We start from the raw sequence: 72089 nt of genomic DNA, 5'->3' as shown, positions 1-72089 counted from the left end.
ACTGAGCCCGCGTGTTTTCACTGCTCTCGCACTCCTCCGTTGTAAGAATGGAGAAAATTTTAATCTAGTAGTACCTCCTTTCGCCGAAAGCGTGGGACATCCAGCAGTCCTACCACCTCAGTAATAATGATCAATGAGCCATCGAAGCACATAGGCCCAGTAGTAAGTTCGACGGACGAAGCAACCATCACTCTTGAATCCGCTTCAATCTTCAACGCAGGCGCCAGTGAGAGGTCGCGTCCGCTCTGCCCGGGCATGAATGCAACACCAATTCTTTGGAGCGGCGCTGACCGCTTCGGGCGGGAAGCACGCACAGGCGATGGAGGGGCTTTGGGTGGGCCAGGCTGGTCAGGAGAGGGCGTGGCAGCGGTCTGCCTGTCCTGACCAGACACCCGGAAGAGGATGCACCGACTCTCGCGGCTAAATCGTACACTACACACCATCTTTCTATAGGAGTAGGTCGATGTGTCGCTCTCTCTAACACACACATGCTGTTAAACACACACGCACACGCACACACAGGTTCATAGAATAGGAATATCGTGCATGTTACTAGTCCAAGTTACTCACCACTATGACCAGCCTAAGCAATGTAACCAAACACTCCTTACTCTGCCTTGTTATCTCCCCCGGAAACCCAATGCATGGAGCACAACTACGCGTTGATCAAACAAGAAATCAAAGTCGGCTTGCATGCGAGTTAATACGTGGCCCTGCATGGTAGCTAAAATGGCATCTCTTAGTTGTTGGGATTAATTGTTGCGTTTAGAGACAGAAATAAGGGTTTTGATTGGAGGAAGGACCGGTCAAGTTTCTCCTTCTCCTCCAATCTGCTTGCACCTTGGTCCCGCTGCACCCTCTATCGTGACTTATTACACCTAGATGGAGGGAGTAGTACGAGATACGGTAGCACAATGACTTAGGTCAAATACAAGTGCCCTAAATTGTGTGCATGTTATAATAAGGATTCACTTAAAATAGTATGTGAGCGAACATAGGGATCAATTGGACAGTGTTCACGAGCAGTAGCGAGATGTGTGAGGTAAGATACACCGCTGGCGCTTTTAATTTTTCTTATTAATTTGTTTGTTTCACCCTCTGACTGGTGGGACCCAACGTACTACATGGAGAGAGGTACTCCCTCCGTCCGGGTTTATTAGGCCTCTCATCATCACAAGCATGTCCCTTTTATAAGGCCTAGCTTTGGAAAGGTGCATGTATGCAACCAATAAAATGGTTGCATTGAAAGCCATTGTTGTTGGTGCCATGGTTGGAAAATTAATACACTTCATGCGTGCTTTTTCATTGGCTGCATGCATGTGAGTGAGTGCATTGGGAGTGGAATGGAAGAATTAATGTGAGCAAATTACTATGTGGCTTGGTCTAAGAGAAGTTGTCTTTAGGCCTAATAAACCCGGACGGAGGGAGTAAGGTGACTAAGGCTGCATTATTTATGTACTACCAACACTGCTTTAAATCGCAAAAGACCTTACCACCAAAGCCACATGACATGATTATGATTTAAATCCCAATGACTCGCACGCAAAAAAACACAGCATGCTTGTCACACGAATGGAGGAATGTATAAAAGGTTATTTTCCTCTCGTTGAACATAACGGGAGGGTGGTGCAACTGGTTAGCCTGTTCGCTCATCAAACTTGAGGTCTCGGGTTGGATAACTACACTTGAGCATAATTTTGTTTTTGTTCGACTTCTTTCTTCCACCCAATGACAGGTAGGCCCCGCATGACAGAGAGAGAAAGTGATTTGGGGCGGTGCCAGGAGGATTCTTTGACTGGTCAAATGGATGGATACAGAGTTATACGATCTCGTAGTGACCGTATAATCACCTCATCACGTATACGCTGCAGCCTAGGCGCTTGTTTTCTAGGGTTTGCACTCTTCACACTCTCTCTCCAGTATATATATAAATGCTGGAGCCTCAACGCTTGTAGTTGCTCTCTTCACACTCTCTCACCCTCTCCAGATCTAAACAATATTTCGTTGGCCTCACTCTCTCTCCCCCTCACTGCTGGTTAAAGAACCGGTAGGATCCGTCCGCCGGGAAGGGAAGGAGGCTTAACGCTGTCGCCGTCGGCCAGGGAGGGAATCCACCACCGGCGCAGCTGTTCTCTTTCACCCAGCAGCGGCGCGGGAGGGCCTCCGACCCCTTCTTCCTCGCTGTCGTACGTAGTGTGGGCCGAACGGCCTCCGGTCGCCCATCGAACCACACCCCAATAACCTTAATGTATAATTTACTTATTCCACATGCATTGCTCTACCTGCATGTGGGTTTTTTCCGCTTCTACACTCGAATCTAGGTGTTGAATCAAACAGGAAAGTAGTGGGGAAAGTTGTATAGCATGAATCTAGGACGTGGTTCAAAGAGGAAAGGAATGGGGGAAAGTGCCGGATCACGGGTTCCGGCAAAACCCTCAAGGTTCGAACACTGGGGTGCACGCGAAGATTCCTCCCTACTGATCCACGTCCTTACTAGCTAAGATCTCAAGAATGAACTCGACGAAGTCACAACACAAGGGACACAAGATTTATATTGGTTCGGGCCACCGTTGTGGTGTAATGCCCTACTCCAGTGTGGTGGTGGTGGATTGTTGATACGTCTCCAACGTATCTATAATTTATGAAGTATTCGTTCTATTATATTATTTGTTTTGGATGTTTATGGGCTTTATTAAACACTTTTATATTATTTTTGGGACTAACCTATTAACCCAGAGCCCAGTGCCAGTTTCTGTTTTTTCCCTTGTTTCAGTGTTTCGCAGAAAAGGAATATCAAACGGAGTCCAAACGGAATGAAACCTTCGGGAGCGTGATTTTTGGAACGAACGTGACCCAAGAGACTTGGAGTTGAAGTCAAGGAAGCTTCGAGGTGGCCACGAGGCAGGGAGGTGCGCCTGCCCCCTGGGCGCGCCCCCACCCTCGTGGGCCCCTCATGGCTCCCCTGACTGACTTCTTTCGCCTATATATCCATATACCCTAAAAACTTCAGGGAGCACAATAGATCGGGAGTTCCGCCGCCGCAAGCCTCTGTAGCCACCAAAAACCAATCGGGACCCTGTTCCGGCACCCTGCCGGAGGGGAAATCCCTCACTGGTGGCCATCTTCATCATCCCGGCGCTCTCCATGACGACGAGGGAGTAGTTCACCCTCGGGGCTGAGGGTATGTACCAGTAGCTATGTGTTTGATCTCTCTCTCTCTCTTGTTCTTGATTTGACATGATCTTGTTGTATTACAAGCTTTGCTATTATAGTTGGATCTTATGATGTTTCTCCCCCTCTACTCTCTTGTAATGGATTGAGTTTTCCCTTTGAAGTTATCTTATCGGATTGAGTCTTTAAAGATTTGAGAACACTTGATGTATGTCTTGCATGTGCTTATCTATGGTGACGATGGGATATTCACGTGATCTACTTGATGTATGTTTTGGTGATCAACTTGCGGATTCTGTAACATTGTGAACATATGCATAGGGGTTGGCACACGTTTTCGTCTTGACTCTCCGGTAGAAACTTTGGGGCTGAAGTACTTTGTGTTGGTTTGAAGAGATGAATCTGAGATTGTGTGATGCATATCGTATAATCATACCCACGGATACTTGAGGTGACATTGGAGTATATAGGTGACATTAGGGTTTTGGTTGATATGTGTCTTAAGGTGTTATTCTAGTACGAACTCTATGATAGATCGAACGGAAAGAATAGCTTCGTGTTATTTTACTACGGACTCTTGAATAGATCGATCAGAAAGGATAACTTTGAGGTGGTTTCGTACCCTACCATAATCTCTTCGTTTGTTCTCCGCTATTAGTGACTTTGGAGTGACTCTTTGTTGCATGTTCAGGGATAGTTATATGATCCAATTATGTTATTATTGTTGAGAGAACTTGCACTAGTGAAAGTATGAACCCTAGGCCTTGTTTCCTAGAATTGCAATACCGTTTGTGCTCACTTTTATCATTAGTTACCTTGCTGTTTTTATAATTTCAGATTACAAAAACCCATATCTACCATCCATATTGCACTTGTATCACCATCTCTTCGCCGAACTAGTGCACCTATACAATTACCATTGTATTAGGTGTGTTGGGGACACAAGAGACTCTTTGTTATTTGGTTGCAGGGTTGTTTGAGAGAGACTATCTTCAACCTACGCCTCCCACGGATTGATAAACCTTAGGTCATCCACTTGAGGGAAATTTGCTACTGTCCTACAAACCTCTGCACTTGGAGGCCCAACAACGTCTACAAGAAGAAGGTTGCGTAGTAGACATCAAGCTCTTTTCTGGCGCCGTTGCCGGAGAGGTGAGTGCTTGAAGGTATATCTTTGGATCTTGCAATCGAATCTTTTAGTTTCTTGTTTTATCACTAGTTTAGTTTATAAAAGAAAACTACAAAAAAATTGAATTGAGGGTACCTCATATGCTTCATCTTTTTAATATCTTTCGTGAGAATGATGGAAAGGAAAATTGTGCTCAAGTACTAGAAGAAGAATTACATAGAATGCTTGGTATAAAATTTGTGAATGATGAGCATGATTGCAATGTTGTTAGTATGAATTCTTTGAATACCCATGATGCTAATGATATGCAAAGCCACAATCTTGGGGAAGCTATGTTTGATGAAGATGATATTTTTTGTCCCCCAAGTTTTGATGAGCAAATTTATTATGATAATAGCATGCCTCCTATTTATGATGATTATTGTGATGACACGTATGCTATAAAGAATAAAGATAACCATGAAACTTGTCATCTTGATTTTAATTTTCAATTGGATTATGCTTCACATGATATTTATTTTGTTGAGTTTGCTCCCACTATTATTCATGAGAAGAATTTTGCTTATGTGGAGAGTAATAAAATTTCTATGCAAGTAGATCATGAAAATAATGCTTTAGGTGCTGGTTATATTGTTGAATTCATTCATGATGCTACTGAAAATTATTATGAGGGAGGAATATATACTTGTAGGAATTGCAATAATATCAAGTTTCCTCTCTATGTGCTTAAAGTTTTGAAGTTATGCTTGTTTTGCCTTCCTATGCTAGTTGATTATTGTTCCCATAAGTTGTTTGCTCACAAAATCCCTATGCATAGGAAGTGGGTTAGACTTAAATGTGCTAGTCATATTCTTCATGATGCTCTCTTTATGTTTCAATTCTTATCTTTTAGGTGAGCATCATTGAAATCATCATGCCTAGCTAGGGGCATTAAACGTTAGCGCTTGTTGGGAGGCAACCCAATTTTACTTTAGTTTCTTGCTTTTTGGTTCTGTTTAGTAATAAATAATCCATATAGCTTCTGTTTAGATGTGGTTTTATGTTTTAATTAGTGTTTGTGCCAAGTAGAACCTTTGGGAAGACTTGGGTGAAGTCTTTATGATCTTGCTGTAAAAAACAGAAACTTTAGCGCTCACGAGATTAGCTAAAACTTTTTACTGGAGAGTGCTATTTAGTTGATTCTTTTTTGCAGATGATTACTAGATAAATTCCTCAGGTCCACCAATTTATTTCAGAATTGTTGGAGTTACAGAAGTATTTTAATGATACAGATTACTACAGACTGTTCTGTTTTTGACAGATTCTGTTTTCTATGTGTTGTCTGCTTATTTTGATGAATCTATGAGTAGTATCGGAGGGTATGAACCATAGAGAAGCTGGAATAAAGTAGATATTACACCAATATAAATAAAGAATGAGTTCACAACAGTACCTAAGTGGTGGTTTTATTTTCTTATACTAACGGAGCTTACGAGTTTTCTGTTAAGTTTTGTGCTATGAAGTTTTCAAGTTTTGGGTAAAGATTCGATGGACTATGGAATAAGGAGTGGCAAGAGCCTAAGCTTGGGATGACCAAGGCACCCCAAGGTAATATTCAAGGATAACCAAGAGCCTAAGGTTGGAGATGCCCCGGAAGGCATCCCCTCTTTCGTCTTCGTTCATCGGTAACTTCACTTGGAGCTATATTTTTATTCACCACATAATATGTGTTTTGCTTGGAGCGTCAATTTATTTTGTTAGGATTTGCTTGCTGTTATCTATAACAATGTTTTGCATCTTTTATTTCAATAAAAGTGGCATTGATAGCCTTTACTATGCTTATTTTACAAGTCTACATGTTGCTGTTTCAAAACAGAAAGTTTACCACTGTTGCAAAAATTCCCTAGAAAAGTAAGAATGTGATAAAATGTTGAAACATTTTGCATAATAAGCTCTGATAAATTTAATACACTGGGAATTTTCTTTCATAATTTTTGGAGTTAGGGAAGTATGATGAATCTGGCATTCTTTACAGACTGTCCTGTTTAGGCAGATTGCTGTTATGTTTGCTTCTTTAATGATTCTATTTGAGGATAGGACTATTAAATATGCAGAGGCATTTAGTATGCAATGTTGAATAATAATTTTAGTGATTTGTTACAGTAGAGTATGATAAGGTTTTTGCATTGGTTTATACTAACTTATCTCACGAGTCCTTGTTGAGTTTTGTGTGGATGAAGCTTTTGAGATTTAGGAAGACCGTGATATGAGTGGAATTAAGGAGACACAAAAGCTCAAGCTTGGGGATGCCCCGGTTGGCATCCCACCTTTCTTCTTCGACAACTATCGGTTAGTATCATTTGATCCTCAGTTTTTGCTTCTTCACATGATGTTTGCTATTCTTAGATGTCATTTTATTTTGTTTTGCTTGCTGTTTGAATAAAGTATCAAGATCTGAAATTCTTAAAATGAGAGAGAGTCTTCACATAGCTACATAATTATTTAACTACTCCTTAATCTTCACTTATATCTTTTTGGAGTAGTTTGTCATTTACTCGTGTGCTTCACTTATATCCTATGAGTAAATGGTTGAATTAATTGAATATCATAAATCTGAAATTATATATGTTTCATATGCTTATCCCGTGGGGAGTAATGACTTCACATATAAGAAGTAGAGGTGGTAAATTTATTGAAGGTTAGCAAACATTGTATTGGTCACTTGAACAATTCATGAAAGAATATTGAAGTAAGAGAGATTTAACATATAAATATACTATCTTGGACATCTTTTATAATTGTGAGCACTCATTAAAATATGACATGCTAAAAGGTTGATGTTGGACAAGGAAGACAACATAATGGGTTATGTTTTCTTATATCCAAAATAAAGTATATTGTCATGGATCGCCCAACACGTTGAGCTTGCCTTTCCCCCTCATGCTAGCCAAATTCTTTGCACCAAGTAGAGATACTACTTGTGCTTCCAAACATCCCTTAAACCAGTATTGCCATGAGAGTCCACCATACCTACCTATGGATTGAGTAAGATCCTTCAAGTAAGTTGTCATCGGTGCATGCAATAAAAATTGCTCTCTAAATATGTATGATCTTTTAGTGTGGAGAAAATAAGCTGTCACATCCCTAGCTTCTGGTACTGCCTGGTGTTTTGCATCTTCTTGCATCATGTTTAAATTCTCAGAAACATGAAATGGGGATGTTCAAACCCTAGCATTAAATCAACTCAACTAGGATGGATTAAAATCTTTTCGATAAATCCAAAATGTCCCTAAGAAAAGTTCATGATTTCTGGTTAAGGTGGAAACCTCTGCCAAAAATGATGAATATATTCTTAGATCATTTTTGGATTTTTGAATTAAATCATATTTTATTTGACTTTGGGCATTTAAATACTATAAATATTTAAGTGCTCAAATGATTCTGAAACTAAATGTGGGTCACTGGAATAATCCAAAGAGAGTCCACAAATTATTTCAGGAGTTTCCAAAATGGGTTGGTATTGTTACTAATTCAAAACAGAGGAAAGAAATAGAAAACAGAAGAAATGAAAGAGAGAGAGGAACCTCACCTGGGCTTACCTGGCGGCCCAGCAGAGGCCCAGCCCACGCAGCCATCTGCCAGTCGTCCTCCTCCTCTTGACAGAAGGACGTGAGGGCGTGTGCCCACCGCGCGCTGGCACGCGCCGGCCACCTCCTGCTTACCTGCTCGGCGCTGGAGGCGCCCGAGGGCGCCACGCACTCCCCTCGACACCCCTGCTTCTTCCCCCCCTCTCTGTTTCCTCCCTCTACCCCCAGCGCTCGCGCCCGCAGCCACCCGAGCGCGTCCGTCACCACCGTCCAAAGCCACCGCGGCCACAGCCACCTCCTCGCCTCACCGAGCTGTCCACGAGGTCCGCCGCGACGCCCTCTTCCTCATCGCCGACTCACGCGACGCCGGAAGCCCCGCATCGTTGCCCTCGACCTCGCCTTGGAGCTTCGGCCGCCGGAGATCATCATTGTCGATTCGCCGCCCCGAACGCGTCCCCGAGCCTACTGACCACACTACCGACATCACCGTGAGCCCCTGAGCTTTTCCCCTCACCTTCCCCTCTCGCTATCTTCCTCTAGTCGCCGCCCCACGAGCTCCCGAGGCCGTCATCCGCCATGGCCGACCTCCTGCTCACCTCTGAGCTTACCACGCCCATCTGTGCTGCCCACCGTGCTCCTAGGGCCCCCTAGATGCGGCCTAGCTACCTGGTTCCCTTGAGGGCGAGCCGTGCCCTGCGCTCGTGCACCACCGAGCTCCGGCCACCGCACTTGTCGCCATTGCCATCGCTACGGGCCGCCCTAGCCACTGCTGCTTGCACTGCTCGATGCGGACGAGCACGAGCAACGCGTAGATGCCCTCCGCCGCGCTTTAGGCCGCCGGAGGAGGAATTCCGGTGAGCCTCCGCCGTGCGTGCTATCGCCGCCGGCTAAACTCCGGCCTAACCACAAGTTGATTAGACTAATGACCTTGCTAATCTAATCCTAGCCACTGCCATATGGGGCCAGCCCCTGTTAAAAGTTAGTTTAGTTTAAACCTAAACTTAATTAGGCACTGAGAGACTGACACGCGGGACCCACTGGTCAGGTTTGACCTAGACGGCGCCTGTTGACCTGCTGAGGTCAGCATGACGCAACGCTAACGCAGTAATAGATTTTTTGGACTTATTCTTATACAGGAAATTCCAGAAAATGCCCAAAACTTCTAAAATTCATAGAAAATTATCTGTAACTCCAAATAAGATAAATTATATATGAAAAATGATCAGAAAAATCCAATCTATCCATCTGTACCTTTTTCATGCATGTTAGAGCAACTTATAGCTACTGTTTAGGACAAATCATGTAAATGGCATTTGAATTCCCACATATGGAGTTTGAATTTGAATCTTGGATTCAAACCAACTTCATTTAACCTGTTGCTAGTTGCATTAGCCCAAATCACAGCATATTGACATGTCATGATCATGCATCATATTGTGCATTGCATTGATCGTGTTTCTTCTCTGTTTGCCGGTGTTGTTCCCCCTCGGTAGACGTGGTTTCGACGATGAGTCCGATGACACCAATGAAGGGTTATATCATCTTTAGAAGTGCCAGGAAAGCAAAACCCCCTTGTTCATTCCGATACAATCCCACTCTCTCGCTCCTGCCCTCTTTTACTGCATTAGGACAACAACGTTTCATCTGTTTCTTGCTGCGGTAGTTGAACCCCTTCTCTCTGCATGACCTGTCATTGTCACAGTAAATAGATGAAACCCACTAGCATGAGTAGGAGTTGTTTGAGCCCTGATGTGCCTACTCATTCATGCTTGTTTGTCATGCCTGCTATTGCTTAGGGTTGTGTCAGGTCTGATTCATCGGGAATGAATTGGAAAGTTGTGAACATATCCTACTGTGTGAGTGCTAAGTGTGTGAACACGATTTGGTAAAGGTAGCGGTGATAGGCCATGTAGGAGTACATGGTGGGTTGTCTCATTGAAGCCGTCCTCAGGAACTGAGTTCTGTGTTTGTGATCCATGAACAGTTACTACCACACATTGGGTTCCGGTAACTCGACCCCTCTCGACTTACTAATCAACCTTATCTCTGTCCAGGAGTTGCAACTAGTTTCTGGTGTTTGTAGGTTGTGTTAGTAGTCTACCAAGTGGTACCCGGTATAGGTGCGCTTGGGACAGACTAGGCACCGTGGCACGGCGTACCAAGCGTAGATCCATCCGTCGAGGTGGGCTTGGGAACCCTGCACACATCGTTTGGGGCCGTGAGCGACACCCCGGCCGGATCTCCTTGCGGATGGAACCCGAATAGGCGATAAACCTGGACTAGAGACTTGTGTGGTTAGTCAGGTCGTGGCCGACTCCCTCGCCAGGCTTCCGCTTGAAGGTTGCCAAGGTACAAGACGTGTACATGGTGGTAAGTGGCGAGAGCGTGTGTGACGAAGTACACCCCTGCAGGGTTAACATCATCTATTCGAATAGCCGTGTCCGCGGTAAAGGACTTCTGGGTTGCCTATAACAGTTCATAGACAAGTGAAAGTGGATACTCTAAAATACGCAAGATAAGCGTGAGTGCTATGGATGGCGTCCTCGTAGGGAGATGGGAGCCGATCCATAGTGGTGTATTGGTATGGTGAATTTGTGGACTCGTGTGCGCCACCTCAAAAGAGTTACTTGCAGTCGTAGTTCAGGACAGCCACCGAGTCAAAGCTGGCTTGCTGCAGTTAAACTCCACCAACCCCTTTGTTGATACCGATGCATATGTAGATAGTTCTGATGTAAGTCTTGCTGGGTACATTTGTACTCACGTTTGCTTATTTTATGTTTTGCAGAGAGACGTCAGTCTCGCTAGCAGTTCCGTGTGGACTTCGACGTTTAGCTTGATACCTCAGCTACGATCTTGTGCCCTCGGCAGGGTCTTGTAGATAGTCAGGCTTCGCCGCCTTTTTCATTTGTAGATGTTTGTACTCAGACATGTTAAGCTTCCGCATGTTCTTTGACTTGTATGCTCTGAATGTTGGGTCATGAGACCCATGTTTGTAATATCTGGCTCTTCGGAGCCTAATGAATAAATACTCTGAGTCGCAGAGTCTTGTTGTGATGCCATGTTGTATTTGCACATATCGAGCATATTGTGTGTATGATTGAAATGCTTGGTATGTGTGGGATCCGACAACCTAGTTGTTTATCCTTGGTAGCCTCTCTTATGGGGAAATGTAGTCTTGTGCTTCCATGAGCCATAGTAGTCTGCTACAGCCCGGTTCACCGGAGTTCTGCTAGCCCAGCACTACTGCTCCGGAACACTTGACTGGCCGGCATGTGATTCACTTCATTCCTGTGTCTGTCCCTTCGGGGAAATGTCACGCGGTGACATCCGAAGTCCTGCCTAGCCTGCTACAGCCCGGTTCACCGGAGTCCTGTTAGCCCAGTGCTACAGCCCGGATTCGCACGCTGTTGACCGACATGCTCGATGTTGATTTATGTATGCCTGTCCCCGTAAGTTAGTGCCACTTTGGGTTCACGACTAGTCATGTCGGCCCGGGTTCTCTGTCATATGGATGCTAGCGACACTATCATATACGTGAGCCAAAAGACGCAAACGGTCCCGGGCCAGGGTAAGGCGACACCCGTGGGAATACCGTGCGTGAGGCCGCAAAGTGATATGAGGTGCTACCGGCTAGATCGATGTGACTTGGAATCGGGGTCCTGACAGCTTTGGTATTAGAGCCTGACTGCCTGTAGGATTACCAAGCCAAATGCTGTAGTTATATAAGGGAATTGATTGTGGATGGGAACGTAAGGCTCTTTTTACTCCTTTACGTTATAGCCTTCTGATCTGAGTCATCCTCTTCTCTTCTACGGGGATTAAGAACTAGGCTTCTCATCTTTCTATCAGGATCAAGTGTTACTAATTCGTAGACTCGTAGGATTGTTGGTCTGAAGCCTCAGTTCAGTTTCTACTACTTCCATGTGTTGACAGTTGATCTCGGAACCTTGATATTGTGATGTTGAGTGGTTATGCCACCATTTTGCAGGATGTCTCAAATCCTTTCTGAGCATTTACAGCCGTTATGTTGTCCGAGTCATCCCAGGTTTCTAAATAGTCTGATGCATTTGCAAATCCCTTCTTTCTGTTCCCGATGTTTCTTTGGGCCAGTTTAACCACACTAATCGGTGAGTTGAGGTACTCTGTTGCCTCGACATATAGGTTGGAGCTATTATTATGACCCTAGGTGTCTTAGAGGATCACCTAGTAATCTAGCCATGTTTTGTGTTCCTAGTGTGATGATTCTGGCCATCATTCCCGAAAGCATCCCGTGATGCCACTTAGTTAGTAGGCATTCTATTTCTGGGTTCTTGAACCCAAGATTCACCCTACTTACTTCATGTTGATATTGTTTGCTAGTTCCTTTAGGATATTAGTAACCTTTGCGATAGTCCTCGAGGTCCATGGTATTTTCCTCTTCCAGATACCATGAACCACTTATGGCAGAAGTTCCTCGTTGAACCGAAAGATCACAACCAGAGTGCTCTTGATGAGTTCTCCATTCTACATTGTGAATCTGCCAGTTCTACCTTTCTGCATGGGTTATCCGGAAGAAATGTTGATCTTTGCTCGACATACTAATCTATGCATCCACAACTCAGAAAGATATATGCCCCTTCGAGTTGTCTCTCTTTAGTTGTATTCTGACCCCCGTCTATCAATTGATAGTCAGGAGTAGTTGTGCATTCGTGCCCATTGATACCTTACTATTCTTGTTGTCTGTCAAGACATTCTATTTCAGAATGACTAGGAGAAACAAACTCCAGAACCTCGTCCTTATCTAGGATTGGGTCAAAGTAGTTGTATTCCACAGATGAAAATGCCAATCCAGCTTTTGCTCTGCCCTACCTTGGAGCGTTACCATCTTTATGTCAAGAGTGTCATGAGAATTGCACCACCTCTTATGAATTCTTGACGCAGTGATACTTCTCGCCATCATTATTCATTCCACGGTCCCGTGTTGTCACAACCGGAATACCGACAAGTGAACCGTGATGTGTGAAATCAATACTCCTAGCAACCGTGTTGCTTGGTAGTTAATGGACAACACTCTCATCCTTAGTGTGCTGGTTATTAAATCATCATCCTAAGATTGATCGTGCTACCTAGTCCTTATTTCTGGTGCACTCTTCGATCAATGAGTTAGGATTTTTGTCAAACCCTGGCTCAGTTGATCATATCGTCTTGCCCTGAAAAGCAAGATTGTTCTCGAGCTTAGTAACATATCGGTGGTTCGTGATTTTCCGAATATCTTCTCAGAAGTATCACCAGGTTGTCACCTGACCGCTATGTTGAGCTCGTGATCAAATGGTTTTCCTATAAACCACTCTTTCTCCAAGAATCTGTGTTGGATACCTTGAGCTAGTTGGTTAAGCTAAACAACAACTTGGAGAGTTGGAAGATAAAAGCTCGTCTAACTTAGTTCATGTTAAGGGACATCTTTGTGTGTGTGTGTGTTGAAGAAAGATGATATCTCCATCGATTGGTCCTCGTGACCAGTTGTTGGATCTATTGCCTTGTCAAAACTTTGACTTGAGTATGGGCTATCGTCAAGTCAAATCAGAACCAACGATATGCATAATGTTGTCTTACTCGTGGTTGATCCCTCGAGCATACACCATTACATCCTTTGGTCTGACCAATGCTATCACTTGTTCACATAATTATGGAAGTCCATCTCCATTGGAATTTTGATAAATTGTTGCTGAGCCCATCGGCAACATTCTTATCTTCTCCATGACTCGTGTTGAACATTAAGTTAGTGTTGGAAACTTGTGCTAGCATTTTCTTCATGCTATATCATGAAGGATATGTTTGGATGAAACAAGTGACTTTCTTTAATTCACGTGCACTTGATGTAAGGTGTCGCCGTGGATCCGAGAAAGATTGTTTTTGTTTTCTCTGGAACCATCCCAAGTCAGTCATGCATGTGCGAAGTATGCTATGGTTTGATAGGCTCGCTACCTCCATTCTATATGTGTTCCTAGCACACCAAGCCACTGATTGACTTGTTCAAGGAAAAGAAGTCTAGCGCGCGTAAAGACTTCAAAAATCCTTGATGATGGATCCTAACCTGAACTCGATAGTGTTTTATTATAAGACTACTATGTGGTCATTCTTGTCTTGGACAACATGTTCACATGTATGCAGCAGAACCAGCTCATGTTTTGGAGCTTGCTATCGTAGTTCATCTCCCGAGAATCTCGCAACGTCATCCCGTCGATTTGTGTTGCAAACTTTCATTTTTCTTTTTAGACTTGATGAGTCTGGAATATCCTGACACCAACCAGATCTGAATCTCAGGCAGATATGACGGTTGGAACTTTTCCAAGATTATGATGTACGTCCCGACAAGGTTGATGTTCTGGCCGACACACCTAGCCGGAAGATCTATTATTATAGTATCTTGAATGAGCAAATCGACCATCTTCTCCACGAGGACTTGGTATGATTATCCCACAAGTTGTTCCTTATGGATTTTTGTGCCTCCGAAGTCCGACCTTTACTTGATGGCCATGTTGATGTTTTTTAGCATAACCGTGGTAGCTAGACATCAAGGAGAACATTAGGAAGCGGAAGTGCTAAAATGTCTCACGGTCGATCATACCAGATTTTTGCTTCTTTTGCATTGCTAAGGAAAAATGCTGAGAAAAGCGTTGTCCTCCTTTGCACCTGCATTCCTCCATCAACCGTTTCATCATGGTAGTATGATGTGTTGCCAGGATCCTCGCACGGATGTTGGTAAAACCTTTGTGAAATATGGAAATGCTCAAGTTCTTGAAAGCGCACCTCAGTCACAGGTTATAATTCCCCTTGGTATCAACTGGAATGTGCCTTCCATTTGCCAGTTGTTCTAATAACCATAGTTTCCTTTCCAAAATTGAGTGGTGCCATTCTTTTTGAATTCTTTCAAACGAATCATTCTTGTAAATTGCCGTTACGCTGGTATGGAGAGTTTCAATGATCTCTGAAATCAAAAGTAATTCCTTTTTTGCCACGTAAGGAATATTTCTACGAGCCACCTTCCCTAAGGTGCCCCGTTATGTAGTCATGGCAATTAACTCCTCGCTGCTTTGAAACCCATGCACCATATTATCTAAGCGTGGGATTGTTGCCCACCAAATCAAACCTCATCGTTTGTTCTTCCATCCCTCTCGATGTGTTTTGTGTCTCAACTCGAGATGTTTCAACATCTCATTCCGCGAGTTGATCTTGTATAGCTCGATCTTCGAGAAGATCAATCCTGTAGAGTTTCCCTCTCTTCCGTCATCATATTGGATGAAGCTCTCGAAAGAAAAGATGTCAAGATCAAGATGATGCAATGAATCAACATCTTCGAGAAGAACAATTGGATCGTGAAGATTATGTTAGTTTGCGTTCCCCTTTCATCTTACCCTACGCTTGAATCTCGGGACGAGATTTTTGTTTAGTGGGGGTGAGTTGTCACATCCCTAGCTTCTGGCAATGCACTAGGCTAGCTTCATGTGTGCATCATGTTTAATATTTGAAAGAAACTTGAAATGGGGATGTTCAAACCCTAGCATTAAATCAACTCAACTAGGATGGATTAAAATCTTTTCAATAAACCCAAAATGTCCCTAAGAAAAGTTCATGATTTCTGGTTAAGGTGGAAACCTCTGCCAAAAATGATGAATATATTCTTAGATCATTTTTGGATTTTTGAATTAAATCATATTTTATTTGACTTTGGGCATTTAAATACTATAAATATTTAAGTGCTCAAATGATTCTGAAACTAAATGTGGGTCACTGGAATAATCCAAAGAGAGTCCACAAATTATTTCAGGAGTTTCCAAAATGGGTTGGTATTGTTACTAATTCAAAACAGAGGAAAGAAATAGAAAACAGAAGAAATGAAAGAGAGAGAGGAACCTTACCTGGGCTTACCTGACGGCCCAGCAGAGGCCCAGCCCACGCAGCCATCTGCCAGTCGTCATCTTCCTCTTGACAGAAGGACGCGAGGGCGTGTGCCCACCGCGCGCCGGCACGCGCCGGCCACCTCCTGCTTACCTGCTCGCCGCTGGAGGCGCCCGAGGGCGCCACGCACTCCCCTCGACACCCCTACTTCTCCCCCCCTCTCTGGTTCCTCCCTCTCCCACCCAGCGCTCGCGCCCGCAGCCACCCGAGCGCGTCCGTCACCACCTTCCAAAGCCACCGCGGCCACAGCCACCTCCTGGCCTCACCGATCTGTCCACGAGGTCCGCCGCGACGCCCTCTTCCTCATCGCCGACTCACGCGACGCCGGAAGCCCCGCATCATTGCCCTCGACCTCGCCTTGGAGCTTCGGCCGCCGGAGATCGTCGTTGTCGATTCGCCGCCCCGAGCGCGTCCCCGAGCCCACTGACCACATTACCGACATCACCGTGAGCCCCTGAGCTTTTCCCCTCACCTTCCCCTCTCGCTAGCTTCCTCTAGCCGCCGCCCCACAAGCTCCCGAGGCCGTCGTCCGCCATGGCCGACCTCCTGCTCACCTCTGAGCTTACCACGCCCATCTGTGGTGTCCACCGTGCTCCTAGGGCCCCCTAGATGTGGCCTAGCTACCTGGTTCCCTCGAGGGCGAGCCGTGCCCTGCGCTCAGGCACCACCGAGCTCCGGCCACCGCACTTGTCGCCATTGCCATCGCTACGGGCCGCCCTAGCCACTGATGCTTGCACTGCTCGATGCGGACGAGCACGAGCAACGCGTAGATGCCCTCCGCCGCGCTTTAGGCCGCCGGAGGAGGAATTCCGGTGAGCCTACGCCGTGCGTGCTGTCGCCGCCGGCTAAACTCGGCCTAACCACAAGTTGATTAGACTAATGACCTTGCTAATCTAATCCTAGCCACTGCCATGTGGGGCCAGCCCCTGTTAAAAGTTAGTTTAGTTTAAACCTAAACTTAATTAGGCACTGAGAGACTGACACGCGGGACCCACTGGTCAGGTTTGACCTGGACGGCGCCTGTTGACCTGCTGAGGTCAGCATGACGCAACGCTGACGCAGTAATAGATTTTCTGGACTTATTCTTATACAGGAAATTCCAGAAAATGCCCAAAACTTCTAAAATTCATAGAAAATTATTTGTAACTCCAAATAAGATAAATTATATATGAAAAATGATCAGAAAAATCCAATCTATCCATCTGTACCTTTTTCATGCATGTTAGAGCAACTTATAGCTACTGTTTATGACAAATCATGTAAATGGCATTTGAATTCCCACATATGGAGTTTGAATTTGAATCTTGGATTCAAACCAACTTCATTTAACCTGTTGCTAGTTGCATTAGCCCAAATCACAGCATATTGACATGTCATGATCATGCATCATATTGTGCATTGCATTGATCGTGTTTCTTCTCTGTTTGCCGGTGTTGTTCCCCCTCGGTAGACGTGGTTTCGACGATGAGTCCGATGACACCGATGAAGGGTTATATCATCTTCAGAAGTGCCAGGCAAGCAAAACCTCCTTGTTCATTCCGATACAATCCCACTCTCTCGCTCCTGCCCTCTTTTACTGCATTAGGACAACAACGTTTCATCTGTTACTTGCTGCGGTAGTTGAACCCCTTCCCTCTGCATGACCTGTCATTGCCACAGTAAATAGATGAAACCCACTAGCACGAGTAGGAGTTGTTTGAGCCCTGATGTGCCTACTCATTCATGCTTGTTTGTCATGCCTGCTATTGCTTAGGGTTGTGTTAGGTCTGATTCATCGGGAATGAATTGGAAAGTTGTGAACATGTCCTACTGTGTGAGTGCTAAGTGTGTGAACACGATTTGGTAAAGGTAGCGGTGAGAGGCCATGTAGGAGTACATGGTGGGTTGTCTCATTGAAGCCGTCCTCAGGAACTGAGTTCTGTGTTTGTGATCCATGAACAGTTACTACCACACATTGGGTTCCGGTAACTCGACCCCTCTCGACTTATTAATCAACCTGATCTCTGTCCAGGAGTTGCAACTAGTTTCTGGTATTTGTAGGTAGTGTTAGTAGTCTACCAAGTGGTACCCGGTACAGGTGGGCTTGGGACAGACTAGGCACCGTGGCACGGTGTACCGAAGCGTAGATCCATCCGTCGAGGTGGGCTTGGGAACCCTGCACACATCGTTTGGGGCCGTGAGCGACACCCCGGCCGGATCTCCTTGCGGATGGAACCCGAATAGGCGATAAACCTGGACTAGAGACTTGTGTGGTTAGTCAGGTCGTGGCCGACTCCCTCACCAGGCTTCCCCTTGAAGGTTGCCGAGGTACACGACGTGTACATGGTGGTAAGTGGCGAGAGCGTGTGTGACGAAGTACACCCCTGCAGGGTTAACATCATCTATTCGAATAGCCGTGTCCGCGGTAAAGGACTTCTGGGTTGCCTATAACAGTTCATAGACAAGTGAAAGTGGATACTCTAAAATGCGCAAGATAAGCGTGAGTGCTATGGATGGCGTTCTCGTAGGGAGACGGGAGCGGATCCATAGTGGTGTATTGATATGGTGAATTTGTGGACTCGTGTGCGCCACCTCAAAAGAGTTACTTGCAGTCGTAGTTCAGGATAGCCACCGAGTCAAAGCTGGCTTGCTGCAGTTAAACTCCACCACCCCCTTTGTTGATACCGATGCATATGTAGATAGTTCTGATGTAAGTCTTGCTGGGTACATTTGTACTCACGTTTGCTTATTTTATTTTTGCAGAGAGACGTCAGTCTCGCTAGTAGTTCCGTGTGGACTTCGACGTTTAGCTTGATACCTCAGCTACGATCTTGTGCCCTCGGCAGGGTCTTGTAGATAGTCAGGCTTCACAGCCTTTTTCATTTGTAGATGTCTGTACTCAGACATGTTAAGCTTCCGCATGTGCTTTGACTTGTATGCTCTGAATGTTGGGTCATGAGACCCATGTTTGTAATATCTGGCTCTTCGGAGCCTAATGAATAAATACTCTGAGTCGTAGAGTCTTGCTGTGATGCCTTGTTGTATTTGCACATATCGAGCATATTGTGTGTATGATTGAAATGCTTGGTATGTGTGGGATCCGACAACCTAGTTGTTTATCCTTGGTAGCCTCTCTTATGGGGAAATGTAGTCTTGTGCTTCCATGAGCCATAGTAGTCTGCTACAGCCCGGTTCACCGGAGTCCTGCTAGCCCAGCACTACTGCTCCGGAACACTTGACTGGCCGGCATGTGATTCACTTCGTTCCTGTGTTTGTCCCTTTGGGGAAATGTCACGCGGTGACATCCGGAGTCCTGCCTAGCCTGCTACAGCCCGGTTCACCGGAGTCCTGTTAGCCCAGTGCTACAACCCGGATTCGCACGCTGCTGACCGACATGCTCGATGTTGATTCATGTATGCCTGTCCCCGTAAGTTAGTGCCACTTTGGGTTCACGACTAGTCATGTCGGCCCGGGTTCTCTGTCATATGGATGCTAGCGACACTATCATATACGTGAGCCAAAAGACGCAAACGGTCCCGGGCCAGGGTAAGGCGACACCCGTAGGAATACCGTGCGTGAGGCCGCAAAGTGATATGAGGTGCTACCGGCTAGATCGATGTGACTTGGAATCGGGGTCCTGACATAAGCTTTATCTGATCTTGTGATATGGAAGCAATAAAAGCGATGGACTGCATAATAAAGGTCCCTATCACAAGTGGCAATATAAAGTGACGTTCCCTCGCATTAAGATTTTGTGCATCCAACTATAAAAGCGCATGGCAACCTCTGCTTCCCTCTGCGAAGGGCCTATATTTTATTATTGTCTTTTACCTCATGCAAGAGTCATGGTGATCTTCACCTTTCCTTTTTACATTTTATCCTTTGGCAAGCACATTGTGTTGGAAAGATTCTAATATATATATATATATATATATATATATATATATATATATATCCAATTGGATGTAAGGCATCATGAACTATTATTATTGACATTACCCTTGAGGTAAAAGGTTGGGAGGCGAATCTATAAGCCCCTATCTTTCTCTGTGTCTGATTAAAACTTTGAACCCATAAATATCGCGTGAGTGTTAGCAATTGTGAAAGACTAAATGATAGTTGAGTATGTGGAGTTTGCTAAATCAAAGCTCTGACATAGACTCTTCCTGAAAATAAGATGAATTGTAATTGTTTGATGACTAATAACACGGTTTGTTAGTTTTCAAGAAAGTTTATGATCTATACTTTAACATGTGAATAGCTTGTTACTTGATCATGAGAAGCTTTATGAGATGAGCTACTGTTATGATATATAATGATGCTAGAAAAGGTGATTGAAATTATCATTGATCAAACTTGTGCACCTGCTAGCATTCACACTTCATAAATTATTTCTTTTATAATTTACCTACTCGAGGACGAGCAGGAATTAAGCTTGGGGATGCTGATACGTCTCCAACGTATCTATAATTTATGAAGTATTCATGCTATTATATTATCTGTTTTGGATGTTTATGGGCTTTATTAAACACGTTTATATTATTTTGGGACTAACCTATTAACGCAGAGCCCAGTGCCAGTTTTTGTTTTCTCCCTTCTTTCAGTGTTTCGCAGAAAAGGAATATCAAACGGAGTCCAAACGGAATGAAACCTTCGGGAGCGTGATTTTTAGAACGAACGTGATGCAGGAGACTTGGAGTTGAAGTCATGGAAGCTTCGAGGTTGCCACGAGGCAGGGAGGCGCGCTTGCCCCCCTGGGCGCGCCCCCACCCTCGTGGGCCCCTCATGGCTCCCCTGACCGACTTCTTTCGCCTATATATATCCATATACCTAAAACTTTGGGGAGCACAATAGATTGGGAGTTCCGCCGCTGCAAGCCTCTGTAGCCACCAAAAACCAATCGGGACCCTGTTCCGGCACCCTGCCGGAGGGGGAATCCCTCACTGGTGGCCATCTTCATCATCCCGGTGCTCTCCATAATGAGGAGGGAGTAGTTCACCCTTGGGGCTGAGGGTATGTACCAGTAGCTATGTGTTTGATCTCTCTCTCTCTCTCTCTCTCTCGTGTTCTTGATTTGACACGATCTTGATGTATCGCGAGCTTTGCTATTATAGTTGGATCTTATGTTGTTTCTCCCCCTCTACTCTCTTGTAATGGATTGAGTTTTCCCTTTGAAGTTATCTTATCGGAATGAGTCTTTAAGGATTTGAGAACACTTGATGTATGTCTTGCATGTCCTTATCTGTGGTGACAATGGGATATTCACGTGATCTACTTGATGTATGTTTTGGTGATCAACTTGTGGGTTCCGTAACATTGTGAACTTATGCATAGGGGTTGGCACACGTTTTCGTCTTGACTCTCCGGTAGAAACTTTGGGGCTGAAGTACTTTGTGTTGGTTTGAAGAGATGAATCTGAGATTGTGTGATGCATATCGTATAATCATACCCACGGATACTTGAGGTGACATTGGAGTATCTAGGTGACATTAGGGTTTTGGTTGATGTGTGTCTTAAGGTGTTATTCTAGTACGAACTCTATGATAGATCGAACGGAAAGAATAGCTTCGTGTTATTTTACTACGGACTCTTGAATAGATCGATCAGAAAGGATAACTTTGAGGTGGTTTCGTACCCTACCATAATCTCTTCATTTGTTCTCCGCTATTAGTGACTTTGGAGTGACTCTTTGTTGCATGTTGAGGGATAGTTATATGATCCAATTATGTTATTATTGTTGAGAGAACTTGCACTAGTGAAAGTATGAACCCTAGGCCTTGTTTCCTAGCATTGGAATACCGTTCGTGCTCACTTTTATCATTAGTTACCTTGCTGTTTTTATAATTTCAGATTACAAAAACCCATATCTACCATCCATATTGCACTTGTATCACCATATCTTCGCCGAACTAGTGCACCTATACAATTTACCATTGTATTAGGTGTGTTGGGGACACAAGAGACTCTTTGTTATTTGGTTGCAGGGTTGTTTGAGAGACTATCTTCAACCTACGCCTCCCACGGATTGATAAACCTTAGGTCATCCACTCGAGGGAAATTTGCTACTATCCTACAAACCTCTGCACTTGGAGGCCCAACAACGTCTACAAGAAGAAGGTTGTGTAGTAGACAGCAATTGCCTCTTGGGCTGATGTTGAACAGTACAAGGGGAAGAACAACCTCCTGAGGTTGAGGTGTTCTTGTGCTCGGTGTGTGGCTAAGGATTAGGCGAGATGCCTCTTGATCCGATTCCGCTTGCCTCCTACTGTGGTGGCTAGTCCTATTTATAGAGGCCCTGGCCCTCTCCCCAAATATTGAGCGGGAAGGGAGCCAACAACAGCCAATTTGAAAGGGGACAGCTAGTACAGCTAATCCTGACAAAAGAGGTCTTCGCCTGCAAAAGGCTCTGGTGGTGACGCCGTCTTGGGCTCCGTGGTGACCTCCGTCTTGCCGTCCTGCTGGTCTTGGTCTCGTTGCACTGATATGGAAACCTTTGCTTGATGCCTTGGTACTACACGCCTGCGCTTGCCTCCTTTAGCAGCAAAGAGGAAACGAGGACACTGCGCGCGCTGGCGCCCGCCTGGTCTCGATCGTCATGCCTCACATCACGAGAACCTCGCGAGGTTTGCTTTGCCTTGATCTCTCCGCCCCTCGCGAGCCTGCCTGGCAAGGCCGCTCCTGAGGAGGTCTTGCATCGTCCGCCTCGCGAGGCTTGGCCCCTCGCGAGGGTCTGGAATGCCTTGTTGATGAAGATGGGCCGTACAGGCCTGCTAGCATAGCCATGCCATGGGCTGCAGGCAGGCAAGTCTAGGGACCCCCGTTCCCAGAACGTCGACAGTAGCCCCCGGGCCCAAGGCGCGCTCGGGCTTGGCTTCTAGGCGAAGCCAAAGGTCAAGTGCGGAGCGCCGCGGGCCCCAAAAGCCTGCGGCCTTGGTCGACGCGTGGGCGTCTCCGCTTCACCACGCTGCCTCGGCAACTGCCCGACTTGACAAGTCCCTGCGACATGCAAGGAAAACCATCATTACCTATGATCGTGGGGGCACTGGTTGGCCTTCTCCTACTATAAATGAGGAAGGGGGCGGAGCCCCCGTCGCCCATTCTCCCCATCCTGTTTCCTTCTTACTCCTCGATCCTCTGCTAGTAGCAATGGCGCCTATCCGAAGGTTTTCTGCTACGGAGAAGGGAAAGACTCCCCTCGACGCGCCAGCGTCGCTTCCGCCGAAGAAGAGGTTGGTTCACCGCCGCGACGCAGCGGCGATGCAGGTGGTGACGAGGCCTTGGTGCGAGCGGCCTCCTCCGGGATATCCGCTGCCCTTGTATGCCCAAGCCGGGGGCTCAGGAGGAAGGAACAACGAGCGTCAGCGCGCGCGCCGTGGCCAAGGTCGACGTGCCGTGGTGACGCGCGCCATCGCTCCAGGAGTCCATGCGGCGGACTCCTCGCGCGAGCTCGTGCTGTGGGCGGCGATGCCCCCAAGCTCTTGGATCTGCTTCCCGCGGTTATTCTCTGACGTGATGCCACCGAGGGGACCCCTCGAGCTCTGGTTGCAGCATGCCGACTGCGACGCTCTAGCGACCGGTGCAGAGGTCGAAGCGGTCTCCCCGGCAAGATCTTCATGATCCGCGGCTGGGGCGAGGTCGCGCGGGTTTGCCATGCGGAGGGCGCCCTCGCGATCCACTTCGAGTATGACAGCGCTTCCACGCTGTTCTTCAAGGTCTTCGATGCAGAGGGCCGCCACTTGGAGTGTTGCCCCGAAGGGGAGCGCCAGGATGATGCGCGCTTCGCTCGCGGCTACTCCAGCAGCAGCGACTCTTGGGAGTCCAGCGGTTCTCCTGAGCTCTACGAGACTCCGAAGGCGAGTGACGACAGCTACGTTCCCTCGAGCTCTCGCCGTGCCTAGAGCAGGGCCGCAACGTCTGGCCGCCGCCGTCGCTGATCTGGATGGGGTTGGCGCCGGCCTCCCATGGCCCACTGTTGATGATGGCGTCCGCCACGGGGGCGTGTAGATAGGATTCCCCTAAGTTCTCGTCTTTTGTTCCCTGCGAGGATTCAAGAAGTACCCCGTGGGGGCGTGTAAAGTGTCTGTAATGTCTTTTGTTGATATCATCCTGACTATGGAAATCTGTGTACGCATGTCCTATTCAGGCTCGGTCTCCCCTTTCCAACCTCGCGACGGCTTAATGCTCTACGCTGATAGGCCCCGGTCCCCAGGCAAGCTACAGTTGTCGCTGGTATGCCAGGTCGCCTGCCATGGTCAAGGCCAGGAGGTGTGCGGCCCAAGGTCCAGTAAGAGCCCCTGAGCTGCGATGCTCATGAGGTCCCCTTTAGCACTCAAGCAGCCATGGTAAGGCAAAAAAGGGAGGCGATGTTGCCGCAACAGGGCTGCAGCGAGCGTGACCCCCAGGCTCCAACGATTAGCTGGTCTAAGTGCGGGACTTATCTTGCCGATTCCGGGCTGCGTCCTCGCGACGCAACAGGTTGGCATCCGCGGCTTAGCTAGGTCAGGCCCATTGAGTCTCCCCCTCTCCCATGCTCTCCTTCGTGCTCTACGTCCTTAGGTCCCGGCCCTCGAGTGAGCTCAGCCGCCACTGGTATGCCAGGACGCGTGTCGTGGTCAAGGCCAGGGCGTAAGGGCTGGAGAGCCAGTAAGAGCTTCTGAGTCGCGATGCTCAGGAGCCCCCCTTTCAACGCGCGAGTGGATTACATGGAAGAAGTGGGGGCTCACGGTGCCGTTTGCCGTTATCCTCATGAGATTCCTGCTAGCCAGCACAAGGAGGAACATCGTCTGCCGTTATGGTTGCCAGCCTGTCACTGGTTGCTCCGCGAGGAAATGAAGGCACTGAGGGCCTGGTGAGGTGACGTGCACGGGGCGTGCCGCGAGCCAGAGCTCGACCACTCAGGTTTGTCGACGTGGCAGGGGCGGACCCGTGCACCAGCGCCGTGCCAGTGTGCGTAGCCCCCGTGGGAGGCAACGATCGAGCAGGTAGTAGTCATAGGCAGATTAAGCATGGAAAGCATACTGGCTTAAGTAAATGCGGGAAAGGTACAAGCCACTGGGTCAGGCCTGAGTGGCTTGGGGATGATGCAGCCTAAGGGGCGCCCCCACCAAGGTAAGATAAAGACATAGAAAGGGATACATGCCACAGGGACGGACCCACGCAGCCTGGGAATGATGCAGCCCGAGGGGCGCTCCCAGCTAAATGAACTTGGAAAATGTCACCTGGTTCTGTTGACGAAGGAGAGCTGGGGCAGCTGGAGGTACGCGGCGAAAGGGTTGCTCCTCATGAGCCACCGGGGTCCTGAGCCTCGGGAGGCTCTGGGGGTCCAGGTGGTTCCCTGAGGATCGTATCCATCTCCATCAGGACGGCGTGATGCCTGGCCTCCTGAGCTGGCAGGACGCGCCGCAAGTCGCGCTGATAGGCGGACGACACGCTCGGCAGGCCAAAAGGCATGCGAATGTAGCTGTGAGGTGGGCCCTTGCAGCGTCCCACGTGCGAAGGCCAGAAAAGCTCCTGAGAGGCGGCCCTGTTGAGCCCTGGGACGTCGATGCAGACGCGCAGCCCGGCATCCTCTCCTGGATGGGGAGCTGCGCGTGGTGAGCGGCGGTCGTCGGGCATGGCCCTCGCGTCTTGCAGTTTCTGACTGGTCTTGGTGATGAACTCCTGAGCGGTGGGCGCTCCTTGCCCTGTGTCCTCCTGAGGGAAACGTGCCGTGAAGCACGCCTCCAAGTGGTGCCCAAGCGCCTCCCTCATGATGTTGGCAAAGTCTGAGGCCCTCTAGAAGAGAGCCCCCGAGCCCTGCCCGAGTGGGGCGCCGGGTGCGCTTTCTATGCGATGGAGGGAGGCGCCCCAGGTGAGGGCGCGGATCCTAACGAGGTTACAGCTGCAACATCACCCTCTTGAGGTCCTGCACGGCGCAACTGCTTCTTCTTGTTCGGGTGGCCTCAGGAGGGCAGTCGCCCTTGCTGTCGGGGTCATCGATTGCTGCAGCTTGGAAGGCATGCTCGAGGGAGCACACCGCATCTCTTTCTTCGCATGGGGCTGTGATGATTCCGCCGCTTCCCGGCATCTTGAGGACATTGTAGCCATGAAGGGTCACCGCCATGAACTTGGCCAGGGCTGGGTACCCAAGGATCGCATTGTATGGCAGGCGGATGTAGGCGACGTCGAAGTCGATGAGCTCGGTGCGGTTATTGTTGCGTTCTCCGAAGGTGACATGGAGGCGGACCTGCCCTATCGGTGTGGTGGAACCGGCGGTAACTCCTGAGAACGGCTTGGTAGGCTGAAGCTGGTCATATGGCACTTGCAGGTTGTCGAACGTGTCGATGGACAGGACGTTGAGCCCTGCGCCGCCGTCCATAAGGGTCTTGGTAACTTGCACGTTGCTGATGACTAGTGAGCAAAGCATTGGGAGGGCGCCTGTGGTAGCTGCGCACTTGAGCTGATCTGCCGAACTGAACATGATGGCGCACTTGGATCACCTGATCGGGCGCGTGGCCTTGAGCTTGGGGAGGACTGCATTCACTTCACGAGCAAACTGTTTGAAGATACGCTGGGAGGCTGGGGCTTGAGCTCCGCCCAAGATGCTGGCGATAGCGCGCGGCTCCTGGAAGCCCCCAGCCCCCTCGTCTAGATGGTGGTCGTCATTCCTTCTTGGCGGTGGCGGTGCAAGGAGCGGCGGAGCGTTTTCTTGCGGTCGAGGGACTTCTTGACAGCTTCTTTCTTCACGCGTGGGCGCCGTACGCGGTGGGTCGCATCATGGAGCCGTGCACCTTGGCGCCAGGGCGCCGTCTTGGAGCAGAGGTGGTGGAGGTGCTCCGTGAGCTACGTCGCCTGTAGCTGGCGGAGGGCGAGGCGGAGAGAGGGACGGCGCAGGGGAGCCCCCCGCGGCGCGGACAAGCTCGGCGATTTGGTCGAGCCAGTCCTCGTAGAGGTCGTCGACCGGGCGGTAGCACAGGAGCTCGTGCGCCATGAGGAGCACGGCGCGCGCGTCCATGGGAGCGCGACGCGCATGGGACGAGGAACCGGCCGGGGTCAGCGATGGAGTGGCGGTGCGGCCGTCCTGCCGCAGCGAGGGGTGCAGCGAGGACGCTTGCTGCTCGTTCCCCGCCGGGCCAGTGGCGGCGTTGGTGGCAGGCGACGGAGAACGACGAGGTGGCCCGCCGACGGGAACCGTCTGAGCGACACGGGTGGCGAGGACAGCCCGGCGCTCAGCTCGAGCACGGCGAGCGTCCGCCATGGAGACGACGGAGCAACTGGACGCGGAGCAACGGAAAGGAAGCTTCGGCGCACCCCTACCTGGCGCGCCAAATGTCGGATCACGGGTTCCGGCAAAACCCTCAAGGTTCGAACACTGGGGTGCGCGCAAAGATTTCCTCCCTACCGATCCACGTCCTAACTAGCTAAGATCTCAAGAACGAACTCGACGAACTCACAACACAAGGGACACAAGATTTATACTGGTTCGGGCTACCGTTGTGGTGTAATACCCTACTCCAGTGTGGTGGTGGTGGATTGCCTCTTGGGCTGATGTTGAACAGTACAAGGGGAAGAACAACCTCCTTAGGTTGAGGTGTTCTTGTGCTCGGTGTGTGGCTAAGGATTAGCCGAGATGCCTCTCAATCCGGTTCCGCTTGCCTCCTACTGTGGTGGCTAGTCCTATTTATAGAGGCCCTGGTCCTCTCCACAAATATTGAGCGGGAAGGGAGCCACCAACGGCCAATTTGAAAGGGGACAGCTAGTACAGCTTATCCTGACAAAAGCGGTCTTCGCCTGCAAAAGGCTCTAGTGGTGACGCCGTCTTGGGCTCCATGTTGACCTCTGTCTTGCTGTCCTGCTGGTCTTTGTCTCGTTGCACCGATATGGAAACCTTTGCTTGATGCCTCGGTACTCCGCGCCTGCGCTTGCCTCCTTTTGCACCAAAGAGGAAATGAGGACACTGCGCGCGCTGGCGCCCGCCTGGTCTCGATCGTCATGGCTCACGTCACGAGAACGTCGCGAGGTTTGCTTTGCCATGATCTCTCAGCCCCTCGCGAGCCTGCCTAGCGAGGCCGCTCCTGAAAAGGTCTTGCGTCGTCCGCCTCGCGAGGCTTGGCCCCTCGCGAGGGTCTTGAATGCCTTGTTCATGAAGATGGGCCGTACAGGCCTGCTAGCACAGCCACGCCGTGGGCCGCAGGCAGGCAAGTCTGGGGACCCCTGTTCCCAGAATGCCGACAGAAAGTAGTGGGGAAAGTTGTATAGCATGAATCTAGAACGTGGTTCAAAAAGGAAAGGAAGGGGGAAAGTTGTGGGGAAAGTTGTATAGCATGAATCTAAGATGTGGTTCCTAGAGGAAAGCAATGGGGGAACGTAGTGGGGAAATTTGTATAGCATGAATCTAGGACGTTGTTCATAGAGGAAAGGAAGGGGGAAAGTACTAGTACAGACTGGCTATCCAGCACCTACGTTGGTCAAAAAGGGAAAACAATGACAAACGCAGTATGCACATCTGTAACGAACTGATCTTTTTGTTTTGGGGGGCAAGGCTGTAGAGTTTGAGCATGACTAGATTTGCTGCGCTCACATAGGGAAAGGAGTCTAAAGATAACAAAACTGGGACCAGCACAAATATGCTCCTTTGTTGTTTGTTCTTTGTTGCAACAGATTGTGCATCACCCCTTTATACATCTGTAGATGCACATGGTGCTAGTTCGTCCACTGTCCCGTGCAACTCTTTAGCTGTTGTTAATCTAAGGCCCTGTTTGGTTAAAAAGTCCCTAGTCCCTACCTGCTTGATTCCATGGACTAAACATGGACTAGATATTATTAAATAACATGCTAAAAGACCATGTTACCCCTAGTAATGAACTAATAGAGACAAGGTGCGATGCGGGGCAGGGGCAACTATTGGAAAAAGTCCCAAAAAGACTCTCCCTCGGGGTCTTCTTTCTTTAGTCCCAAATGCCGACTTTTAGTCCCTAAAAGTCCCTCCTGTTTGGTTTAGATGGGACTGACACGGACTTTTTTTAGTCCCTACACCAAAAAGTCCCTGTAAATAGACACCCTCTAATAATGTCGCTGGAAAATTGATGCAATGCCACAGTTAAAAGCAAATTACATGTTTAACGAATTTTATTGTTAATATAATCTCTCTGTTAATATTAATCAATGCACCGTTTGATAAGTGGTACTGTCTTGCTTTCTTTCCCATTTAGATAAGTTAGATGCTTCTTTTTGTTGGCTTCTGTGTCATCCACCATTATTGACCACTAGTTGTTTCCTTTGCACCTCTGTGTAAACATGGTTATCTACTTCACCTAGTTGCTATTGTGACCTTTTGTTGCACTGCACAAAACACTTTTGTTTTAAGAGTGTTTTGTGCAGTTCAACCAAAATGTCACACCGACAATGTTGCTTGATTGATTGATCTTAGTGGAGCTGCACAAGAGGAGATCTTACTTCCTATCCGTGTTGGAAAATTTGGTCCAGATCTTCTTCTTGTGAGTTGTTTGAATTCCGCGTCATGAGAGGTCAGTACTAGCTTTCTTTCATATGATTGTGCAGTGTGCTTTCATATGTTGTGCTACTTGTACGGTAATGTTGCTTGATTTTAGTGAATTGCACAAATGGAGAAAAGACTTCCAAGCTATATGTGCACCGTAAAATCCCATTGAGGTAAGATAATTTCATAACTGTTGGCCTGTATTTTGCCACTTTCATCAGAAAATTAATGTTGTTATTTAGTGCTATACTTGTGCTCCCTAATTAACATGCCAAATCTTACATTGAAGGCGAAGCTTGTCTGTTATTGAACCAAGTGATGAAGGGGAACAACAAGCGGAAGAAAAACAAAAATCAACTCCCGGTGCTGTAATGAAGCACTAGAACTGTGATGACACAAGTAATGATATAGTTTTGCATCTTAATTTATTGCTATGGCCGGAACGAGCAATTGTTTTGCCACTGATTTGATGCCACTCTTAATGTAATATGTAATTATCTCTACTTGTGCAAACAGGGATCTTCTTTGAAGATACCATATATTTTAGTGGAACTGCACAAGAAGATGTTGGAAACATTAAACTAATCGAGGAGTATATAGTAAGCATGGAAACCACAGTAGATAAAAATAGATGGTTCCGGAGAAGTGCTTTATCTGTATGCTCTACACAATAAGCCTCGTGACAAAGGTTGGTACTAGCCCACGGATTTCGTCCATATGATTGAGCTTTGTCATCTCTATTGGTGTTGTGCTACTGTTTAGATACTGTCATGAGAAAGTGGTATTGTCCTTGAGAAGTGCTTCATCTGTGCTGTTTTAAATATTTCCTTTCCTTTTTTCCGAGCAAACAGAGATGCTAGCATTTAGTTGTCCTCTTGTCTTTGCACAACGGGATCATCTTCCTCTGAAGAAGAATACGGAGTACGTGAAGTGACTAGTTCCGATTATGCCAGGATGAAGAAGCCCTGTCTATCTTCTCATTAGAAGGAGCAGTTGAAGGATGGTTACATTACTCCCCACAAGACCAAACTAACTTCATCTCAGAAGGACTGACATATCTCCATCTTTTTGCTGTGATGCGCAAGTACAATGTTGTTCTAGGATTCTTTCCGATGAGTTCCATTTTTTTAAAGTGTGCTCTACATGGACCATGTAGGTGCCTATTTAAACTGTCAATTCATAGTACAGTTTGCTTTATACTAATCACTTTTTTTGTATTTGTGCAAACAGGGGTGCACAGCTTGATTTCAATGGGAACTGCACCAAATGTTTATGAATAAATAGAATCATTCATTTCCACCACAAGAAAGGAGGTGCCGATATGTTCAAGGCGTTGCAACATATAAGGGCGAAATCATGCAAGCTACGCGCGAATTTGGTTGATTTTGGTGGAACTGCACAAAAAGAACAGCTGGTTTATTTAGCGCGAGGTGCCAGGTCAATGTCTGAACTGATGGCAAACCCTGCCCATTCCACAATCGTAGGCATTTGATATTTTGGAATGGGAAAACCTTGTCAAAGTTTGCTCATTGATGCAAAAAAACAACAAGCATTTGACATTTAGGAATGGGACAACCTTGTCAAATTTTGCTCATTGATGTTAGCAAGAAGACATGCGTTTGATATTCTCAAATGGGATGCCCTTTGCTGTCAGCAGCGTCGATCTATTTTTCTTTATTCTTTAGTTGTGAAGTAAATATTGGCTCTGACATGTGAATCGCTGAGATGCATAATCATCGATTGTTTTGAATGTTCTCTATGAATTTCCAGGCATGTGTGTTTGATTGCAATGTGCAGGAACGCTAAAAAGCTGCTCAAACTCTTTGTACTCTGGTCAAAAAAGAGATACTTTGACTGCAGACAAAACTTGTATGCAGACTAAAAAGGACCGGAGGGAGTACATGTGAAACTGCTGCAAACGAGGTGATCACCCTGGGAATAATGCTAGTACGTTTTGTTTTGCATGTTCATCCGATGCCAGTGATACAAGAATTCGAACTAATCGAACTAAATTCATTCATGCTCGGTCGGATTTCATATAAACATGCCGGATTTCATTACATTTCATACATTCTTCAACTAAAAAGGGATGCATTGGAGGTATAATTAATTTGCCGAAGCCACCCACCTGTGTCCGGCTGAGCCAAACAGAAGCTTCTTCTCCAGCGGACTGAGCTTCAGTGACTTAACTGCAGGTGCAGTTGCGTAACTGACATGTGGCCCAGATGCTTGTTGGGCCTATGTGTCAGTGAGCCAACTACACAAGTAGAAGCAGCGTCCTTCTCCAACATAGCTCTCCGACTCCACGTCGCCGCCAAGAAGCTAATCGGCTGTCAATGGTCAACCCACCTAGCTTGGCTTCAACCGGAGGGTAGCAGCGGTGGCCTTACTTGGACCCGAGCGGCAGCGACCTATCGTGTTCTACTCTTCCTCATTTTCTGCATGGCGCAGCCTCATTGGCAGTGGGGCGGGGCCTCGACGGACTCGTTGATGTCCTCTGTCTCGTCGCCGGCGTGGCGGCGCCTCAGCGGAGCAGGGGAAATCCTCCCCCTCATTGCCGGCAGGGTGGGACCTCGGCTGAGCCGACGATGTCCTCTGCCTCATTGTTGGCGGGGCGGGGTCTCGGCGGAGTAGGGCCTCCACCTCGGTGCCAGCGGGGCGGGGCCTCGGCGGAGCCGGCGGTGTCCTCTGCCTCGTTGTTGGCGCCGCGGGGCCTCGGCGGTGCAGGGCCTCGTCGACGCCAGAGGAGCGGGGACTCGTCGGAGCCGGCATTTTCCTCTGCCCCGTTGTTGGCGGGGCGGGGTCTCGGCGGAGTAGGGCCTCCACCTTGGTGCCGGCGGGGCGGGGCCTCGGCGGAGCCGGCGGTGTCCTCTGCCTTGTTGTTGGCGACGAGGGGCCTCGTCGACGCCAGTGGATCAGGGACTCGTCGGAGCCGACATTGTCCTCTGCCTCGTCCTCGGTCTCGCCAAACAGCGCCTCGCCCGCTTCATAGCCCTCTTTGTAGGCGGCCGCAGCCTCCGCCACCCTCATGCGGTACCGCCAGCGCTCGAGGCGGCCCTCGCGGGCGGAGCGGTACGAGTCGAGCAGCGCCTCCTGCTCCGCCCGCTCCGCGGCGATCTGCTCCTCCGCCTACAGGTGCTCCTGGAGGAGATGGTGGTTGTAGGCGGCGTCGGCCTGCGCCTCCCGGAAGTGCTCCTCACGCGTCTGCCTCACCGTGTCCATGTATTGGGCACGGGCCTCGCCGATGGTCATGGTGCAATGCACCGGCGAGGATGGCGCGGAGGAGGGGGTTGGCGTCGGATCGTCGACTACCATGTTCTCCATTAGGACGTCATCATCCTTCGGCTGCCTGCCGGCCAGGCAGTCGGCAGCAATGGCTGCCATCTCCTTGTGCCCCGTCATCCGCCCGTCCCGAAGAGCGCTGGAGCGCGAGGAAGCCATGGTGGGCAGTAGTGGTGTGGACAGGAGAAAGGGAACGGAGGTGGATGACTGCGGCTATGGCCGGCGAAGCAGTTTATATAGCAATGGTGGGCGGCGGTGAGACGGACGTGTGGCGCCGGAGTAGCCGCCTCAGCAACCGCATATCATTAATGTGGGCGGCACGCGGACGGACGAACTACACTTGTGTCATTTGAAGGCGGAGCAATCGCCTGCATCGGGAAGTGGGGCGGGCGGCGCTGACCGTTTTGGGCGGAAAGCGCGCTCGGGCGAGGGAGGCGGTCTGGGTGGGCCAGGGCAGTCAGACTCGTGATTGGCAGTGGGTCGGTCCAGCAGCCGGACATGCTGGCTCGCCAGCGAGCTCGCCGAGCTAAGCGACGACAATCAGACGATGGACGTAGCTTCCGACCAGGAGCCGGCGCCACTGTCCAAGCCGGTTCATGCCGTGTTCACCATAGAGCAGGTGTGGCCGCACTTCGTCGCCCTAATGGCGGAAGAGCTACCAGCGCAGGAGGACCTATGGTGCAACCTCCATCTCGTCAACGAGCACCGCTGAACAGGCGAACGACAATGCCATCGCGGACATGTGGCCCTAAGATCCTAGCTTCCCGAATGAGCAGCGGGCGCTATATCAGACCATCCGTAGAGCCCGCGAGGCCCTCTTCATCGTCCTTCGAGTTGTTGCGCTCGTCGTGGCGCCGCCGTCTCGCGTTGTCAACATGGTCAATAGACATGAGGAATGAGGAGATGACTTTACATCGAGAGGATGACAGTGGGGACCCACCAGGGCCATAGCCGCACGTCCGCAAGTGCCTCCTTATTATATACTACAACTGTAATTTTTTTACTTCCTCCTGGTTTCCTGACATCACGGTCCCACACCATTGTCAACCTATATAGTCAATAAACGAGAGAATTGCGCAAGGAGCAGCCGACAGCTGGGACCAAGCAGCTCGAGTAGTATTTGTGTTTTTGAGGTGTGAGCACTACAGAGTTTTTTTTGAGCGATGTTTTCGTTTTTTTTGAGACAAGAGCGATGTTTTCGTTGCTGTTCATAGGAGAGCAGGGTATTATGTAACGCCCACGATGCGGCTATATCTCCCACGTGTCGAGGCACGACTTAGAGGCATAACCGCATAGTGGTTTGTCGCAAGAAGGGTCATCTTCACACAATCCCATGTAATGAACAAGAATGGGATAAAGAGTTGGCTTACAATCGCCACTTCACACAATACATAAATATCATTCATACATCATCCAAAATACAATCATATAGACCGACTACGGTCAAAATCCAGATGAAAATAAGACAACCCCAAATGCTAGATCCCCGATCGTCCCAACTGGGCTCCACTACTGATCATCAGGAAAAGACACATAGTAACGACCACGTTCCTCGTCGAACTCCCACTTGAGATCGACGCCATCATCTGCACTGGCATCGTCGGCACCTGCAACTGGTTTTGGAAGTATCTGTGAGTCACGGGGACTCAGCAATCTCACACCCGCGAGATCAGGACTATTTAAGCTTATAGGACAAGAGGTGCAAAGAGGTGGAGCTGCAGCGGCAAAAGGATGTATGGTGGCTAACTTACGCAAATGAGAGTGAGAAGAGAAGCAAAGGAACGGACGTCATCTAGCAATGACCAAGAAGAGGTCCTGAACACCTACTTACGTCATACATAACACAGACCGTGTTCACTTCCCGGACTCTGCCGAGAAGAGACCATCACGGCTACACACGCACTTGGTGTATTTTAAATTGGGTCAAGTGACAAGTTATCTACAACCGGACATTAACAAATTCCCATCTGCCTCATAACCGCGGGCACGGCTTTCGAAAGATAATACCCTGCAGGGGTGCTCCAACTTAGCCCATCATAAGCTCTCACGGTCAACGAAGGATAAACCTTCTCCCGGAAAGACCCGATCAGTCTCGGAATCCCGGTTAACAAGACATCTCGACAATGGTAAAACAAGACCAGCAAAGCCTCCCTAATGTGCAGACAAATCCCGATAGGAGCTGCACATATCTCGTTCTCAGGGCACACCGGATTGTCCAAGCTTCCGATAGGCCAGCCCAGAGTTGCCCCTGGTGGCCACCGGCGACTGACAGTTTGGACCAATACTCAGAGGAGCACTGGCCCGGGGGTTTAAAATAAAGATGACCCTCGGGCTCTAGAAAACCCGGGGGAAAAAGGTATAGGTCGCAAATGGTAAAACCAAGGTTGGGCCTTGCTGGAGGAGTTTTATTCAAGGCAATCTGTCAAGGGGGTCCCATAAATCACCCGACCGCGTAAGGAACGCAAACTCAAGGAACATAATCCCGGTATAACAGTAACTAGGGCGGCAAGAGTGGAACAAAACACCAGGCATAAGGCCGAGCCTTCCACCCTTTACCAATTATATAGGTGCATTAATTAAATAAGAGATGTTGTGATATCCCAACATATCCATGTTCCGACATGGAACAACTTCAACTTCACCTGCAACTAGCAACGCTATAAGAGGGGCTGAGCAAAAGCGGTAACATAGCCAAACAACGGTTTGCTAGGAAAGGATGGTTAGGGGCTGACAAGGCTGAAATAGGAGACATGATATAGCAAGTGATAGGTAGCGAGCATGGCAATAGAGCGAACAACTAGCATAGCAAAGATAGAAGTGATTTCGAGGGGTGGTCATCTTGCCTGCAAGATTCTCAGAGTTGTCGAAAGCTTGATCCTCGTAAGCGTACTCGACAGGTTCCTCGTTCATGAACTCGTCTCCCGGCTCTACCCAAGACAAGAACACAAACAAACGGAACCACAATCAACAACGAGAAATGCGCAAGCAACATAATGCAAAACATGTATGATATGCGATGCAAATGCGTGCTCCGGAAGGAAAATGATGAACATGGCAGTAACTTGGCAAACCAAGCATGCCACTGGAAAGATGAGATGATTTCGGTCGAAATTGATATAAAGATCACCGGAATCTGATGCACGGTTTGCAAATGGCGAGCAAAACAAGAATGACACTAATCTGCGATAAACAGCAAGATAGCACTTAAAATGCAACATGTAACAATGCTACAGCACCCCAACATAGAAACAAGGTACATTGTAGTAATCTACAGGAGATGCTTGACAAAAAATGAACACTGAGCTACGGCTAGTGCACAACATATCAAGCTCAAACAAGCATGGCAAAAGTGCAAAAGATTACGGGTTCACAGACGGTGAAAAACTGGACATGGCAGAAAACAGCATCAGGTAGCAATGTTCAGAGCACGAAATCAACATGCTATAGGAACTTACCATAGCAAAACAAGGCATGGTAGTGTTCTACTAAATTCACATGACAAAAGTCCCTTACTGACCATAAGCCAAAAAGGACCAGAAGATATGATGGCAAGCATGTAAACATAGCAAGTTTCGTTATCAGGTTTCAGACTTAGCAGAAAACAGAGCATGGCAGAAATATTAATATGTAGGCCTCTTTGTGAGCTTGATGCACTCACTACAGAGCAATGCATGACAAACCAAGAATAACTACAGCAAGATGGCATGTTTATGAAGCTATCCCTAGCAAGAACAATTGCATAGCATGTATGGATCAACTACAATAAGCTTGGCAAAAATGCATCTCATGTTAAGGATCTGCCAGAAATATTTTATAGAAAAAGTAGAGCAAGATTGAGTCATGCTATGGTACTCTAAAATTGCAAACAATTGCAGGAATGGATCAATTACAACTATATCTACAAAACATCCTTACTGAACATCTCCAAAATATGCATGGCTCTCTCTGTAGCATCAAGTTTACATGGCAACAAAATTACAGCAGACTAGGACTTGGAGAAAACACCGTCCCTGAAATCAGAAATATTACGGGACCTACTTTGCATGCTTGTGCTATTCACCACAAAGATCACAAAAATACATGGACTACACCAATGGAACTATGGTATGGCATACTTAAAAACACACATAGAGCTAATGCTCAAAAGATGCACAGAATAAATGATACAAAAATGACAAATCTCCAAGTTCTGATAAGAACTAGAGTTTAACAGCAACTAGCCCTCTTCCAACAAAGATTTGGGCATCAAGATGACCTATAATGAAAATGGTACAATTGAACAAAATGAAGAGCATCACAAGACTAACAATTTGACGTATTATGCGCGCGAATCAGAGCTACATACACAAAGTTATCGCATCTCGAACAGGAGCACATGCTGATGAAAATCCAGACTTGGAGAAAAAAGGGGGGTTCGAGGAAAGTCAACGGGCTCACGGGGGGAGATCCAGATCGGGGCCGGGTCGCTCGCCGGCGACGGTGAAGGAAGGAGAGGAGGCGCGGCGGGCTCGGGCGGAGGGACGAGGCCGGCGGGGCTGCGCCGGCGGGGGAGGTGGCTGGCGGCGGGCGGCGAGCGCGCGGGGCCGGCGGGGGAGCTCGTGGCGGCGGCGGCCGGTGGCGACGGCGGCGGCGGCGGGCGTGGGCCGCGGGGGCCGGGGTCGGGCCCGCGGGCCGGCGGGGAACGGCGGCGGCGGACGCTGACGTGGCGACGGGCGATTCGTCCGCCGGCGCGGGCGGACGTGTCCGGCGCGGGCGGACGCTGTCCGCCGGCGCGAGGGAATTTTGCTAGGGTTAGACTGCGATTACGTTTTTCGGGATGCCCACTTATAAATAGGTAGAGGGAGCTAGGAGACTCCAAATGAGGTGCGGTTTTCGCCCACACGATCGTGATCGAACGACCTAGAGAATGGAAGAGAGTTTGGTGGGCTTTGGGCTGATTTTGGAGAGGGTTTTTGCTGGACACTCAAATGGACTTTGCGGATGCCCGGTTATCCGTTGGAGTACCAAACGACCTCCGAATGGAACGAAACTTGACCGGTACTCTCCGGGTGGTATATTAAGACCACTTGACAAGCCTCGGTCCATTCCGAGAAAGTTTGACAGACGCACACGAAAGAAAACTAGAAGGGTGCACTGGAGGAGATAGGAGCGCCCGATTAGAAAACGGACAACAGGAAAAATGCTCGGATGCATGAGACGAACACGTGTGCGAATGCAATGCACATGATGACATGATATGAAAATGCATGACATGACAAAATACAAAACGAAAGACAAAACCCAACAACGGAGGGAAAAACATATCACATAGCCAGAAATGGCAAGAGTCGGAGTTACAAATATGGCAAGTTACATGCGGGGTGTTACAACACTCCACCACTACGAGAGGATCTCGTCCCGAGATCTAGGACTGAAAGAACTCCGGATATTCGGAACGGAGATGGTCAAGCATCACAGAAGACTTCATACGGCTTGGATTCATCAGGAGGAGTCAAGACAGGAGCTGTGACTAGTTTCTGTTTGAGAGTGTTGAAAGCAACTTCACACTCAGGAGACCAGACATATTTCACATGCTTCTGTAGGAGGTTGGAAAGAGGCTTTGCAATTTTGGAAAAATTCTCAACGAATCTTCGGCAATAGCTTGCAAGACCCAGAAAACTGCGGAGCTGCTTGACATTTTGAGGAGGTTCCCAATCCAGAACTGCGGACACCTTCTCGGGGTTAACAGCGATGCCTTTGGCAGAGATGATGTGACCAAGGAAAAGAACTTCATCGAGCCAAAACTCACATTTAGAGAACTTCGCATAGAATTGATACTCTCTGAGCTTGTCGAGCACCAATCGCAAATGTTTGGCATGATCCTTCTTGTTCTTGGAGAAGACCAAGATATCATCGAGATACACAAGAACGAATTCATTGGTATAGGGGTTGAAGATGAAATTCATCATCCGAGAGAACACCGGAGGAGCATTGACAAGGCCGAAAGACACGACAGTATATTCATAAGAACCAAAGCTCGTTCTGAATGCTGTCTTGGGAATATCTTCTTCACGAATGCGAATCTGATGATAACCCATACGAAGGTCAAGCTTCGAGAAAACTTTAGTGCCTTTGAGTTGCTCAAATAGCTCATTGATATTGGGAAGTGGATACTTGTTCTTGATTGTCTTCTTGTTCAATGGACGGTAGTCGACACAAAGTCGGTCCGTGCCATCCTTCTTCTTGACAAAAAGAACACCACAACCCCATGGAGAAGAACTCGGTCTGATCAAACCCAGACGTTCTTGTTCATCGAGCTGCTTCTTCAATTCCTTCAGCTCGTTAGGTCCAAGCTTGTATGGACGCTTGCAAACGGGTACAGTACCAGGCTCTAGTTCGATAACGAACTCAACTGGCCGGTGCGGAGGCATACCCGGAAGCTCTTCTGGAAAGACATCTTGATACTCGCAAACGACTGGAATTTGAGAGATGGCATCCAATTCGCCCTGCACATTGAGAGAGAAAAACCGAATGGTTTCATCACGAGCGGCAAAAACAATCACATCCTCAGACGAGTGTGTCAATTGAATTTCTCTGGCAGCACAATCAAGTTGAGCCTTGTGCTTAGAAAGCCAGTCCATCCCGAGAATAAGGTCAATATCCGAATCACCAAGAACAATTGGAGAAGACTGAAATGCATAATCGCCCATCTTGATGGTAACATTCGGAACCATGGAACTTGCATTCATGCATTTGCCTGGAGAGACAACTGCTAACGGCCTAGGCAATCCTTGGAAATGCAATTCATGCTTGGATGCAAAAGGTCTTGATATGAAAGAAAGAGATGCACCAGTATCAAAAAGAACTTTTGCAGGAATATCATTAACTGAGAGATTACCCATTATCACATCAGTAGATTCCTCCGCTTGAGCTGCATTCAACATGTTCACCTTTGCAAACTTTGGATTATGCTTGACCACTGCATTGCTAGAAGATCTGGCAGGAGGAGGAGGAGGAAGACGCCTCTGGTTGAAGCACTTGTTAGCATAGTGACCTTTCTGCTGACATTTGTTGCAAGTCACCTCTGAGAGTGGACGGTGATAAGGAGCATTGGACTTTGGAGCTTGATTCTGAGACTTGTTATGATAGCCAGAGTTGGAAGAGTTTGAAGAACCATGGCCACCTTTGTTCTTCTGCTGGTAAGGCTGACGAAACGGAGGAGGAGGAGGAGGCAACCAGAACTTCTGTTGCTTAGATGTCACAAGTGAGGAAGAAGAAGACTGAACTGCGTCTCTGACTCTTTTCTTAGAAGCCTCACACTTGAGCTGAGAAGCCTCTTGCTTCAGTGCCATATTGTAGAATTGATCAAACTGAGTAGGCTCAACAAGAATGAGAGCTAACTGCAGATCCTCTTTAAGACCACCTCGGAAGTGATAGATCATGCTCTTCTCATCAGGAACGTCTAGTTTAGCGAAGCGAGCAAGTTTCTGAAACTGAATGTTGTATTGATACACAGACATGTTTCCTTGCTTGAGATTGCGGAACTCCTCACGCTTGCTCTCAACAACACTTTGTGGAATGTGGTGCGCTTTGAAGTCCCGACAGAAGTCAGCCCAAGTAATCACATGACCTCCTCTGGAATCTTTGTATTGCTGAAACCAAGCAGCAGCTTGGTCCTTGAGCTGGAAAGAAGTGAACTTGACAAAGTCCTCAGGCCTGACATTGCTACATTCAAAATGCTTGTTGATGTCCACGAGCCAATCATCGGCATCCGTGGCCTCGGCACAGTAGCTGAAAGACTTGGGCTGATTTGCGAGAAACTGTTTGAGAGTGGCAAAGTGGAACTGATTGTTGCCTTGACCTTGATTGCCTTGATTGCCTTGCCCTTGAGTACGTTCTTGCAAGAGTTGCAGAATCATCTGAGCATTGGCGTTGGTGGCTGCCATGATTGATTGCCATGCCTCCGGAGGTGGAGGTGGTGGCGGAGGGTTCACTTGACTCCCTTCATTGCGATCCGGATTCTGACGCGTTGGCGGAGCCATCCTGAAGAGGGTGACATCCGTTAGCATCTTGATAGACAAAAGATAAGTAGAATCAACGGATAGAAATTGGAACATATAGTCTTCACAATAAACATTCGAACAAAGATGAACGAATGAATTCCGTAGTAAATCATCACACTTTCATAAGTTGAGAAGCCACTTGAAAAAGATATGGAATGAACATATGAATTCGAAGCAACTCGAATACCACAATACAAAATAAAACCAAGTATTGGCTTGCAGAATAAGCCGGAACAAACATATGATAGAGGTTTCGTCCGAAGTTTTCGTGGTGGGGCCCACACGGGCTCAATCGTACAGCACCATCATGTACAAGGCTGTGCACATGACATACGAAGCGTCCCCGAGTCGGCAAAGCCATGGACTCTTTAAGACACAACGAGACCACTGTAAAATCAACCGTATACAGGCGGACCACTAGACGTCGAACCCCAATCTCATATCATGCGTCTGTCGGAAAGATATCCTAAGGCTACTTGAATTCCCACTTATAAACTCCCGAAACTTTCTGGTTATGCAATCTGGTGTAAGGGATACAGGGGACACAAATATATATCACCCAAACTAGCAATCCCTAGATCCAGCTGTATCCATCCGTCAACACATAACCAAGAAACCTTCGGAAATCGTTTACCTCAACCTTCGAAAAACATCCGTTATACAAGTTATGGCAATACTCCCGAACTCCCGCCCCAGTACTGGGTGGCGTCGAGGTGATCTCACCAACAACTGCATAAAAGAGATTTCGATGTCGGCGAAACTCAGGTATTTCAGAACTGCAACGATAAAATTGTGACGACAACACCTCGGAGCTCAACTCCCCGGGACACTGCCACAACCCCTAAATGACAGGAGGCACCAAGAACAATGTTCTCGTCACAAATCCATCGGAACGACTCCAAGATACCCGCGTGATCCTAAAAAATTTTTTAGTGAAATTTGAGGAGAGAATAGTCAAAACTTCTATGTCAGGAGACCTCACCAGAGCGACGAAGGGACTGAGGAGTAAAAAGAATCCTACTCTCCGATATATATAATCCTAAGACTCAAAACATTTTTTCTAGACTCAACAACGCCAGCGATTCGATCAAGCAGGGGGCTCCTAAGTCGGGGATGGCTCTGATTACCAACTTGTAACGCCCACGATGCGGCTATATCTCCCACGTGTCGAGGCACGACTTAGAGGCATAACCGCATAGTGGTTTGTCGCAAGAAGGGTCATCTTCACACAATCCCATGTAATGAACAAGAATGGGATAAAGAGTTGGCTTACAATCGCCACTTCACACAATACATAAATATCATTCATACATCATCCAAAATACAATCATATAGACCGACTACGGTCAAAATCCAGATGAAAATAAGACAACCCCAAATGCTAGATCCCCGATCGTCCCAACTGGGCTCCACTACTGATCATCAGGAAAAGACACATAGTAACGACCATGTTCCTCGTCGAACTCCCACTTGAGATCGACGCCATCATCTGCACTGGCATCGTCGGCACCTGCAACTAGTTTTGGAAGTATCTGTGAGTCACGGGGACTCAGCAATCTCACACCCGCGAGATCAGGACTATTTAAGCTTATAGGACAAGAGGTGCAAAGAGGTGGAGCTGCAGCGGCAAAAGCATGTATGGTGGCTAACTTACGCAAATGAGAGCGAGAAGAGAAGCAAAGGAACGGACGTCATATAGGTCTCACCAAACAGCGCCTCGCCCGCTTCATAGCCCTCTTTGTAGGCGGCCGCAGCCTTCGCCACCCTCATGCGGTACCGCCAGCGCTCGAGGCGGCCCTCGCGGGCGGAGCGGTACGAGTCGAGCAGCGCCTCCTGCTCCGCCCGCTCCGCGGCGATCTGCTCCTCCGCCTACAGGTGCTCCTGGAGGAGATGGTGGTTGTAGGCGGCGTCGGCCTGCGCCTCCCGGAAGTGCTCCTCACGCGTCTGCCTCACCGTGTCCATGTATTGGGCACGGGCCTCGCCGATGGTCATGGTGCAATGCACCGGCGAGGATGGCGCGGAGGAGGGGGTTGGCGTCGGATCGTCGACTACCATGTTCTCCATTAGGACGTCATCATCCTCCGGCTGCCTGCCGGCCAGGCAGTCGGCAGCAATGGCTGCCATCTCCTTGTGCCCCGTCCTCCGCCCGTCCCGAAGAGCGCTGGAGCGCGAGGAAGCCATGGTGGGCAGTAGTGGTGTGGACAGGAGAAAGGGAACGGAGGTGGATGACTGCGGCTATGGCCGGCGAAGCAGTTTATATAGCAATGGTGGGCGGCGGTGAGACGGACGTGTGGCGCCGGAGTAGCCGCCTCAGCAACCGCATATCATTAATGTGGGCGGCACGCGGACGGACGAACTACACTTGTGTCATTTGAAGGCGGAGCAATCGCCTGCATCGGGAAGTGGGGCGGGCGGCGCTGACCGTTTTGGGCGGAAAGCGCGCTCGGGCGAGGGAGGCGGTCTGGGTGGGCCAGGGCAGTCAGACTCGTGATTGGCAGTGGGTCGGTCCAGCAGCCGGACATGCTGGCTCGCCAGCGAGCTCGCCGAGCTAAGCGACGACAATCAGACGATGGACGTAGCTTCCGACCAGGAGCCGGCGCCACTGTCCAAGCCGGTTCATGCCGTGTTCACCATAGAGCAGGTGTGGCCGCACTTCGTCGCCCTAATGGCGGAAGAGCTACCAGCGCAGGAGGACCTATGGTGCAACCTCCATCTCGTCAACGAGCACCGCTGAACAGGCGAACGACAATGCCATCGCGGACATGTGGCCCTAAGATCCTAGCTTCCCGAATGAGCAGCGGGCGCTATATCAGACCATCCGTAGAGCCCGCGAGGCCCTCTTCATCGTCCTTCGAGTTGTTGCGCTCGTCGTGGCGCCGCCGTCTCGCGTTGTCAACATGGTCAATAGACATGAGGAATGAGGAGATGACTTTACATCGAGAGGATGACAGTGGGGACCCACCAGGGCCATAGCCGCACGTCCGCAAGTGCCTCCTTATTATATACTACAACTGTAATTTTTTTACTTCCTCCTGGTTTCCTGACATCACGGTCCCACACCATTGTCAACCTATATAGTCAATAAACGAGAGAATTGCGCAAGGAGCAGCCGACAGCTGGGACCAAGCAGCTCGAGTAGTATTTGTGTTTTTGAGGTGTGAGCACTACAGAGTTTTTTTTTGAGCGATGTTTTCGTTTTTTTTGAGACAAGAGCGATGTTTTCGTTGCTGTTCATAGGAGAGCAGGGTATTATGTAACGCCCACGATGCGGCTATATCTCCCACGTGTCGAGGCACGACTTAGAGGCATAACCGCATAGTGGTTTGTCGCAAGAAGGGTCATCTTCACACAATCCCATGTAATGAACAAGAATGGGATAAAGAGTTGGCTTACAATCGCCACTTCACACAATACATAAATATCATTCATACATCATCCAAAATACAATCATATAGACCGACTACGGTCAAAATCCAGATGAAAATAAGACAACCCCAAATGCTAGATCCCCGATCGTCCCAACTGGGCTCCACTACTGATCATCAGGAAAAGACACATAGTAACGACCATGTTCCTCGTCGAACTCCCACTTGAGATCGACGCCATCATCTGCACTGGCATCGTCGGCACCTGCAACTAGTTTTGGAAGTATCTGTGAGTCACGGGGACTCAGCAATCTCACACCCGCGAGATCAGGACTATTTAAGCTTATAGGACAAGAGGTGCAAAGAGGTGGAGCTGCAGCGGCAAAAGCATGTATGGTGGCTAACTTACGCAAATGAGAGCGAGAAGAGAAGCAAAGGAACGGACGTCATATAGGAATGACCAAGAAGAGGTCCTGAACACCTACTTACGTCATACATAACACAGACCGTGTTCACTTCCCGGACTCCGCCGAGAAGAGACCATCACGGCTACACACGCACTTGGTGTATTTTAAATTGGGTCAAGTGACAAGTTATCTACAACCGGACATTAACAAATTCCCATCTGCCTCATAACCGCGGGCACGGCTTTCGAAAGATAATACCCTGCAGGGGTGCTCCAACTTAGCCCATCATAAGCTCTCACGGTCAACGAAGGATAAACCTTCTCCCGGAAAGACCCGATCAGTCTCGGAATCCCGGTTAACAAGACATCTCGACAATGGTAAAACAAGACCAGCAAAGCCTCCCGAATGTGCCGACAAATCCCGATAGGAGCTGCACATATCTCGTTCTCAGGGCACACCGGATTGTCCAAGCTTCCGATAGGCCAGCCCAGAGTTGCCCCTGGTGGCCACCGGCGACTGACAGTTTGGACCAATACTCAGAGGAGCACTGGCCCGGGGGTTTAAAATAAAGATGACCCTCGGGCTCTAGAAAACCCGGGGGAAAAAGGTATAGGTCGCAAATGGTAAAACCAAGGTTGGGCCTTGCTGGAGGAGTTTTATTCAAGGCAATCTGTCAAGGGGGTCCCATAAATCACCCGACCGCGTAAGGAACGCAAACTCAAGGAACATAATCCCGGTATAACAGTAACTAGGGCGGCAAGAGTGGAACAAAACACCAGGCATAAGGCCGAGCCTTCCACCCTTTACCAAATATATAGGTGCATTAATTAAATAAGAGATGTTGTGATATCCCAACATATCCATGTTCCGACATGGAACAACTTCAACTTCACCTGCAACTAGCAACGCTATAAGAGGGGCTGAGCAAAAGCGGTAACATAGCCAAACAACGGTTTGCAAGGAAAGGATGGTTAGGGGCTGACAAGGCTGAAATAGGAGATATGATATAGCAAGTGATAGGTAGCGAGCATGGCAATAGAGCGAACAACTAGCATAGCAAAGATAGAAGTGATTTCGAGGGGTGGTCATCTTGCCTGCAAGATTCTCAGAGTTGTCGAAAGCTTGATCCTCGTAAGCGTACTCGACAGGTTCCTCGTTCACGAACTCGTCTCCCGGCTCTACCCAAGACAAGAACACAAACAAACGGAACCACAATCAACAACGAGAAATGCGCAAGCAACATAATGCAAAACATGTATGATATGCGATGCAAATGCGTGCTCTGGAAGGAAAATGATGAACATGGCAGTAACTTGGCAAACCAAGCATGCCACTGGAAAGATGAGATGATTTCGGTCGAAATCGATATAAAGATCACCGGAATCGGATGCACGGTTTGCAAATGGCGAGCAAAACAAGAATGACACTAATCTGCGATAAACAGCAAGATAGCACTTAAAATGCAACATGTAACAATGCTACAGCACCCCAACATAGCAACAAGGTACATGGTAGTAATCTACAGGAGATGCTTGACAAAAGATGAACACTGAGCTATGGCTAGTGCACAACATATCAAGCTCAAACAAGCATGGCAAAAGTGCAAAAGATTACGGGTTCACAGACTTGGTGAAAAACTGGACATGGCAGAAAACAGCATCAGGTAGCAATGTTCAGAGCACGAAATCAACATGTTACAGGAACTTACCATAGCAAAACAAGGCATGGTAGTGTTCTACTAAATTCACATGACAAAAGTCCCTTACTGACCATAAGCCAAAAAGGACCAGAAGATATGATGGCAAGCATGTAAACATAGCAAGTTTCGTTATCAGGTTTCAGACTTAGCAGAAAACAGAGCATGGCAGAAATATTAATATGTAGGCCTCTTTGTGAGCTTGATGCACTCAGTACAGAGCAATGCATCACAAACCAAACATAACTACAGCAATATGGAATGTTTATGAAGCTATCAATGGCAAGAACAATTGCATAGCATGTATGGATCAACTACAATAAGCTTGGCAAAAATGCATCTCATGTTAAGGATCTGCCAGAAATATTTTATAGCAAAAGTAGAGCAAGATTGAGTCATGCTATGGTACTCTAAAATTGCAAACAATTGAAGTAATGGATCAATTACAACAATAGCTACAAAAAATCCTAACTTAATAGCTCCAAAATATGCATGGATCTCTCTGTAGCATCAAGTTTACATGGCAACAAAATTACAGCAGACTAGGACTTAGAGAAAACACCGTCCCTGAAATCAGAAATATTACGGGACCTACTTTGCATGCTTGTGCTAGTCACCACAAAGATCACAAAAATACATGGACTACACCAATGGAACTATGGCATGGCATACTTCAAAACACACATAGAGCTCATGCTCAAAAGATGCACAGAATAAATGATACAAAAATGACAAATCTCCAAGTTCTGATAAGAACCAGAGATTAACAGCAACTAGCCCTCTTCCAACGAAGATTTGGGCATCAAGATGACCTCTAATGAAAATGGTGCAAGTGAACAAAATGAAGAGCATCACGGGGCGACCACTTTGACATATTATAAGCGCGAATCGGAGCTACATACACAAAGTTATCGCATCTCGAACAGGAGCACATGCTGATGAAAATCCAGACTTGGAGAAAAAAGGGGGGCTTCGAGGAAAGTCAACGGGCTCACGGGGGGAGATCCAGATCGGGGCCGGGTCGCTCGCCGGCGACGGTGAAGGAAGGAGAGGAGGCGCGGCAGGCTCGGGCGGAGGGACGAGGCCGGCGGGGCTGCGCCGGCGGGGGAGGTGGCCGGCGGCGGGCGGCGAGCGCGCGGGGCCGGCGGGGGAGCTCGTGGCGGCGGCGGCCGGTGGCGATGGCGGCGGCGGCGGGCGTGGGCCGCGGGGGCGGACGCTGACGTGGCGACGGGCGATTCGTCCGCCGGCGCGGGCGGACGTGTCCGGCGCGGGCGGACGCTGTCCGGCGGCGCGAGGGAATTTTGCTAGGGTTAGACTGCGATTCCGTTTTTCGGGATGCCCACTTATAAATAGGTAGAGGGAGCTAGAAGACTCCAAATGAGGAGCGGTTTTCTCCCACACGATCGTGATCGAACGACCTAGAGCATGGAAGAGAGTTTGGTGGGCTTTGAGCTGATTTTGGAGGGGGTTTTTGCTGGACACTCAAATGGACTTTGCGGATGCCCGGTTAACCGTTGGAGTACCAAACGACCTCCGAATGGAACGAAACTTGACCGGTAGTCTCCGGGTGGTATATTAAGACCACTTGACAAGCCTCGGTCCATTCCGAGAAAGTTTGACATACGCACACGAAAGAAAACTAGAAGGGTGCACTGGAGGAGATAGGAGCGCCGGATTGGAAAACGGACAACGGGAAAAATGCTCGGATGCATGAGACGAACACGTGTGCGAATGCAATGCACATGATGACATGATATGAAAATGCATGACATGACAAAATACAAAATGAAAGACAAAACCCAACAACGGAGGGAAAAACATATCACATAGCCGGAAATGGCAAGAGTCGGAGTTACAAATATGGCAAGTTACATGCGGGGTGTTACATATTAAATGGGCGGGCTATGGCCCGTCTAAACCAGGCGAGATATCCAGCCCAGATATTTTTTTTTTCAAATTGAAAATGGCTAGCCCAGCTATACTTTTTTTGAGGAATACCCAGGCAAGGTCAACTTGTTATTCTCCGCCCCGTTGGGCTGCAAATCTTTCCTAGGAGTGATGCATTAGGCTTAACAAGAAAATGGGCTTTAAGAAATAATAAATGGGATGTAATTACAAAAACTGGGATGTAACTATAAAAAATGCACCAAACACGTAATTAGTTTATAAAATATTATTTTTGGATTTTGAAAATTTTAATTTCATTAATTGTCGCGTGCGCAATGTTTCGTTGAAGTTTTACGTAAGACAAATTTATATTGAAGTTGTATTTAATCTGACTAGAAATTTAGGGATAAAATATTTCGGATCCCATCAAAATGTGGGAAATTTTATTGAATTCTGTTTTGAACGGTTGGTTGAAATTATTAATCGTTGTCCTAGCTAGAAAATGGGCTGTACTTTTAACAAACTGTAAATGGGTTGTGGTAAATTCCATTAGAATTCAAAAATGGGCTGTACATTCTTACAAATCTCAAATGGGCTATAAGTTCTCTGCCACATACTTGTGGGCCTACTAAGTTGACGCGTCCCCTCAAAAAAAATTGACGCGTATGCAAGGCTTTATCAACTTATAGTCAACACACGGTTCTAGCAACAGTGGCCGTTGGATGTCCATCCAACGGATGTCGTGCTTCTTCTTCAATCTCATATATTCTAGCTTCACCCGCCCAAAAAATGATTCCTCCCCCTGACATCTGGGGCGCACCGTTTAGGAGGCTGACCTGTGGGCCTACTAAGTTGACGCGTACCAAGGGCTTTGTCAACTTAGTCAATAATATAAATGATTCTACCTGTAGTGACCGTACGATGTCCATCCAACGGCCGTCGTGCTTCTTCAACCTCTGGTCTTCTTGCTCTAGCCGCCCAAAGCAGCACCGGTCGTGCCGCCTGCTTCTGCCTCTCGTGGTCGGCTGTGCTACCGCAGAGGCCTCACCTCCCCCTACTACTCCCACCGCTGGCCAGGCAATCCCTCTACTCACCCACACCCCCTATTATTCTGCGGCGACGGCAGCCTCACACCGCAGCTGAACCAGTGAACCCTCATACTCCTCTCCGCGTGGGCATCCACTGTCGCGTCTTCCGCGGCACCGCTTCGTCCCCTTCTTATAGGCATCGCCGTCGTCCACGGCCCTGGTGCTCTGGGCGCGGCGTGGTCAACGTGGTCAACAAACGACCTCCATCGGACGTGGACTGTACGTGGAGAGGCTGACAGCTGGGTCCACGGCCGCACACAAGGAAATGCCTCCTTATTACACGCAAAATAATGATTCCTCCACCTGACATCTAGGACCCACCGGAAGGGCCTCCGTATTTCGTGAAAAATATTTCCCCCCGCTGACAGGTCGGACCCACCAGCTATATCTTCTCACGCAAGGAAGTGCCTCCTTATTACGCACAAAAAATGAATACTCCCCCTGCTAGCTGGGACCCAGCATAGTGGGAGGCTGACTTGTGGGCCTACTAAGTTGACGGGGACGGAGGGCTTTGTCAACTTAGTCAATATGAATGATTCTATCTCAAGTGACCGTACGATGTCCATCCAACGACCGTAGTGCTTCTTCAACCTCTGGTCTTTTTGCTCCAGCCGCCCAAACCAGCGCTGATTGTGCCGCATGCTCCTGCTTCCCGTGGCCAGCTGTGATGCCACGGAGGCCTCATCGCCCCTACTACTCCCACCGCTGGCCAGGCCCTATGGCGACGGCAGGCTCACACCAAAGCCGAACCAGTGAACCCTCGTACTCCTCTCCGAGTGGGCTTCCATTGACGCGTCTTCCCTAGCTCCGCGTCGTCCCCTTCCTAGGCCTCGCCGTCGTCCACCGCCCTGGTGCTCTTGCCGCGGCATGGTCAACATGGTCAAGGAACGACTTCCATCGGAAGAGTACTGTACGTGGAGAGGCTGACATCTGGGTCCACGGCCGCCACAAGGAAGTGCCTCCTTATTACGCGAAAAATAATGATTCCTCCACCTGACAGCAGGGACCCACCGGACGGTCCACCGTATTTCGCGAAAAAAATGTTTCCCCCTGACTGCTGGGACCCATCAGCTACATATTCGCATGCAAGGAAGTGTGTCCATATTACGAGCAAAAAAAAATTGATTCGCCCCCTGACTGCTGGGACCCACCAGCTACATCTTCGCACGCAAGGAAGTGCCTGACAGTCGGGACCCACCTGGTCAAAGCGTACGTAGCATTGTCATTCTGGTCGCCAACGTGTACGTACATACTGGTCGATGTAGAGGCGCGCATGTGTCGTAGTAGAGGCGCGCACATTTCGTAGTAGAGGTGCGCACGTAGCAGGTACATGCACGTACGTACCGCGGCCAGGGTGCAAGAAAGAAAATACGGCCACGTACGTACATACGGGCGGGGTCTCGAACGCCTACTCGCGCATACGTACGACCAGGGCCCGTGTACATGGCTGGGTCGGAACGGAGAAGTGATACGTCTCCGTCATATCTTCTTTTCCAAACAATTTTTCCCTTGTTTTGGACTCTAACTTGCATGATTTGAATGGAACTAACCTGGACTGGCGCTGTTTTCAGCAGAATTGCCATGGTGTTTTTTTTAGGGTTGGACAGTAGGACCACGTCCTACTGCATGTATATATTAAGGACCCAAAAGGGTGAGTATGTTACAAATGTACAAGGGGAGGGGGGTGTCTCAAGCAATTACAAAGGATAGTCAGAGAACCAGTAGGTTAATATAGTTAGTGGATAGAAGCTAGGATAGCAGGGATGAGGTGTCTCTTATCTACAGGGAGTCTATGAACAATGTTGGCAAAATCGTTCCTAAACCTGGCTAGCCAGCTGTCAACTGAAGGGGTCACATGTCGAAAATAGTTATTGTTCCTTTCCTTCCACAGACTCCACGCAGCAACTAGGAAAGTGTCCATGAGCATTTTACGTTGATTCCCGGTCTTCAGGTGTTTCAACAGATGTAGCCGATCTCCAGTAGCAGGCCAGGTGATATTGAGCTTGAGCCAGCATCGTGTGCTAAACATGCAGCGAAAGAAGAGATGCTCAAGGGTTTCTTCCACGTGTTCGCCACAAAGGAGACAGTCTAGGTTGGTCCCAATGTTATAGTGTCTTCTGCTGAGCATATTACGCGTGTTGAGACGATCCACTAGGATAAACAACCCAAAGACTTTGATTTTGGGGACACATTTAGCTTTCCAAAGCCGATGAAACGCCTCGTGGACTTGAAGCTCTCGGAAACAAAATTTGTAGTACACCGTGGTTTTAAATGTGGATGAGCCCCAGGTGCAAGTCCAAATATCTCTTTCATCCGATAGTTCAGAGGAGGATGCCACACTTTGGATCCTTCTGAGTTCATCATGGGCTTGAGTTGAGAGAGGTAGATGAAAGGCTTCACCCATTTCGGGTACAGTAAGCATACTGCGGACCGATGCATCTTCTCGTAAGGTATATGAGAAATCCCTAGGGAATTGCTCCTCGAGGATATGATTACACCAGTCATCTTTCCGAAAGAGGGCTGTCTTCCCACTACGAATTTGGATCTTGGTCACACCTCGGTACGTGGGCATGAGCTTGACCAGTTCTCGCCACCAATGAGAGCCACAGGGTGGGGAGGCATGAGGTATATTGTCCACGTAATAGGTTTTCCAAATCAAACTAACCCAAGGGATGTCCAGTTGATTATAGAATTTGTGTAGAAGTTTGAGCAGCAAGGCATCATTTTGGACTTTGAGGTTGAGAACACCCAGACCACCTTTCTCCTTAGGACGACAAACCATGTCCCATGCAGCCAAAGAGTTACACTTGTCACCATCATCCGTTTTCTTGATCCATAGGCAATGTCGCCGTATCTTGTCCAATTGTTCAATAATTTTTCTAGGGAGACGGAGAACACCCATGGGGTAGATAGCCAGGGACGTGACAAGCGAGTTCATCAGAGCCAATTTGCCAGCGTAAGACATGAGCGACATGGCGGCCGTGATTTTGCACTCGGCTTGGCAGATCCAGGGGGTCATGTCTGAGATAGAGGGCTTCGTAGTTCCAAGGGGGAGACCAAGGTAGGTGAACGACATCTTAGCAGTGGTACAGCCAAATATATTTGCAATATGACCACATTTGTCAGCAGGGGTATTTATAGGGATCAAATTAGATTTGGAGCAATTGATGTGGAGACCCACCGAATCAGCATAGTCTGTGAGAATTTTTTTCAAACGTATCGCTTGAGGCAAACATGCTGGCAAGAGAATTATCGTGTCGTCTACGTACTGAATGACCGGATAATTAGAAGGCTCTGCTGAGGGGATTGGTAATTGCAACAGATTGTCGGCGAGGGCAGCATTGATTGTAGTTTGAAGAAGGTCCGCTGCCAGAACAAAGATGAGAGGGGAGAGAGGGTCTCCCTGCCTAACTCCACACTTGCACCAGAATTGTCGCCCTGGTACACCATTGACCAGCACCGAAGATTTGCCAGAAGAGGAAATGCATTGGAACCAAGAAATCCAGCGATCATTAAACCCCATGCTTTTCATGATCTGAATGATGGCCGCATGTTCAACCGTATCAAATGCTTTAGTGAAGTCCAGTTTAAGGAGAACGATTTCGCGTTTCGAAGCTTGGCATTGGTGTATATGCTCAAAGGCCCATGCAAGACAGTCGTGGATCGAACGTCCTTTTAAGAACCCATATTGTTTTTTATGAACAATTCTCAGAATCACACGCTGCAGTCTATTGGGTAGGATTTTGGTGATTAACTTAAGGCAGCAATTCAGTAAAGTTATTGGGCGAAAATCATTGACAGATTCCGGGGCTCTAGATTTGGGGATCAAAGTGCTGTACCCGTAGTTGAGGCTTTCAAGGTTTAGCGTCCCCTGATGAAACTCCTCACAGAGCCTATAAAAGTCCAGCTTGATTATAGGCCAACAGACTTTCAAGAATGCACCATTGAACCCATCTGGGCCAGGGGCCCGATCCGACGGCATTTCATTGATCGCAGTGTCAATTTCTTCATGCGTGAATGGAACAGTAAGGCTATCGAAGTCAACCTGAGAGAGAAGCATGTTTGAAAGATTGAATTTCATTTGCGGAACCTTGGCTGTGCCCAAACGTGTTTTGAAAGCCTCAAACAAGATGGACTCCTTGCTCGCGTGATCATCAAGACTAATAACATTCTCAGACTTCAGAGTTGAAATATAATTTTTCCTGTACCTTTCAGTGACGATAGCTTGAAAGAATTTGGAATTTTCATCCCCGAATTTAATCCAACGAATGGTGCAACGTTTTTTCCAGTACTCATTTTGGTATTGTACTAAGCGAAGTAAATGGTTCTTAAGGATGCGCTGGAAATTCCCCTCAGGTATTGTCAATGAGCGCTTATCAGCTATATTGTCGATCTCCAGTAGGTCTTTGTTTGTATTTTCAATGGCAATTTTCAGACGAGAAATATTTTTACTCCAACGGCTGAGAGCATGTCGCAGATTCTTAAGCTTTTGACACAAGCTAGCTGCCGCATTAAGATTTCTCCCGTGCTTGATAGGCTTGTTCCAAGCTTGTGTGACAACGTCGAAGAAGCCTGGATGTGCAATCCAAAAGGTTTCAAACCTAAACAGTCTACTTTTTGGAATGGAGGTTTGAATGGAGACATAGCATGGAGTATGGTCAGAAATAGGCCGTCCGAGGGGCATCACAAGAGTGTTAGGGAATGTGGCCGTCCAATTCAGGGATGTGAAGAACCAATCGAGCAGTTCAAGGAGGGGGGTCTGTTGCATATTCGACCAAGTAAAATTATGACCTTTAATGGGTAATTCAGTAAGGCATTGCTCTCGGATGAAATCATTGAAAGTAAACATGTCATTTACATCACCTCCAGGTTTGTTTCGATTTTCCGGCGAACGAATATAGTTAAAATCTCCGAGCAAGAGCCAATCCTCAGTAGAGGGGATATCCAAATCGAAGAGCCAATTAGGAAAAGAAGTACGCTGATCTCCTTGGCAAGGGCCGTAAATATTAACTAGTTACCACCGCATAGCCGATTGCTTGGAGGAAAATTCCACCCCGAGCGCAAAACGTTTAGACAAAAATACCGTGCCATCAAAAATGTGACTACACCAAATCGTGATAATACCACCAGACGTGCCACTCGCCGGAACGAAAGCAAAAGAATCAAAGCGCTTAGGACAAAGGATTTTAAGCATAGAGGCGTCGAAATGCTGCATTTTAGACTCCTGCAGACAAATACCGGTGCAACCAGAAGAGTTGATCGCATTTGAAAGCGCTAAATGTTTTTCGGGTGAGTTTAGACCACGGACGTTCCAGCAGAGAACATTCCAATTATGCAAAAGAACCATGACCTAACCAAAGGTAAAGGAACTAGGGAGATGAGGCCGAAGAAGCACCACCTTCACCTGCAGTAAGCATGTCTTCAGTAAGTTCTTCAGCAGGGAATTGCCATGGTGTTATTTATGTGCAGAAACAAAAGTTCTCGGAATGACCTGAAACTCCACAGAACTTATTTTTGGAAAATATTAAAAATACTGGAAGAAGAATCCATGTCAGGGGGGCCTCCACCTGTCCACGAGGGTGGGGGCGCGCCTGCCCCCCTGGGCGCGCCCCCTGCCTCGTGGGCCCCCTGACGCTCCACCGTCCTCAACTCCAACTCCATATATTTGTGTTCGGGAAGAAAAAAATCAGAGAGAAGGATTCATCGTGTTTTACGATACGGAGCCGCCCCCAAGCCCTAAAACCTCTCGGGAGGGCTGGTCTGGAGTCCGTTCGGGGCTCCGGAGAGGGGAATCCGTCGCCGTCGTCATCATCAACCATCCTCCATCATCAATTTCATGATGCTCACCGCCGTGCGTGAGTAATTCCATCGTAGGCTTGCTGGATAGTGATGGGTTGGATGAGATTTATCATGTAATCGAGTTAGTTTTGTTAGGGTTTGATCCCTAGTATCCACTATGTTCAGAGATTGATGTTGCTATGACTTTGCTATGCTTAATGCTTGTCACTAGGGCCCGAGTGCCATGATTTCAGATCTGAACCTATTATGTTTTCATGAATATATGTGAGTTCTTGATCCTATCTTGCAAGTCTATAGTCACCTACTATGTGTTATGATCCGGCAATCCCGAAGTGACAATAATCGGGACCACTCCCGGTGATGACCATAGTTTGAGGAGTTCATGTATTCACTATGTGTTAATGCTTTGGTCCGGTACTCTATTAAAAGGAGGCCTTAATATCCCTTAGTTTCCGTTAGGACCCCGCTGCCACGGGAGGGTAGGACAAAAGATGTCATGCAAGTTCTTTTCCATAAGCACGTATGACTATATTCGGAATACATGCCTACATTACATTGATGAATTGGAGCTAGTTCTGTGTCACCCTATGTTAGGATTGTTACATGATGAACCGCATCCGGCATAATTCTCCATCTCCGATCCAATGCCTATGAGCTTTTCACATATTGTTCTTCGCTTATTTACTTTTCCGTTGCTACTGTTACAATCACTACAAAACCCAAAAATATTACTTTTGCTACCGTTAACGTTACTTCCATATTACTTTGCTACTAAATACTTTGCTGCAGATACTAAGTTATCCAGGTGTGGTTGAATTGACAACTCAACTGCTAATACTTGAGAATATTCTTTGGCTCCCCTTGTGTCGAATCAATAAATTTGGGTTGAATACTCTACCGTCGAAAACTGTTGCGATCCCCTATACTTGTGGGTTATCAAGAAGCTGCGCCGTCGTCGTGTTCATGAGGAGCCAACCGGCTTGGATGGAACAGCCGATGGAAACGAGGCCTGGCGTACCGCAGAACGGAGGAAACGTCCTTGTGTTCGACCGACCACGGTCGAAACAGGATCCTGTTCATCGGGAGGGGTCTGGCGTACCGCAAAACAGAGGAAACGGACCTCCTACGGTCGAAACGGGGTCCTGTTGATCGAGAGGGGTGTGGCGTACCGCAAAACAGAGGAAACAGACTTGTGTTGGAGCGCTACGGTCGAAACGGGGGTCCTGTTCATCGGGAGGGGTGTGGCGTACCGCAAAACAGGACTCCACAGGATACTAGTCATCTCCACCGTCGACTGCCTCCACTGGCTCCTGTTCATCCGCCGTCGACCTCCTCCAGCCTCCACCTTCCACTGTTCATCCATGGGCTCCTGTTCATCCAGCCTCCACCGCTCCTCCACCGGCTACTGTTCAGCCAGCCCTCTCCACGGGGTCCTGTTCAACCACCCCTCCATGGGCTCCTGTTCATCCAGCCCTCCACCGGCTACTGTTCAACCAGCCCTCCACCGACTACTGTTCAACCAGCCCTCCACGGGATCCTGTTCATCCTGCCCTCCACGGGGTCCTGTTCATCCAGCCCTCCACGGGGTCCTGTTCATCCACCGGCTCAATCGATTGGGGTACTGTTCATCCAGCGGCAACAGCCTCTACTACCACGGGGTCCTGTTCATCCAACCCCCCACTGGGAACTGTTCAGCCAAACCCCCTCAACAACGCTCACTGTTCATGAAGGGAAGGAGGCAGAAGTGTTAGATCGACTTCAGTTAGCAGCAGTAGCGAAGGAATCACTCGGGTTCAGTTAACAGCAAGGGATCGATCGCTCGGGTTCAGTAACGTAGCTAGTGCAATCGCTCGGGTTCAATTAGAGCCCAACGCCTCACACACACGCGCATACGTACGAGAGAAACGCGCATCGCTCGACCCCGACCACCCACCGTAACCGGGAACTCCCAGATATTTTTCTTGCCCTCGCTTCTACCACGGGTTTTTTCGTCATGGATGGCCCAAAGAATGTCATGCAGTTGCGTCTCCGGCCCGCCCAGGACGAAAAGCCCATTTTCTGTCATGATATTTTGTCATAGAAGTAGGACTCCACCACATCTATGATGATACCGGATTTTGTCACAATTATCGTCATAAGTATGACATAATTATTTTTCGTTCGGCCCAAAATGTCATGGATGTGTCTTTTTTTTATAATGTACGAACTTGTGATTGCAAATAATAAAAGCAGTAGACTGCATAATAAAGGTTGCTATCATAAGGGGCAATATAACATGACGTTCTTTTGCACTAAGGGATTGAGCATACAAACAAAAAGCGCATGACAACCTCCGCTTCCCTCTGCGAAGGGCCTATCTTTTACTTTTATGTATTTACTTCTATGCAAGAGTCAAAGTTCGTCTCCTATTCCTTTTTATTTTCTCTTTTGGCAAGCACCATGTGGTGAGGAAAGATCTAGGGCACATATATCCAGTTGGATATGAGTAGCATGAGTTATTATTGTTGACATCACCCTCGAGGCGAGTATGTTGGGAGGCGAAGCTATAAGCCCCTATATTTCTATGTGTCCGGTTGAAACGTTTTGCTCATGTGTATGCGGTGAGTGTTAGCAATCATAGAAGACTATATGATGGTTGAGTATGTGGACTTGCCAAAAGGCTCCGATACATGACCCTTCCTGAAAAGATGATGAATTGTAGTTGCAAAGTTCACTAAGAACATAGTTTGTTGGTTTTAAATAGAGTTTATGCTTTATACTTTGATGTTGTGATGAATTGTTACTTGTTCATGAGAAGTCTATGATAAAAGTTCTATGAAAAAGTTTTATATTAATGTTTGTTGCTGTTATAATAATATACATGATGCTTCTATGTCCGTATTTTATTTTTATCGACACCTCTCTCTCTAAGCATGTGGACATGTTTTTCGATTTCGGTTTTCGCTTGAGGACAAGCGAGGTCTAAGCTTGGGGGAGTTGATACGTCCATTTTGCATCATGTGTTTCCTAGTGTTATTTATGATGTTTTTATGCATAATAATGCTTTTTGGAGTAACTCTAATGCCTTTTCTATCTCATAATATGCAAGGTTCACACAAAGAGGGAGAAATCCGGCAGCTGGAAATCTGGACCTGAAAAAGCCACATCAGGCTACCTATTCTGCACAACTCCAAATGAGCTGAAACTTCACGAGGAATTTTTATGGAATAAATAAGAATTATTGGAGCAAATGACTACTAGAGGGGGCCCACCAGGTGGGCACAACCCACTTGGGCGTGCCAGGGAGTCCAGGCGCGCCCTGGTGGGTTGCGCCCTCCTCGGCCCACCTCCGGTGCCCATCTTCTAGTATATAAGTCATTTTGACCTAAAAAATCAGGGGAGAACTTTCGGGACGAAGTGTCGCTGTCTCGAGACGGAACTTGGGCAGGGGCACTTTTGCCCTCCAACGAAGAGATTCCGCCGGGGGAACTTCCCTCCCAGAGGGGGAAATCATCGTCATCATCATCACCAACAACTCTCCCATCTTGGGGAGGGCAATCTTCATCAACATCTTCAACAACACCATCTCCTCTCAAACCCTAGTTCATCTCTTGTGTTCAATCTTTGTACCGGAACTATAGATTGGTGCTTGTGGGTGACTAGTAGTGTTGATTACATCTTGTAGTTGATTACTCTATGGTTTATTTGGTGAAATATTATATGTTCAGATCCATTATGCTATTTAATACCCCTCTGATCTTGAGCATGATTATCATCTGTGAGTAGTTACTTTTTTTTGAGGTCACGGGAGAAATCTTGTTGCAAGTAATCATGTGAACTTGATATGTGTTCAATATTTTGATAGTACTAGTAATAATGTACGTGCAATGCACGTTTATATTAGGTAGATATTAGTTGCACGTTATATTAGATAAGATATATCTGTTGCAAGTTGGTATTTGGTAAGATATCATTACTTTTTTGCGGAAATGGTAGGATATTAATTACATGCCAGATTTCATGGGATATCATTGAATCAAAAAGTGTTTATAACCAATGGCAGTGGTGGGTAATTAGAGCGTAAAACGTGTTTGGTGCTCAACATTGGGGCGATTTGAACCGCTAGATAACATGATTTGACGGTCGAAATGATTTGGATCTGCCCCTTTGGGTCTTTTTATATTGGTATAGATGTATGTTGTGATTCCCTTAGTGGTGTCATGTGAACGTTGACTACATGACATTGCACCATATTTGGGCCTAAGGAATGCATTGTGGAGTATTTATTAGATGATGGGTTGCGAGAGTGACAAAAGCTTAAACCCTAACTTATGCGCTATTCCGTAAGGGACTGATTTGGATCCAAAAGTTTAATGCTATGGTTAGATTTATTCTTAATACTTTTCTCGTAGTTGCGGATGCTTGCGAGGGGAGTAATCATAAGTAGGAGGTTTGTTCAAGTAAGAACAACACCTAAGCACCGGTCCACCCACATATCAAATTATCAAAGTAGCGAACACAAATCAAACCAACATGATGGAAGTGACTAGATGAAATTCCCATGTACCCTCAAGAATGCTTATCATAAGAGACCGTTTTGGCCTGTCCTTTGCCTCAAAAGGATTGGGATACCTTGCTGCACTTTTGTTACCATTATCGTTACTTGCTCATTACAAATTATCTTGCTATCAAACTACTCGTTACTTATAATTTTAGTGCTTGCAGAGAATACCTTGCTGAAAACTACTTGCCATTTCCTTCGGCTCCTCATTAGGATCGACACTCTTACTTATCGAAAGGACTATGATTGATCCCCTATACTTGTGGGTCATCATCCATGGTTAGGAAACCTTAACCATCTTTGATCAACGAGCTAGTCAAGTAGAGGCTCACTCGGGACACAGTGTTTGTTTATGTATTCACACATGTATTTAGGTTTCCGATCAATACAATTCTAGCATGAATAATAAACCTTTATCATGAATAAGGAAATATAAAATAACAACTTTATTATTGCCTCTAGGGCATATTTCCTTCAGTCTCCCACTTGCACTAGAGTCACTAATCTAGTTCACGTCATCATGTGATTAACACCCATAGTTCACATCGCCATGTGGCCAATACCCAATGAGTTTACTAGAGTCAATAATCTAGTTCACATCGCTATGTGATTAACAGCCAAAGAGCACTAAGGTGTGATCATGTTTTGCTTGTGAGAGAGGTTTAGTCAACGGGTCTGCCACATTCAGATCCATGTGTATTTCGCAAATTTCTATGTCTACAATGCTCTGCATGGAGCTATTCTAGCTAATTGCTCCCACTTTCAATACGTATCCAGATTGATACTCAGAGTCATCTGGATCATTGTAAAAGCTTGCATCGACGTAACTCTTTACGATGAACTCTTTATCACCTCCATAACCGAGAAATATTTCCTTAGTCCTCTAAGGATAATTTTGACCGCTGTGTAGTGACCTATTCCTGGATCACTATTGTACCCCCTTGCCAAACTCATGGCAAGGTACACAACATATTTGGTACACAGCATGACATACTTTATAGAACCTATGGCTGAGGCATAGGCAATGAATTTCATCCTCTCTCTATCTTCTGTCGTGGTCGGGCTTTGGGTCTTACTCAACTTAACACCTTACAATACAGGCTAGAATTCCTTCTTTGACTCATCTATTTTGAACTCCTTCAAAATCCTATCAAGGTATGTACTCATTGAAAGTCTTATCAAGCATCTTGATCTATCTCTATAGATCTTGATGCCCAATATATAATGTTGTAGGGTGGAACCCAAGATGGAGATCTTTCACAAATTGGAGGAGAAATCCCCCAAGAACACGAAGAACACACGAGAGGGGAAACACTCAAATTGACTAGATCCAATCACACATATGCTAGATCCAATCACACAAAGAGAGATACATGGGTCCAAATCCAACACAAGAAGATACAAGAGGTAACTAGTTCATCCCAATCCTATGAGGAGAGAGGTCTTGATGATCCTATGATGGGGATCCTTTCCTAGATGGGGTCTTCATATCCACAAGAGGATCTTCTCCCTTAGGAGGTCATGATCTCCATGAGGAGGAAGATGAGCAAAGCTCTCTCTATATCTATGCAATACTTAGCTATCCTCCCAAATGAGCTAGGTGGGGGGGGGTACTTATAGTCTAGGGACGAATTGGGGGAAAGAGAGGGGTACAAGGGTCAAAACCCATAAAATGCACGGAGGCATACGGAGGGGTCCGGGCACCCGGGGTAAAGTGGCCCGGGCACTTGGAGGGAGAGGCGCTAGGGAGGGCCGGGCACCCGGTGGTGGAGGGTCCAGGCACCCGGACCGGTTAGGGGGGCCGCATCTCGGGCCAGGAGACGCCGGGCACCCGGGGGGTGAAAGCCCGGGCACCCGGACTGGTCAGAGGTCTCGCCCAGGCCACGGCTAAAGGGGGCCGGGCACCCGGGGGAGGATGGTGCGGGCACACGGGGGTGGAAGGTGCGGGCACCCGGGGTGTCCAGCGAGCCTCCGGTGCATCGTGTCTTGGAGCTCTTCCTTCTCCTCCTTCTTCTTGAGTGCTCCATGTACTTGGAGATCCCTTCTTCATGTTCTTCTCCTCGATACCTAGTCATGCACAAAGTCTCTGCTTGAGGTAGGACCCGATTCATAGGTGATTCCGAATGAAACTTAAAGAGGAAAGAAATGACCTCGTTCTCGATGTCACGTGCGCGAGCTCTTGTCCATGGTCCTCTCCGTCCTTACGGTGGTGGTGTGACGTCCATGGTGATGGTCGAGGGATGCTCCGCATCATCTCCCCCCCTTGGGAGAGATCCGTACACGCATCGTGATCTTCATCACCATGGGAAAGAAAGGGCGTCGTCGTGTAGAAGTGGACAACCACAAAGCACTTATCATGTTGAAGCTCGAAATGGGCACTCTCCAATGTCACACCGTCTTGTGATTCCTTCAAAAGGAGCAAGTATAAAAAACACTTGGAAAAACAAATGTGGTTAGTGTTAGTGCAAAACCAAGCATTCAAGAGGTGATTCACCAAACAAGTGTCGTCATCAAGCATAACATATGGTGTGACAAAGAAGTGTGGTGTGGCATTTAAGCATCTAAATTGAGCACATGGAAAAGCATCATGGAAACAATCATGCAAAGGTGAGGTAAAGGTGCTAATATGTTGGACAAGTAAACAAGAATCTACCTCAGTGTCATAGCAAGCATGCATAAAGTGCTCAACAAATGGTCTATGGTATGCATATGAACCATTCACAACCTATAAGAGCAAATGTATGTGGAAGAAAGGAAAGAACTAGACCAAATGTACCTTTCTAATGTTGAAGATGGATCAATTATCACTCAATAATGTATCAAGGAAATATCACAATTGGTACCGGATCCTGTCAATTCTCACCTACACAAGTAAGGCTTATGGTGGAGCTCGGTGAGGATAGTGGCACAAAAATTTGATGCAAAATGTTAGCAAGAGTCAATAATGTTGTAAAAGATTCACAAATTCGCAAGTGAAACAAGTAGACCAATAGCAATATGTGGCACACGGAAACACACACACGGATAGATAAATGGGGTCGTGCAACCAAGGAATGAGCACGAAATGTGGAATCCACGGAAAATGCTCGTGTTGCACAACTCTAGAGAGACGCTAGCACGATTGCTCAATAGGCGGATACGACACTTGTGCACAACCTATAAGATGTAAAATGTATCAACTTTTTATGCCAAGTATGCTATATATGTATGATGTTCCGGTGTTTCGCATATGATGATCCAAGATGATCAATATGGTAGTATGGTATGCAACGTGGCGATGCTATGGCTCTTGCTTACAAGCTTCTTTCCTCTCTTTTTGCTTAAAAGCTTATTCTCTTTTTTTTGATATGGCCACTTATGCGAAATGCTTGAACCAAGATAGCAATTCTATATATGCGGGAACAATCTTGTGACACAAGGAATGATATGATACCAAGATGATAGCAATACGATATGGTATGTATGCGGAAGGTACGGATCACTAATGTGCACAAGTAACATTGCCGGCAATACTCAATGGCTAGTCTTGATTGACAAGTGATGCAAAATGGGCTAAGGGGTTAACAATGTAATGGCAAGGGGAATATACAATGATGGGATACCACGATACCAAGATGATACATAGGTTATTATTCTTGCTTACGGTTAGGGTGTCAAATTGGTGAATGTGGCCGATGTCGAATCCTTGGCGAGGTTGAGCGGCGGTGTTGATGATGACGAACCGTTCCTAGTTAGCCGAAACACCCTAGTAAACGGAAAAACCGCGAACTCAAAATCTCAAAGAAAAATGTCAAATGGTGGTAGCGGAATGCGTTGTGGTTCCGGAGTTAGCAATGCGAACATGGTGGTGGTGGTTGATGAAGAAACAAGCATCCCTAAGTAGCCGAAACACCTTAGGAGACTCAAGTCACCACTCAAGCAACCACAAATGCTATATGGCCCAAAAATGGGTTAGGTTGCGGAAAGTTATGGTGGTTTTGTGGATGATATGGTGGATGGCCTAGGCAAAGATGCCAAAATGGCAAAATATTTATGGAGTAAAATGATTTTGGAACCTATCTAGATGGATGGGGGATTTCAATATCTACTCAACGAGCTAAAGAACGTCAAAATCAGACTCCGGGAGCGAAAGTTATGGCCGAAACGGTGATGGTGTTGGGCTGACTCGGAGGGGGGGCGCGCGGGTGCCCGATGGTCGGGGGTGCGGGCACTCAGCGTGGTCCGGGGCAAACAGCCCAAGGGTGTGGGTGCCCGGGGGTTCAGGGTGCGGGCACCAGGGGTTGTCAGCAGCGATGCACGGGGGGTCCGGGTGCCCGGGGGTCGCGGATTTGGGCGGAAATTCATGGAGAAATGGAAGAAATTGGTGGATTTCATGGAGGGAAAGGTGGAGATGGATGGGGGGAAGGCTAGATCCACTTGAAACCAAGAAAATCCATGGATCATATCCAACAAAACCTCATCAAACCAACAAATCACAAAAACATTTGGGGCTATTTTTGGTGGGGAATTTTCAAAGTTGGGGAAGAACACAACAAAATTAGGCTAGAGAACAAAAAGGGGGGCTCCAATTTCGTGATAAACCATGGCTCATGATACCAAGATGTTGTAGGGTGGAACCCTATATAGAGATCTTTCACGAATTGGAGGAGAAATCTCCCAAGAACACGAAGAACACACGAGAGGGGAAACACTCAAATTGACTAGATCCAATCACACATATGCTAGATCCAATCACACAAAGAGAGATACATGGGTCAAAATCCAACACAAGAAGATACAAGAGGTAACTAGTTCATCCCAATCCTATGAGGAGAGAGGTCTTGATGATCCTATTATGGGGATCCTTCCCTAGATGGGGTCTTGATATCCACAAGAGGATCTTCTCCCTTAGGAGGTCATGATCTCCATGAGGAAGATGAATAAAGCTCTCTCTTTGTCTATCCAATCCTTTGATATCCTCCCAAATGAGCTAGGTGGGGGGTACTTATAGTCTAGGGGCGAATTGGGGGAAAGAGAGGGGTACAAGGGTCAAAACCCATAAAATGCATGCAGGCATACGGAGGGGTCCGGGCACCCGGGGTAAACTGGCCCGGGCATTCGGAGGGAGAGGCGCCAGGGACGGCCGGGCACCCGGTGGTGGAGGGTCCGGACCGTTCAGGGGGGGTGCGCCTCGGGCCTGGGGAGGCCGGGCACCCGGGGGGTGGAAGCCCGGGCACCCGGACCGGTCAGGGGCCTCGCCCAGGCCGCGGCTGAAGGGGCCGGGCACCCGGGGCCATTTGGTGCGGGCACCCGGGGGTGCGTGCACCCGGGGGAGGATGGTGCGGGCACCCGAGGGTCCGGGCACCCGGGGGTGGAAGGTGCGGGCACCCGTGGTGTCCAGCGAGCCACCGGTGCATCATGTCTTGGAGCTCTGCCTTCTCCTCCTTCTTCTTGAGGGCTCCATCGTACTTGGAGATCCCTTCTTCATGATCTTCTCCTTGATCCTAGTCATGCGCAAAGTCTCCGCTTGAGGTAGGACCCGATGCATAGGTGATTCCGAATGAAACTTAAAGAGGAAAGAATTGACCTCGTTCTCGATGGCGCGTGCACGAGCTCTTGTCCACGGTCCTCTCCGTCCTTGCGGTGGTGGTGTGACGTCCATGGTGATGGTCGAGGGATGCTCCGCATCATCTCCCCCCCCATGGGAGAGATCCCTTCACGGATCGTGATCTTCATCACCATGGGAAAGAGAGGGAGTCATCGTGTAGAAGTGGACAACCACAAAGCACTTATCATGTTGAAGCTCGAAATGGGCACTCTCCAATGTCACACCGTCTTGTGATTCCTTCAAAAGGAGAAAGTATAACAAACACTTGTAAAAACAAATGTGGTTAGTGTTAGTGCAAAACCGAGCATTCAAGAGGTGATTCACCAAACAAGTGTCGTCATCAAGCATAACATATGGTGTGACAAAGAAGTGTGGCATGGCATTTAAGCATCTAAATTGAGCACATGGAAAAGCATCATGGAAACAATCATGCAAAGGTGAGGTAAAGGTGCTAATATGTTGGACATGTAAACAAGCATCTGCCTCAATGTCATAGCAAGCATGCATAAAATGCTCAACAAATGGTCTATGGTATGCATACGAACCATTCACAACACCAAATAAGACAAGATGTCCAAACACATGGGGTAAGTGCAAGACAATCCGAGCATAATGTGCACATGGTATAGTGAAAATAGTGTGACACTCAACACAATGGAAAGAGCAATATTTCATCATGTGTGAGGCAATCAAGTCAAGCAAGTGACAAGCAAAGGGACATGGCATATGTGAAATGATGACATTGGTGCAACCAGACATGTGATATGAGCAATTATGTATCATGGGTGGTGCACTACACGAAGCAAGCATAGAAATCATGTCGCACAAACTAGTGGAGCGAAGATGCAACCCCCTAGAGGAAATCATGGAAATCATGTCACGTGAGCAAATAATAGGCATAGACAATGCACATGACATATCGCAAGCACGAACACAAAGGAAGATCAATGTATCATCATAGGCATGGGGCACATACCAAGCATGGCAATAACAAGCAATATCTCCGCCAAGCTTGCAAATACACATACAACTCATAGAATCAATCATCATGTGTAATGCAAAGCATGGGTCGCAAATGCATGGCAAAGGCATAGTAATGAGCATATCATGCAAAGTGAACATGGCAATATGGGCAAATGATATATAATGGACAATAAACCATAGCCAAGTGAGGGCCATGTAGAAGGAATGCGCGAACTCTTTGCACGAAGAGAGTGGTGGGAAAGACCATCCATGGGTTCCCAAGTCATCATTGCTCTCTAGAGCTCGTTTTGTTAACTCATGGGATTGTGAAGTTGACAAGTATTCATGAGTACCTACACAAAAGAGACACAAACCAAAGAAATTGTGTGCGTGGTAAATATACACATCATCCATCATGATGTGTATGTGCTCGTGAGAGTTAGCACAAGATAAGCATCGCCCAAAAAAATTGGAAACATTGTATATGAACATGTCATCCATCATGAAAGAATAGTTGTTATATATAACATGATTGAGATGCGAATTTAGCATACAAGTATATGGCACATCAATAGCATTTTCATTCATGGGGAGCATATGGTGCACACAAGTATTGGGATCATGCAATTGATAGGATGGATCAAAATCTCCTGAAATGTATGAGGAAACTATGGGGGTGTCCTCATGAGCAATAGTGGAAACATCATATGGAGAAAATGGAGAACATCCAAAACAATGCATATCCGAAGCTAGGTGGTCATGGCATGGCATATGAGATAAATGATGCAAAGGAAGTATATCAACATCATCACAAGAAAAACAAATCCCAATAACCATGGGCTTGTCATCTATGCCATGTCCGTAAATTGGGTTTATGTACATGGCATATGCATAGTCACTACGATGAGATTGCAAATATGACATTTGGTTGATCTCATCCATAGCATATGACATGTCAAGCGGATTGTCAAACATGATGTGACCGAGGGAATTATCACAAGAAATCCTATGTAACATGACATCACAACTAATAGACTCCACATGGAAATCATCAAACTCATCATAAATGGGTAAATCATCGCATGGGGAAGTCAAACTAGCATGAAGCATGACAATAGGTGGATCAACATTAAGCAAGCAATCAATGTCAAGAATGTCCACTAGTGGGACTAGAGCATCACCTTCACCCATGTTACCTTGTTCATTCCACTCGAGTGGTGTATGTGAGGTGGCAAATACCAAATGGTAGTCATCATCTTCATCTTGATGGAACCATGTGGGGGGTGCATCATATTCCACCATGGCCATCGTCTTGTCCAAAGGAAGGACGAAGTCGTCGCGAATCGGCGCATCATCATATATGGGACCTAGCACCAAATGAGAAGACACAATAGAGGTAGAGGTCAAGTCGTTAGTGTTGAAATTGGCCTCACAAGACCTATGAACTATCTCACTCTCTCTATGTGGTGGTTCACTCACTCCCTCAAAATAGGTGCACTCAACGTCACATATGGTGGAATCACTCATCTCACTCAAGTGGTGGGGGTTCTGGCTCTCCTCACATGGTAATTGTGGCACCTCATCATATATGGGGCTAGTGGTGAAGTCACTCGCACTCTCGATATGGTGGCACCAGTCACTCAAGTCATCATACATCACCATGATTGAAGGGAGAATCCCATGCTCAACCATCTCATCGTCCTCGCCGTGGATGAAGGCCGAAGATGGCACATCATCGCTCTCCTCCATGACCGAAGGGAAAATCCCATGCTCGATCATCTTCCTTGAGGGGCTTCCGAAGAAGGAAGTGTTTCCCTTGCTCGTACGTGATCGCCTTGGACTTGATGATGTCGAAGTAGGCATACTCGTGGGAAGTAGGCGAAGATGTCGTACATCCTAAGGCAAAGATGCATTGATAACCCTTGGCGAAGATGCCGAAGTAGTCGTGGTAGCCGGAGCTTCCTTTTGGTGGTGCTTGTCTCGCGGCCTTCTCTTTTGCTCATGAAGCTTATCCTTGGCATGAAGTAGAGCATGTTCGGACTTGTAGGTTTGCGCATGTCGAGCATCTTCATCTTGATGGTGTTGTAGTGGTTGAGCTCGATGGCATTCCGAAGATTTGCTACTAGAGCGTCGCCGCCTTGAAGATGACAAAGGGGAAGAAGACTTGTAGTTGGCCAACATGTCTTGTACTTGATCCATTTGTTCATCCAACTTGGTGTCGCTGTAGTCCCTTTTCCTCGCTTCATTTTGGCGAATGTCGAAGGCGAGTCGCTCAATGCCTTGCATTGCTCGTTGTAGTCCGAAGATTGACGTTTTGTTGATGTAGTTGTTCGCGCCGTCGTTGTCGTGGAAGACCGGAGATGAAATGCCTTGCCTATCCGTCACAAGACTCTAGCAAATGTATGTGGAAGAAAGGAAAGAACTAGACCAAATGTACCTTTCTAATGTTGAAGATGGATCAATGATCACTCAATAATGTATCAAGGAAATATCACAATTGGTACCGGATCCTGTCAATTCTCACCTACACAAGTAAGGCTTATGGTGGAGCTCGGTGAGGATAGTGGCACAAAAATTTGATGCAAAATGTTAGCAAGAGTCAATAATGTTGGAAAAGATTCACAAATTCGCAAGTGAAACAAGTAGACCAATAGCAATACGTGGCACACGGAAACACACACACACGGATAGATAAATGGGGTCGTGCAACCAAGGAATGAGCACAAAATATGGAATCCACGGAAAACTGTCACAGCCCCAGATCAGCCCTTGTTTGACTTTGCTTGTTCCTCATGTCATCATGTTTAATTTTCAAAGAAACTTGAAATGGGGATGTGGAAACCCTAGCACCAAATGCATTCAACTAGGTTCAAATAAACAATATTTTCAATTAACCCAAAATGCCTTTGAAAATGTTCATGATTTTTGATAAAGGTGAAAACCTCTGCCAAAAATGATGCCAATATTTCTAGGTCATTTTTGGATTTTTGAATTAACTCATATTGTATTTGAATTGGGGCATTTAAATCCTATAAATATTTTAAATGCTCTAATAATTCTGAAACTAGTTGAGGGCTGTTGGAAATATTTTCCAAAGTGCCCACAATTATTTTCAGGATTTTACAGAATGAATTAGTATCTTTACTAATCCAAAACAGAGAAAGAAAATAGAAGACAGAAACTAAAGACAGAAATAAAAGAGAGATACCTGGGCCTTACCTGCAGCCCAAGTGGCTAGGCCAGCCCACCACTGTGGCGGCCCAGCCCAGCTAGGCCCCCCCCCCTGTCGTCTTCCTCCCTGGACAGAAGGACGAGCGCGTGCTCGCCGCACGCTGGCCACGCGCCGGCCACCTCCTGCTTACCTGCTCTCCGCTGGAGGCACCCGAGGGCGCCACGCACTCCCCTCAACCCCTCTCTCCTCTCCCTCACTCGCTGCTCTCTCTCCCGACCTCTTCCCCCTCCTCTGCTCCCTCTTCCTCTCTGCCCGAGCGGAGCTCGTCGCCGCCAATCGCCGTACCCATAGCCAGAGCCACCCCCTCGCCTCTCCGACGCATCCCCGAGCTCCGCGACGTCGTCCTCGACCCCCTCACCGAGCCACGCCCCGCCAGAAGCCCCGCAGCGCCGTCCCCGAGCTCATCTTCAATATTCGGCCGCCGGCAACTTCATCGTCGATTCGCCGCCGTCTGTGCTTCCCCGACCTAGCTAGCTTGCTCGTCGGAACCGCGGTGAGCTCTACCACCGTTTCCCCCTGACCCCGTGGTCTATCCCTCACCGTAGACGTCGTCCCCATGAGCTCCGAAGCTCGCCGGCGCCGTGCTTCATCGCCGTCATGGCTACCGACGCCGTAGCCTGCGCCTGGGCGCGTCATCGTGCTCGGGTTGCTCCTAGGAGACGATCCCGACCACCAGCTGGTCCTGCCGCGCACCGGAACATCAAACCCGTGCGTGTCCGAACTCCGGCCGCCGCCTTGGAGCTCGCCGTCGTCGGCTCCGGCCACCATAGGCCCGGCCGCCACCACCACCCGACGTGCGCCTGCAAGAGCTCTCCAATGAGCCCAAGAACGGCCTCGTCCGTGCCCTGTGGGCGTTTTCCGAGCCGCGCCGCCGTCTCGGGCCTCGCCGGCGTCGAGTCGCCGGCGGGTTTGACCTGTTTGACCCGGTTTGACCCCAGTTTGACTCCCCCTGAGTCACTGACGTGTGGGCCCATGCTCTTAACTAAACTAGATCAGTATTAGTTTAGCGCTAATTAATCTGGATTAGTTAGGTTAGTCACTGACAGGCAGGTCCCACGGGTCAGGTTTGACCCTGGCCAGCCCGTTGACTCGCTGACGCAGTGATGACGTCATGCTGACGCAGTATTGGTTTTCTGGATTTAAAATAATTCAGAAAATTCCAGAAAATAGTATAAACTTCTAAAAATCATATAAAATCAACCGTAGCTCAGAATGAAATAATTTATATATGAAAAATTATCAGAAAAATGCAATCTATCCATCTGTATCATTTTCATGCATGTCAAACTAAGTTATACCTGCTGTATAGGTGAAAACATGATAATGACATTATAAATGCTAAATATGGAGTTTGCATATGAACCCTTAGTTCATATGGACCTCATTTAAACTGTTGCTAGATGCATTAGTGTAAATCATAACATTCTTGACATGTCATGACCATGCATCATATTGTCGCATTGCATTGATTGTGTCCTTCTCTGTTTGCCGGTAACCGTCCCCTCTCAGTAGCCGATGCTCCGATGACGTGATCGATGACACCGATGAAGAACTATAATATCTTCAGAAGTGCCAGGCAAGCAAAACCCCCTTGTTCATTCCGATACAAACCCACTCTCTCGCTCCTGCTCTCTTTTACTGCATTAGGACAACAACGATTCAACTGTTACTTGCTGCGGTAGTTGAACCCCTTATCCTCTGCATGACCTGTCATTGCCACAGTAAATAGATGAAACCCACTAGCATGAGTAGGAGTTGTTTGAGCCCTGATGTGCCTACTCATTCATGCTTGTTTGTCATGCCTGCTACTGCTTAGAGTTGTGTCAGGTCTGATTCATCGGGGATGAGTTGGAATGGTGATGAACATGTCCTACTGTGTGTGAGCTAAGTGTGTGAACACGATTTGGTAAAGGTAGCGGTGAGAGGCCATGTAGGAGTACATGGTGGGTTGTCTCATTGCAGCCGTCCTCAGGAACTGAGTTCTGTGTTTGTGATCCATGATACAGTTACTACCACGCATTGGGCCCGAAACCAATGGACCCTCTCGGCTTCTTAATCACCCTTGTCCTCTGTCCAGGAGTTGCAAGTAGTTTCTGGTGTTTGTAGTATGCTGGAGGCCGTGGGCAGCGCTGACCGGAGGGGTGGGCTGTGATGCGGTAGGCACGTGGCCGGTGTACCGGGCGCCCGTTTGGTGTCTCGGGAACCCCGCACACATCGTTCGGGGCCGTATGTGGAAACCTCGGCCGGACTCCCTGCGGATGGAACCTGAATAGGCGATAAACCTGGACTAGAGACTTGAGTGTTTAGGTAGGCTGTGGCCGACACCCTCGCTGGGCTTCCGCTTGAAGGTTGCCGAGTACATGTCGTGTAAACGGCGGTAAGTGGTGAGAGCGTGTGTGTCGAAGTACACCCCTGCAGGGTTAACATCATCTATTCGAATAGCCGTGTCCGCGGTAAAGGACTTCTGGGTTGCCTATAACAGTTCATAGACAAGTGAAAGTGGATACTCTAAAATGCGCAAGATAAGCGTGAGTGCTATGGATGGCGTTCTCGTAGGGAGACGGGAGCGGATCCATAGTGGAGTATTGATATGGTGAATATGTGGACTCGTGTGCGCCACCTCAAAAGAGTTACTTGCAGTCGTAGTTTAGGATAGCCACCGAGTCAAAGCTGGCTTGCTGCAGTTAAACTTCACCACCCCCTTTGTTGATACCGATGCATATGTAGCTAGTTCTGATGTAAGTCTTGCTGGGTACATTTGTACTCACGTTTGCTTATTTTATGTTTTGCAGAGAGACGTCAGTCTCGCTAGTAGTTCCGTGTGGACTTCGACGTTTAGCTTGATACCTCAGCTACGATCTTGTGCCCTCGGCAGGATCTGGTAGATAGTCAGGCTTCTCAGCCTTTTTCATTTGTAGATGTCTGTACTCAGACATGTTAA

This window comes from Triticum aestivum, chromosome 5D, assembly GCF_018294505.1.
Source record: "Triticum aestivum cultivar Chinese Spring chromosome 5D, IWGSC CS RefSeq v2.1, whole genome shotgun sequence".
In the NCBI taxonomy this organism is placed as follows: domain Eukaryota; kingdom Viridiplantae; phylum Streptophyta; class Magnoliopsida; order Poales; family Poaceae; genus Triticum; species Triticum aestivum.
This window is presented reverse-complemented; position numbering follows the sequence as displayed.